The following is a 72089-nucleotide window of genomic DNA, read 5'->3' as shown; positions in this document are numbered from 1 at the left end:
CTCCTTTTATTCATGTATAAAAGAAAAATATACAAAATTTTTAGCGGTACAAAGGATAGCATCTCGATTCTTGTTTCATAAGGTTTTTATATTTGTTTATTTAAATTATATGTTATGAAGTCCTATAAAATAAAAATGAAAACTTTGTTATGAAAAATTTATCGGCAGACAAAAGAGAAAACAAATATTCTGAATAAGTTCGTTTTAAGTTGTTGAAAGAATAAACTGCTTTTCCTCGGTAAAGATGTCATGAAATCAGAGAAAAAGTAAGACCCTTCTACTATAAAGTTAATATAATAAATTACTTGCCAAGTGACTTGAATTTTTCATACATTGAAGCAATTACAATAAACTTTTGATTTAACTCGGTGTGTTATTCGACAAGAAAAACCTTAACATATTCATTATGTATAATAGAAACGTTAGGAGCTTTATAATCTATATTGTCTGACGAACCTTATTTAAAAAAAAATGATTAACAAATTTGTAAATTGAAATTTTGAATTAGCACTATTCATATCATTTCTTAGCGGAAATTATTACTGTCTAACAGTCTAGGAGGGGTTCTAACCTTGTGATGGTAGTAAGGATATTATTCATGCAATATTTACATCCTTTAATACATATATTCCCTTGGTTCAACAAATCAGAATCAACAATAGTTTACGGTTGTTAAAACCTCTTCGATCAATTTTGAATATACAAATCAAGGCAAAACAGAAGGAATCAAATTAACTCCAAGAAAAGCAAGACTGGGGGCACTGACAGAGTAAAGGTCTCCTGCTATACATGCAGTCCCCGTCATACAAATCTAGACTCAGTCAAATTGTCACATAAGTGAATAAGACAAATCAATTAATGTGCAGATCCGATTATATCTAAACATTGTATAGATCTAAAACCAAGATAACATGTCTTTCAAGAGTCAGGACAAAACCACATGGTATCGATCAACCAACCAATGATTGCGATAGTAAAACGTTTGGACTGTAAGTTCATTGAAGTAGTTCTTCGACAACATAATAGTCTACACGACATTCTTTTCTGTTTATATTTAAATGATGTGTACATATTTCTGTTCATATTCATTTATCAATTGCTTTGTTGGAAAATATCAATCCTTTTGTCAGTTATACTAAAAATATTCTTATCATGAAAAAAAATGTTTGTCTATCGAAACTATCAAATTCTAAGACCACCTCATTGTTTCAATGGTTAATATAATTATACATCAACGTTATATCTTTGTTTTTGGATAAGAACATTTGATAAATTATTCCCTTTGTTTTATTGAAAAAGATGTCTCTGGCTGTATTACTTGCATAAAAAATGTAAGCACAACATAGGTATAAAACTGAATGGAAATAAAATTAGAAAAAACAAGAATTTCGAATATTCTACCAAACAATGTTACAAATTGTTTGTATATTTTATATTTTTAGTTTAAGAGATATTGATATTTACGGTCATTATTGGACAAACATGGTGAATATATATTATGAAGCAGTTACAGAGGATACGAATGTACGATATAGTCAGGGAAGAGATGTATTCGATATAGACAAAATGGAGATTTAATGCAGTAAGAAATCCACAATATGAAAGTATTTTTATAACAATTTTCCATTTTTTAGTAAAATCAAATTGTTATCCAATGCACCACACTGCTGTTGATATTGTCATATGTTGACATGTTTAATAAAAATAAAGCGATGCGGTATTATTGTCAACTAGGGATTAAAGTACAAGGATATAAATATCACGGTTCGGCCTTCAACAGCAAACACATATCAAGCTTTAAAAGAAATGTATGAACATTTTGTTTTAGAATGTTGCTCTAGTAGATCCACAATTAACCCTTTTTCTCTAAAAAGTTCCATTCTGGTGAACAAAGAGTGGTTTAATTACAAATAAAATGAAATATTTAATGATACTGAACGGTATCAAGACATTTTAATGCTTTTTATCTACTGTTGCCAATATGATCGGGAATGATGTGATATATGAGCAATCTAATCACCATAGCATTGCGGAAATAAACAATCACAGTGGAAACATCCACTTAAGTTTCCAGAAAAAAACACCAGACAAAGTTGAGAAAATACATGCCAAAAATGCTACTGGTGTTGAAAGTGTACTTGCTAAAGTTCTCAAATGTAGTAAATCTGTTGTTTCATCTCATCTGACATCATTGATTAACATATCAATATATACAGGTGTTTTTCCTGAAAGATGGAAAGACGCTCAAGTTACACCGCTACACAAGAATATTAGCCAATTAGACAAATCAAGTTACAGGCCAGTCAGTATCCTGCCTATTTAAAAAAAAGAGTTGACAAATTGTCATTCAATTTCAATTTTTTTGAAATTATAAAGAAACTAAGGTTTCAACTCCCTCAGGCAAAGTTGACCTTAGATGGATTTGGCTATTTGTTTTAGGAATTTTTGTCATATAGCTCTTCAACTGTTTCGGTACTTATACATCCCTCGGATTTCAAATGTTTGGCTTTGAGCGTTCCTGATGAAGGTAAATCCAGAAAAGCGCTTCGGACGCATGAAATTATTAAACGTGTTGTTTTCAATTTTTTCTATTCTAAAAGCATACTTATCTGTTAGAAAGCAAAATATGAAATTGAACTATGTCTTATTGGCTGGGCTGACATCCAGAAAGGGGTACTCTCAGGATCTATCCTGGGCGCCTCCTTTTCAACATCTTTATAAATGATATATTTTTATTTATCAAAAAGGGATTACTGTACAAGTATGCATATGATTATACCCTTTCCTATTGAAACCCTGATTATAATAGTGTAATTTCATTAATAGAATCTGAGTCACTAATAAATTGGTTCAAGGTGAATAAGATGCAAGCAAACACTGATAAATTTAAAATTTTGGCGGTTGGTAAAAAATCCTATTCATCTTGAGTAATTTTAACATTTGCCCTTTGTTATGGCATTTATGCACAGAGAAAATTACAAAAAAAAAAGAAGGAAAACGTTTTGTATATGAGGACATTTCTATAATAATTTACCTGAAAAAAAAACGAAGATGTCTTCTCTGCAAGTCAAATGAATGAGAACAATGATAATTGAAACGTTTAAAAAATATTAATTACTTATCAGCTGTATGTTTACAAAACTTATTTAAAGTAAAACAATCGAAATATTCTTTCAGATATAACAATATATTTGATATACCATATATTAAAACTACTACTTACGGTGAGCTGCTACTACATTGTGAAACAGTTTTCCGGGACATTTTAGGACGAACAGTTTTTCTCAGTTCAAGAGGCTTATACAGTCCTGAAATGCAGGCGACAGATACCAACGCGCATCTGGTTTTCAAAACTTCCATCCTGGGATCTATGATGAGTTTATTTATTCAGCTTGACAGTTGAGGAATTTGTGATCAAAACCACTTTGAATTATTTGGTGAAATATACATAAAAAAGAGAGGCGAAAGATACGAAAGGGATACTCAAATTCATAAGTCGAAAACTGGCAATGCCTAGGTAAAAAACGACAAATGATGAAAAGACAAACACTAGTACACACAACACGATATAGAAAACTAAAGACTGAGCAACACGAATCTCGGAATGTCGCTGTTCTGCATTTAGATAAGCTTTTATTTTATATCAGTGGGCTTATTTTACATTTTTTTTGTCCTTTTATAGTTAGGCTAGCCTGTATAATTAGCTTTGTCATGTTTGTGCTGTGTTTACTTTTATGCGTGCTTCTTTGTTTAGTTTGATTGCATGGTTGTGTTTTAATGTTGTTGTTTATGTTTGTATGTATTTGGTAAAAATATCTATTGAACTTATGTTTTGTAGTTTGTAATCATACCGAATCTAAATAAAGTTTTCATATATTCTTATTCGTATTCGTTAACAGGAGTGTGCTCCTTTAAAAAATGCTCTAACAGAGTTGTGGGGAAGAAGTACTGAAATCGACACTTCATACGTTTTACAGTCGCTATAGCGAATTGGTTACATGATACGATATGTATGTGTCTCACTCGTGTCATGTTTTACCAGGGTTAGATCTTCAAATACCAAAGTATAAAGCAAAATAACAAAAACACCGAACTCCAAGGAAAATTCAAAACCGAAAGTCCTGTATGGTACGGGCATTATCTTATGTAAAAAATTGTTGATTAAACCCGGTTTTATATCTAGTTAAATCTCTCACTTGTATGACAATCGCTTAGAATTCCATTATATTGACAACAATGTGCGAGCAAAACAAAAGACATAATAGGTAAAAATTTCAAAAATTGGGGTACAGCAGTCAACATTGTGTTATAATCTTAATCACTATGAAAACAAATTCTGTTTTCAACAAAGAACAACAAAATGGCATATAGACACTCTGTAGACAAAGCACATAAGCAAAAAAATGAAAGACAAGAATACAAAAAGGCCATAGCACAATAACACAGGCGGGATGTATACATATTGAGCCACGCCAAAAGTATATTACCAATAATTGACTAAACAGATAAGTTTAAAACTATACAAAGACAAATAAATAGAACACTATGACACGTAGTAAAGATGATAAACAACGTCAGTACCAAGAATCTGTACTTTGAGGCTATCATGTATTATTTGTGAAGTTGACACGGAATATTTATTAACAAGATCTTGGTATCTTTCGCTGAACTTTTTAAAAAAATGGACGAGACGTTCTTTGACATAATCCTGGTATAAAGTATGAGTAGCAGCCGCAAGCTCTTGAATACTGAATCAGTTGGGAAATGTTATGTCCCATATGCAGGTGAAGTTGGTATATTGCTGCTAAGGTGGGGGGAATTTATAATTTCAAAATTAAAATCGTCTCGTTTGTCATTGATTCTGGTACTGAGATGACCGCTTATGTCAAGTTCGATGTATTGGTCTAAAAATAAGGCGGAGGAAGCCGTGTCTATTGTTTCTTTAATTTCTAGTTGTGGAGGATATATCAAAGGAACCCAATCAGAAAAGTTGGTATTGTTAATGGAAAGAACATAATCAATATATCTGAATGTGAAATTAAATGATCTGGCTTCTTTGATCTTCTTGTTTTTGACAAGTGTTTGAAGGAACTCCGATTCATATGAAAATTAGAAAAGGTCGGCAATGTTGGAGAGGCGCACAGTTCGTTCCAATAGGTATCCGATCTGTATCATACCGGTTGTGTCCAATTCCGATTGAGATATTTTGACTGACTGTAAATTTGAAAGTCTTTTGATGCGTGCATAGCAAGAGAAGCTTACCTTTCTTTTTGAAGTTCATTTAACTCATTCAGTCTGTGTTTGTAACCTGTGTTTGTCTTCATCAGTAAACTACTATTGCCTTAATTGTATCGGAACATTCTGAAAGAGAAGACACAACTTAACATCTTGTAGATCTTTTCTTTTGATATAGAACATCCATCTTGGTCATTGCTTTTATAGATACTCAACCCTTGGCATAATCTTTCAAAATTGTAGTTCATCTATTTTCACTTGTTCATTTATAAATGTTTAGTTATACTACTTGATATTGAAACAACCTCGAAAAATGCATATTAAGCCGTGCTTCTGTTGAAATCATAAACAGAGAGAACTCCTTTTCGAAAATGGACTTTGGATGAAACAAGGCCTTGACAAATTGGCCCTACCTCTCATTACCATACGAGATTTCACTAAATTTGTAAAAGGTATATGTAACATTATGGTTATCTGAAATATCTTCTAGTATCAAGCCATTGTATAAATTACAATCTTTTAAATAGGGAAGGTAGAAAAAGTATAAACAACTTTTGAATATACATGTCAAACCAAAATATTTTAATTGTCTAATCTAGACAGGTATGGTTTTTTTCGAGAATGAAGGTGAATTCATTTGAGAGTAGTTATCATATTGGCGTGAGATAACATACTAGTATATTATTAGCTTTTGTCTGATGTCATATTGGTAAAGATATTGATCCATAGAAATAGATGAAGAAGGTTCACGTGATTACATTTGCTCCAATCGTCTTTCGTTTAAAAATAAAAATCAACCCTTTATCAGAAGACGAACTTTTCAATAAGCACCAGTACATACGCCTGACCTGCTGCAATAAGTAAGTATCATAACTGTATAATATATTCCAAATAATTGACTATAAGTAATATATTTTTCAAATTGTATTTTTAATGTTAATAGGTGTAACGTTTCATAAGTGAGTTCATTTTCAATATTTTTTGGAACAAGATATACTGAACCATTTCAGAAAAGGACAGAAGGTATTGTGCCGAAACATTTTGTAAAATAATTTAATGATCAGGACAAAGAAACCTATTCCATATGAATAAAAAATATGACTTCTTACCTCCAGTGTTAAACAGATATTTGTTCGCAGTAATATTTTTTAAAACTAACACTCTATCTCCCCCCCCCCCAAAAAAAAATAAATAAAAAGAAACCTCAAAATCCTTATACACTGTTTCAATTAAAACAAATATCCTTATTTATGATAAATGTAGGTCCTTATGATTAATAAAAAACTAAAAACAAAACGATATTGCCCATATTTTCATCATGATGGTGGTTTTATTTCTATCCAGGGAGCATTTCTTGACCAGATCTTCAATACAGAAAATGACGGAGAGAAGCAGAAGACAAGGACATTGTGACAATCCTAATATGGTAACATATTCATAAAAGATATTTAATTTCAAAGTTAAAGAAGGTTATTGTGTATTGCACTAACGGTTGAAAAAAAAATGAAAACAATAAAACGCCATCTCTCCAAATATTTTCTTTTCTTTTTTTTCTTCACTTTGGTTTATTCTATATTCTATCAGTTAATTTATATATTTTCTTTTATATAAAATATTAACTTAGAAATTACATGACACATATTGAATGTTTGTTGTTTAAATTTCACTCAACAAAATAACCGTCAATATACGTCAATTTGCCATTTCAGATTCTAATGAATTATGTGTAATATTTTAAAATGTGTATATTGAAGCGTTGTGAATGAACAACAGTGTTTTAAACAATGGATATTAGCTATTACACTAACAGTTTTTCATTGAGGGTTTTCTGCACAAATATACTACACATCATACTTTAGATTCTAAAACGGCAAATTTTGAATCGTACATGGATCAGATTTTTTCATTTGATTCTATGTTTGTTTAATCAGGAGGATATAACAGATAGAATGTTGTTTTTCGGTATGAGAGATATCAGCAACGAGGAAAGTAAATCTGGAATAAAACAAAAAGGTGAGTTATACATTAAGTTGTCTAGTTCTCTATCTTGGCATCAAGGCAACTGTTCTACCAATCATGTCAAAGGTTGGTTTGAAGTTAGATTCAAATACAATGTTTTATATGTAACCATCAAAATATTCACAAATCCACTTTCTCAGTATGCGATCACATTTTACACATACTGGTTACATGTACATGTACGTGATTGCGTCAGGCAGTAAGGCATGGTTGGGATAAAAAAAAACGTCAGCAATATAATGAAATATCACCTTAAGGGGATGAAAATATCATCTAAAGGAATTATATCCCCTAATCATAAGGACAATTGACATCTTTTAAAATAATTCCACTTATTGGACTTACCTGTTCGAAACACTAGACAGATGTTTAACAAAATGTCACTTGATACGAATTCCTATGACATCGCAGTGCCGGTTGATTGTTGCCAAGGTACATAGTATGTTTATTAAATCCGATTAAGCTAGGTTTTCTGGACTGTTCCTAACCAGTTTTTGTTTTGGTGGTTGAAATATACACTCATATATTTGTTTTAATTTTCTCACTTCTACCCTTCAGTGACTACAAAGAAACAGAGGAAAACAAGAAAAACGAGCTGCACATTGTCAAAAATAAACACAGAGTTACAGAATGTCAAGCGGAAACGCAAAACATCCGCCCCAGATCAAATAAAAATGAGACCACTCATATACCCACGATTTCCGGAATGCATGGATGACCTATTGGTATCACGCAATACTTCGTCAGCTAATTCAAAATGGTCAGGAGGTGATGAAGTTCTGTCCGAGGAAGAATTTTCATCACCAGAACCGCCAGAGATGACTACTCATTCACCTGTACCTGAAGAGTCTAGTTTACCTTCTGGTCCTGCTGGACTTTCAGGCACGTGTACCCATCAACCCCGAACGTGTTTGTGTATGAGGTGTCAATTAATGTCAAGAATGTCAAAAGAATCCGAGAGGAATGTCCGGTTCTGGGGAAATTCTCAATGCTTTAGATTCTGATCTGCATAGATTGTTTAATGTATGTTGTCTAAAATTATATACAAAAAAATTAACAATAATTCAGAATTGTTTATTTGTAGTAGTTTGTAATTTTATACTATAGTACAATACTTTTAACTACCAAATGTTAGCAGACCTCGCAGGGTTTCTTCATTTCAGAACGTAAGAAAGTGGATTTTGATAGAAAAAGAAGGTAGTGCTGCAAACTTTAGTTTCTATTTTAATTGTCGCACAGAAGACTATGTATCTCTCTATTGTTTTGATATTGTGTTTGTTATTTTAATTTTAAATAAATTTGTTGACAATAAAATGCGATTATAATATATTTCATGGTTTTATTTAAAATCCTGCAATGGAGCTAGTTTAACAAATATGGAAACAAGAATACAATTTGTTAAGTGCCGTTCCTTCAAAGGGAAATAATCTAAATTGGAAGAACACATCCTAAATCGGTGACACTGACCTGTATTCCTGAACTGTTTCAAGAACTAAGATATAAGAGATATAACTGTAGCAAATCACTGGTATGTCAACAACGTTCATAATTTTTTTTTATGCTTCAAAGAAATGCTGACTACTAGTATTTTTACTCAAAGACAAAAAAAAAAAACTCATCTTGTAAAATGCTTTGGTTTCATTTTCTGATATATTGATGATGTCCTGTCACTTAAAAACTAGCATTTTAAAGGGTGCTTGCATCTCTTATACCCAGTTTACCTGAGTTTAAGGTACTACTGAAACTATAAAACCTACTTCATTGATCTTTGTCGCGATATTCACACAAAAGGAAACTAAAATCTATAATAAATGAGAGGACTTTGACTTTTCAATTGTCAACTCCCCATTTCTCAGCAGTAACATATCGTCTGCCCCATCGTGTGAAGTAAACATATCTCTATTAATACGTTATATGTTCGTACTATGAATTTAAACTTCGTTAACAGGGGTGTGTCCTTGACACAAAAACTACACCCGCCAACAGTTATGAGGGTTAACGAATGAAATCGACACTTCATGATTTTTACGGTCACAATCACTAATTACACCGTAGTTGATCGACACTGGAACAAATATTACCAAATGTGTTCCTTGCGGAATAAAGGGTATAGAATATGTATTCCAACAGGAACATGTATTATGGTATTGTTTACAAAAAAGTTCCAGTGGCACTTCTATTAGGCGGAACAAATATACATTGACATCTCAACTCACTAGCAGCATGTTTTCGCGGTCTGATGATTTAAGATACCTGAATAGTCGTCTAGTCTGTAAATTGACCGACTGTGTCCTATTCCTTATTTTGACATTATGAGTGTGAAAAAGTATAACAAGAATACCAAACTCTAAGGCAAATTCAAAAAGGGGAAATCCATAAAAACTGACAAACGCTGTTAATCAAAGAAACAAGTGAATACGCACATCTGGTGATGCATGCATAGTAGAGAACGCTCACCCTGTCGACGTACCCGCTCTTCCACCTTTTGGATGTCATGCGATTCTCTCATGTTTTCACCTTGATTTGAATCTTTTAAATGGATTTATGAGATTTGAACATCGGTAAACTACTGCTGCGTCTAATTTTATTTAATTTCACATGAATGCCTAAAAAACAATGATGAAAATGATCTTTACAAGTGTATTGCTGAATAAGAAGTTATCTCTCTGAACTCTTAAATCTGTTAGAAAGAAATCTTACTCTAGAATAGCCATGTGTATCTGAACATAATCTGGATTAAAAAAAACATTTCGTCTTGTTACGAGTTGAAATTAGTTTTAAAATACGTTTCCCCGACAGGTGATATCTGTTCGGAAAGACTGTTTGCAGTCAACCAGGTTTTTTTTATCTGTAAAATCCTCACCAGTTCTGTATTTCGTATTTTGCTTCGGTACATAGCATCCACTAAACATAAGTAAGGTGTCTGAACATAAATGAGTTGATCGCAGAGGATATTTCTTGGAAATCATTGAAATACTGATCAAGACTTGTTTACTGATTATTGCTCAGGGTTTTAAGTTTGGTTCAGATCATAATTGTTTTCAGTTTATCTCTTTACTAGTGAATTTTGTAACTAAAAAAAAATTGAATGTGTTTTAAAAGACACATTTTGATCAATATAAACTAGTATCAACACATTGGCACAATACAAAAGTTTGACATGTTGAGCAGAATTTGCTTACCTTTCTGAGCACCTGAAATCAACCCCGGTTTTTGGTGAGGTTGGTGTTGCTCAGTCTTTTGTTTTCAATATTGTGTTTTGTATACTGTTGTTTGTCATTTTGGTCCTTTTTATTTTTTGCCATGGAGTTGTTAGTTTGTTTTCGACTTATGAGTTTGGTGTCAATCTGGTATTTTCCGCCTCTTTTTGCAAATTCTAAAAAGTTATACGAATATATTAACGTACTATGCAAATGAATAGATGAAATAGATATATGGTTTAGGATATTCAATCTCCAAACATTCATTTTATTAAATTCAATATTGTAGAAGAAAGAATAGGACCCGGGCATTTATTGTTGAATCTCACGGGGAGGTGTCTGTAAAAAGGATTGGAATCATGATACAAAATCTTTTACGTTTTAAATTACCCTCGAAGTGTTAATGACGTAAATATTAACCTTTAATGGAATAAACAAAACTACAGCAGCTGCATCCAAAAACGTGTGATGGAATAAACAAAACAACGGCAGCTACACCTATAAACGTGATGAAATAACATTAGTTTGATTTGCACATATCATTTCAAAGTATAAGAAACAAGGTTATGACAGTGTAAACTACACAAATTCACGACATATTCTTGTACTTAGTATGTAATTTGTCAATAACCTATTGTAAACTTTATTAAAACAAACTTTATCTTTTAAAGTTTTCATAAACCTTCTCTCAAGCCCAGGAATAATTCGTGAAGGCAAATAGATTTGGATTCCGTTGAGTTTTTTGTTTTAAATCATATAATCATTTTAGCAAGTTTCGTCTACGCGTACATTTACCCGACAGTGTGTATATTTACGTAGCGCAAATCGAGCAAAGAGTTATTTGATCATTATAACATTGAGGTTAAAAAAAATCTAAAAGGTATCTCAAGACTATTCCATAATTACACCTTTGTATAACAGTCATACTTTGTTGCCGCTTTAAAGGTACACATATTTTAGATTTACTGGTTGCCCTTTTTGTATTTTCAAAGAGTTCTACAAAAACATGTATTTAGTTTTATCTTGCAATATCTACAGATTAAGATTTTCTCAAAGCGTGAAAGCAAACTTTATTTAAGGAATGACTGTAATATTTCTTCTATCTATGAAGAAACAAAATCAAAAATGTGGTGCACACTGAATAACCCATGTAGCGTGTTATTTAAAAGTGTGCATTTTGTAGGTTATTTCGAATAGACAGGAAAAATATTACAGTCATTCCTTACAATTTAATTATAAATTCCATGACGTCACGGTCACAATGACAAAATTATGTCTATGGGCTGATAGACAAAAAACTTTCAGTCAATCAGAAGACGTGTTACATCCATAATTGAATTATTTAAAGTTAACAAAAAGAGACGGAAGATACTAAAGGGAGATTCAAAATTCCTAAGTTGAAAAGTCAACCAACTCATGATGGCACCCGTAAAACGTCCGAAGGGATGACTTCAACTTTACCACTAGGAATCCTTGGATCAATATCTTTCTTGTTTTCACTATCTTCTATACAGGAAATATGATGTGAAACGCAAGCTATTGAATATTGTATCAATTGGGAGACATGTATTCAGGCGCTGCTTATATATTGCTACATAGAAATAGAAATTTCACGATTGGAAAGTTGAAATCATTTTTTTTAAAGCTTGCAAGATATTTTGGAAAATAGTTGACAAAAACGTAATCTATGGAATATCGTATCATATAGGAGATGTATATTCCATATTTAGGCGCTGCTGAGTGTTGCACTTTGTAAATACAGCTGCTGCACATGCCACGCTTCTTTTGGGGAGATATATAATATTCATAGATATTTAATTTTGTTTACGTACTGGTTCCCAGATATGATCTCTATCAGATGGTAGCGGCGATAATTGAATTCTGAGGGACACCCAGAGGGGAGGTAGGGATAGTACAGAATTTTAGTACAAGTTCAAACTCTTAGAAGTTCGGGGCATATAAATGTTGAAAATATGCCGACAGCCCTATGTTTTGACCTTTGAATTAAAAAGTAGTGCATATCAAATTTCCGTTCTAGGATATATTTTTTTACGAAACTTCATAGTAAAAGTGGCACAGCTTCAGCCGCAAAGGGAGTTCCTATTGGAAATTGCATTGTCTATATTTACAGAAGTGCAACCTGAAATATTGCTACATAGGAATTGGAAGTTTACGATTTAAAAGTTGAAATCATTTTTTATATAGCTCTTCAACTGTTAATGTTCTTGCACATCCTCGGCTTTCAAATATTCGGCTTTGCGCGTTCCTGCTGAAGGTAAATCCAGAAAAGCGCTTCGGACGCATGTAATTAATAAAGTGTTGTTTTCATTTTATTTTTATAATATATTATGGAAAATTGTTGGCTCACATATACGTACCAGTAAATAAACAATGTATTGTCCCTAAACCTAGGCCTACCTACATAGATAGTACTTTGAAAGTCAACCACAATTCGAAGAACATTTTTGTTTTCCAAAAGGGATACTGTTATTTCACACAATGTGTGCTTCAGCATAAGTTGTTTATACTAAATGTGTGAATGAATAAAGACTCAGCTATGGTATAATCGGTAATTTTGTTTTAAGTGTAAACTGTTTCTGTCGTTGGTATTGTTTTACGGATGTTATGTGTTCATGCTGTAATTAAGGATAGTCAAGGTGTGTAGACAATACGTAAAGCTCTTCACGTCCTCAAAAAAAAAGAGAAACTCTTTTGGTTGGAACGATGCACACTTTGACAATTATTATATCTTGGAAAAATAACACAAACACACGTATTTACTTAACATTTCGGTAGAAATAGATCAAGTCCGATGTCTTGACCTTACAAATCTTGTTGAAGACCTTGAAATCTCTTGTATATCTTTGAAAAAAGTACACATGAGTCTTACAATTTACATTCAGAAACACAAATATATTCTTTATTTCTTCACTTCCCCAAAAATGCGATAAATAGAAGAAACAAATAATACCATATGAATATTATAGAAAACTTAATTGCACTTTGCCGACGTTAAACTTAACATTTTTATATTACATACTTAACTTAACTTTGAGATGTCTGAAATTCGATTATGGAGTTCTTGGGTTTAGAAAAAAGCTTGCACTTAAAAACCTTAAACACAAGCTAATGAATCTAATCATTTATTTCCTTTGAAACTCTAAATTATGTTTCCTTTACTTATCCATATCTTTATTCTTTGTAGTCTACTATTTTTATGTCAGACTATTCTATTCTGATAAGCTTTGTGAACTAAATGGTATACAGGCTAAGAACTTTCATTTTTAATATAAAGAGGTATCAATTATTTTAGTTTAATATATGGGAGGAAACCCACTTTCATTTCGTTTGTTCGAAGCACTTTTCTAGATTCAACTTCATAAGGAGCACTCACATCCAAAAATTTGAAAGCCAATGATGTACAAGACCAGAACACATGAGGGGCTATAAAGCCAATGATGTACAAGACCAGAACACATGAGGGGCTATAATACCAATGATGTACAAGACCAGAACACATGAGGGGCTATAATACCAATGACGTACAAGACCAGAACACATGAGGGCCTATAATACCAATGATGTACAAGACCAGAACACATGAGGGGCTATAATACCAATGATGTACAAGACCAGAACACATGAGGGGCTATAATACCAATGATGTACAAGACCAGAACACATGAGGGGCTATAAAGCCAATGATGTACAAGACCAGAACACATGAGAGGCTATAAATCCAATGATGTACAAGACCAGAACACATGAGTGGCTATAATACCAATAGGAATCTAAAAATAGTCAAATTTATCTAAGGTCAAATTTGCCTGCGGGAATTGTAACCTTAGTTTCTGAATAATTGATTATGCGTTATGGGTCGGTCTTGTTCCTTAAGAATATCTTCTACAGTATAAATCGTTAAATCTTACACTTGTAGTTTCAATACAGTAGTTATAACGTGTGGTTGTTTCTTAACAGATTATTTCAAAGTTTGTGTCAGGCTTTAAGTCTGTTTCGTTCGATTGTTGAGAAAATAAATTATAGATCTATCCCCAAAGGTAATGAATTTTGTCTTCAGAATGTAATACATTTTTATTTCTAAAGTAAATTGGTCTCCATTATTATTGTAGTTATCTGAGGTTGATAGTTTCCCCGAGGAAATGATCTTTAGAAACATTATGCTTATTGTTCTGTTTGTGTTATTCCCTCAACAATTAATAATATATAAAATACATCATGCATGCTGTAGTTTTGCTGTTTTCTTAGTAAACGTTCCATATTGCTAGTATGCGTGTTTCCTTGTGGACAAAAGTCGTAGATACGTATACGTTGATGTTATAGTTCATTTCAATTCCCTTAGGAATAAATTCACCATAGATACCAGACTTAAAGTTGTGTACGCCACACGGGCGTTTCGTCTTTAAAAGACTCATCAGTGACGCTCAAATAAAAAAGGGCCAAATAAAGTACGAAGTTAAAGAGTATAGAGGACCTACAGTGATGAAATTTCGGTACTTCGCGCAAGAATGATTCGGTTTCTTACTTTTTGGACCCGTATTCACTGAGAAAATAGCTTAGCGACACCAACTGCCTCCTGTTATTGCAACGTGTTGAGAACTGTACCCAAAGCTCTATTGGGAACTCATTCCTATCTAGTACTTCACTCATTTAGATGCTTCATTAACTTCAGTCTATCAATTTAAATGAACAAACACTCTTTGTATTCCGTGCGTCCGAGGCGCTTTTCTTGATTTATCATCATCAGGGACGCTCAAACTTTAATATTAGAAGGCCAAGGATATAAAAATACGTAGAAACGTTAAGAACTATATCCCCAAAAGGGACCCAAAAGGAATAGTAAATTCATCTAAGGTCGACATTGCCTGAGGGAGTTCAAACCTCAGTTTCATTTTTTAGTTTTGGTTTATTAACTTACGGTGAATTTAAGACATTTCCTAGAACAATTTGTTTTCAGTCAACAGACTCGGTAGTCCCATTATTTGATATTTTGAAGAGTGAACGACACATTATACATGTATATCTAAAATTATTTCGAACACTAACATTTTGTTTTGACTGATAGAGTTTTATTTCATACATGAGATTCGCAGGAAGAAAGTAGAGAAGCTAACATGTTATTACTCTAAGTTCACGTTCTGCTACATAGATTATGTCCTCTCACTACATAGATTATGTCCTCTCACTACATAGATTATGTCCTCTCACTACATATTTCAAAGTTTAGTTACTACGTTGCACGAAACTATCCCATCCAACTTGAAATAAAGGATACCACATATCCAATTAAGTCTGTCTCATATCTTGACTAACATCTTAAAATAGACAATGTGGATCGGTTGAAAACAAAATTTTATGCCAAAAAGGAATGATTTCAGCTTCAAAATTGTGAATCTTTCATTTCTCTGTCACAACATTCAAGCAGCTCCTGCATATGGAGTTTTTATCTCTTAGTTGATGCAATATTCAAGAGCCTGCATTTTCTATTATGATTTCCTTGAACGTAGGATGCTGCTTACAAGGAAGCAAAGCATAACAAAAGGGTTCCAAGTGGTAAAGTTGGAGTTATCCATTCGAAAGTTGTATGGACGCCATCGCGAGTTGACCGTTAAAGAATATCTGTGTCACAGATGAAACATATATGTTCCAATTGTCGTAATCCCAATCCAGGCATATGTTTCTCGATTGTGACATCACTTTATTTTTGGTGGTGTTCGTGTTGCTCACTTTTTAGTTTTTCATGTCATGTTTTGGGGACGTGTTTATGTTTTCGTCGCCTTTCGTTTTTTGCCATGGCTTCGTCAGTTTCTCTTCGACTTGTGAGTTTTAAATGCTTCCTTTGAATTTGTATCATTGTATCCTTTTAGGACACAGCAAACTTAGATTATTTGCAGACGATAGTAATATACAGGCCGATCAGATCTTAAAGTAACTGCAACAAATTTCAGGATGATCCTGATGCAGTAGACAGCTTTAGAGAACAGCCCCATTCTGCTGTTCTCTATACTCTCATATAAATATCAAACCTTTTGTACATAATTTTATACACCCAATTTCGTTCATCTGCACTACCAAACAATTTGTACAATATAGCACCGAATTTCCTTATCTACTTTGTTGATTATTTTTTGTAAATAGGCCACGCATGCAATAGTAAATAATCATCAGCCTGCTTTATGGTTTATTGCATATTCAAAGAAGAAAAAGAAAAAGCCTGTTAAATGTAAACGCTTTCAAAATGTCATTTTTTTAAGTCAGAATTTCAATACAAACATGGTTACTGAAAACCGAATCTTGCTATGTGGGTAATCAAAAGGTATGGCCACTTTCCAATACATTTTTTTTCACACAAGTATTTGTTCCCCCCTAAAAGTCGTGTAGTCTTTTAAATAACCTGAATTGACAGTTACTTTAAGTATCTCTCCAAAATTTTTATTAGGACATTCAAAGTAAAAACCCAAACTTCTACTTCGTCTCTTTCGATGGAAAATTTAACAAAGCATGTTAAACTCAACACAGATTTTGTACGTCAGGCGCGCGTTTTGATTAATCAAAATTGTGTCAAAAGGTCACGTATAAATCTTTGTCTAACATTTTGATGTTATGAGTTATGGATATCATAGTTATACTTGTTTGTAAAATATTTTAATAATTTTAACTCTCAGTTATTGATTTTGCTCTTCTAGATTTTGTAAACTTTTAGACGTTGACTTTTTGTTTAAACAAATAAAAAGGAAGTTGGACGTGCCTCTATAGCCTTACTTAGGGTCTTCAACGGACTGTTAATTTACAGACAATTTAAAGGTCATATTTGTACATGATCAAAATGCCAATCACAACGGAATGACACTTAACCTGTATAACGAGTACTTTACGAAGTACGCCACCGGGTGCGGGACTTTCTTGCTGCGTTGAAGATCCACCGGTGGCATAAGGATGTTTTCTGCTCTTTTGTCTGGTTGTTGTCTCTTTGACACATTCCCCTTTTCCATTCTCTATTCTATCTTATATCTGTGCTTTGTGTCTATTGGTTTATATTAGTTGTTTTTGTGCCTCGCGCCGATTGTTTGAGTTCAGCCACTTTGCATTGCAAATGATTTTTACAATTTGTTCGTATGGTGTGCTGTTACACCACTGTTCAAGGTTAGGGGAGGGTTGAGCGCTCACAAGCATGTTTAATCCCGCCACATTCTATATATGCCTGTCCCAAGTCATGAGCCTGTAGTCCAGTGGTTGTCGTTGGTTCATATCTGTCATATTTACTTTTTGTAAATTGTTTTGTTATGAATTAGGCAGTTAGTTTTCTTAATTGAAATGTTTCACATTATTCATGTCAGGGCCTTTTATAGCAAACTATGCGATATGGCTGGTTATCATTGTTGAAGGCCGTACGATTGCCTATTATGCTTATATCATGACCACTTCATTTGAACTTTGGTGGATAGTTGATTCATTGTAGAAGGCCGTACGGTGGCAAATAATTGCTTCTATCCACTTCATTTGAACTCTGGTGGATATTTGTCTCCTTGTTGAAGGCAGTACGGTGGTCTATAATTGCTTATATCTACATCATTTGGTTTCTGGTGGATAGTTGACTCATAAGCAATCGTACCACATCAACTTTTTGTTATTCAAACATTCCCGTCTAAATTACAAAATTTATCAGTTTCTTTCATCACGTTGGTCCTATAAAGGTGTGAAAAGTTTGACCTTTGTTATTATATCACAGCTTCTCCTGTCATGTGAACTATTGACTTTATACCTGTAAGGTAAATTTATCACCTTGCAATTACCAAGCACTAAATGTTACGTCAGCTTTTAAAGTGACTTAAATAACTGCCAAAGGACAAACGCGTCATATCATATCCAGTGTAATTAGTTATTTATTTAAAAAAATGACATTTAGTTTTTGAACTTAGCAACAGTTCATTACATAAATGTTACTCGAGTATAATCAATTGACGTCAAGCAGCAATACTTATTTAAAAATAAACTTCAGAAAGACCAAATCAAGTATATCGCAACTTAATTGTGATTTTGAACAATCTATTACTAAATTGTGACTTTGAACAAATTACAATATGTAAAAAAATTGTACATTTACTTTATAGAAAGTTCAGAATTTTCTAAATATCAATTTTTTTTATCCATCTTAAATCACAACTACAAACTTAGTAAACGTTAACCATGGTTGTCTTTTTTACAGATCGGTTTCAAAATTGTTTTTCGTATAAAAAGGTGTCCGTCATGGGAAATATTGACTCATTCCATTTTTCTTTATGTCTTTTTTACCTCGACGATTTTTGTATGTGAAAATAATATAAAAGGTCTTGAAACTATTCCATCGTTTTGTCTAGAACATTTTTGAAGTTTATTTATATATAAGTATATGGTAAATGATACTATCTTATACAGGCTGGATCTGAAGAAGATGTACAAAATACTCTGGACGTTTTTCAACTAAACTGTTCCCAGTGGACATTATTCTTTTAAACTAAAATACACGTTTTTGTTTTCTCGAGTTTATAATTTTGAAATATATTGATCAAGTATTGAAATTCTCTATTCTGGTTCACATTTTGGCTTATTGTTGTTCAACTATAATGGAACGTTTTCTGTTGCAAATAAGAGGACATGATATGATTCCCAATGAGACGACTATCAATGCAGATGCAACAAAAATTTGAACAATTATAGGTCACCGTACGGCCTTAAAACTACGAGTAAAAACACATACCATATAGTTATCTATAAAATATCTCGGTATAACAACATTTAAAAAAAACAAACAAAAACAGCGACCAGATTTACTCTACAACAAAGAATAAAAAATATATAACAGATGGCAACCAACAACAACAACTGAATAACAGGTTTGCGATACCTATATGTTGTTATTGTACAAGTTCATGTTTTACTCTGACTGTTTATGATGTCTTTACTCTAAATCCATTAAATGTTGGATGTGTACTGATTGATACTTTAGTCTTATATATATGATTATTTTATTATTTGTTATTGGCTTTGAACTAGCTGTCAGTAACTGCGAATACTCTCAGATAAATTATGTACCTTGTGTCATTTTTGTTGTGATGGATGTATAAATACCCTGCCACGTCAAGTCTGTGTTTTTGTTAGATGTTTTTCTGCTTTGTATCGATCTGATGAGTTCAGCCCTTTTCGAATGATTTTTATATTTTGTTCTTATGTTGTACTGTTACACCACTGTACCAATAAGGGGTGGGTTGACGCCTTCAAATGTGTCCTAAGTCAGGAGCCTGTAATTCAGTGGTTGTCCTTGGTTCCTGTATGTCATATTTGTTTTTCGTAAAATGATTTGTTATAAATTAAGCAGTTAGTTTTCTTAATTGAATTGTTTCATATTTTTCATGTCGGTGCCTTTTATAGCCGACTATACGGTATGGCTTTTTTTCTCATTATTAAAGGGCATACGGTTTTCTATAGTTGCTTACATCCACTTCCTTTGAACTTTGGTAAATAGTTGTCTAATTGTCAATCATACCACATCTCCTTATTTTAGTATTAACACATGCTTTAATTTTATTCCACATATTGTAAATAACTTTAAAAGATTTTCCCAAAACATTATTTTCAGCAGTTTTTGCCACATGCCTAATCTTCATACAGTGTCAAATGCTTTTTTTTTAAATCCATACATGTGTAGAATATATTTCTCTTATGTAACAAATATAGTGCAATCAGTGCATGTCACTAGTAACAGAAAATATTGTCAATAGTGGAAGTTCCCTTTGTAAACCAGGCTTATGCAACTCGTATTATAAAAGATGTGGTATGATTGCCAATGAGACAACTCTCCACAAGAGACCAAATGACACAGAAATGAACAACTATAGGTCACCGTACGGCCTTAAACAATGAGTAAAACCCATACCGCATAGTCAGCTATAAAAGGCCCCGAAATGACAGAAGGTTGTTATGTCAACTAATTCATCACACATATTTTGTAAGTCTGCATTGCCCATAAATGATACTAGTGATATGTCCCTCTAAGAACTGGGATTCAAAGGGTCGTCTTTGGTTTATTTTTTTTTTTTAAATAGATCAAATTGTACCTAGTGTTCGTGTTTCAGATCTCCGTTTATATTGGTATCCAAATTTTTTTAACAATTTGATATAACGGCAAAAATAAACGAACGGTAGATTTGATGTATTCATTTAAAATGAAAATGTTCAATCACTCAGGACTGGTTTCTGATGGGTGAAACTCTTGAGGAATGGCAGTCCGCTCTGGAAACGGTATCAAACCGTCGTACAACTTAATTGACAATTCACTTGGAAACTCAACATATACCCTCACGACACTTACCAAAGAGGAAATCCTTGACAATCATAGGTCTGTTCTATGTTCCTCTGGAATTTCAACCAAAGATGAAGAACTGGATCTTCCATCACTGTATTGGATACCTAAACTACATAAATGTCCTTACAAACAACGGGATATTGCTGGGTCTTCTAAGTGCTCCACGAAACCTCTTTCTAAATTATTAACATCTATTTTATCAGCAGTCAAAGCCGGGCTCCAAATTTATTGCGAAACTGCCTATTCTAGAGGTGGCGTGAATCAGATGTGGATACTAAAAAATTCCAAAGATCTTTTAGAGTACATACAATCTATAAGACTCTCTCATCTTGCAATAGTATTAAAACATTTGACTTTTCTACACTTTACACAAGTATTCCCCATTCCAAACTAAAAGACAAATTGAAACAGTTGGTATTACTTTGTTTCATTAAAAAGAATGGCGAACGTAGATACAAGTATCTTGTCTTGGGGAGGGATAAATCCTACTTTGTAAAGAATCATTCTGAACAAAAAATTCTCTGAAACTGACATTATCAAGATGCTTGATTTCTTGATTGACAACATATTTGTAACGTTTGGAGGACGTGTTTTTCAACAGACTGTCGGAATTCCAAAGGGAACCAATTGTGCCCCTCTTCTTGCCGACTTTTTTCTTAATTATTATGAGGCTGACTTCATACAGGAACTTCTTAGGAAGAAAGATAAGAAGTTAGCAATATCCTTTAACTCTACGTTCCGCTATATAGATGATGTTCTCTCACTAAATAATACAAAATTTGGTGACTATGTTGAACGAATCTATCCCATCGAACTAGAGATAAAGGATACTACAGATACAGTTAAGTCTGCCTCATATCTTGACTAACATCTAGAAATTGACAATGAGGGTCGGTTGAAAACAAAACTTTACGACAAAAGAGATGATTTCAGCTTCCCAATTGTGAACTTTCCATTTCTATGTAGCAACATTCCAGCAGCGCCTGCATACGGAGTATATATCTCCCAATTGATACGATATTCCCGGGCTTGTGTTTCCTATCATGATTTCCTTGATAGAGGATTGCTGCTCACAAGGAAGCTATTAAGCCAAGAGTTCCAAATGGTGAAGTTGAAATCATCCCTTCGTAAATTTTACGGACGCCTTCACGAGTTGGTTGACCGTTATGGAAAACCGTTTCACAGATGATATCGGATATGTTCCTTATTTCGTAACTACAATACCCTTCCCTTTTCACGAATGTGACTTACCGAATTAGACTATTTACCGGATTTGTAATAACATAAGCAACACGACGGGTGCCACATGTGGAGCAGGATCTGCTTACCCTTCCGGAGCACCTGAGATCACCCCCAGTTTTTGGTGGGGTTCGTGTTGCTTAGTCTTTAGTTTTCTATGTTGTGTCATCTGTACTATTATTTGTCTGTTTGTCTTTTTATTTTTGGCCATGGCGTTGTCAGTTTGTTTTCGATCTATGTGTTTGACTGTCCCTCTGGTATCTTTCGTCCCTCTTTTAAATTAGCTATAACACACATGTACAGGGATTATGTGGCGATGGACATAGAATTTATAATATTCAATTAAGGACAAAAACGCACAGAACAAAAACATAAAAACAATTAGGAGTTCGTACAGTTTTATTGCTTTTATAGATTATACATTTATGAAAATAATTATGATAAAAACGATAAAACGATATGTATGTTTGAAAGTTAACAGCTGAAAATTTTGGAGAAAAGATTTTCCCTCTCCCCCATTCCAAAAAAGAAATCTAAAAATGTTCACTGCTTTAAATTGGAATGCATAAAAAGAAGACACCCTTAAACTGATGTCTTATTTAAAATTGTTTGAATTCATAACATGATGTTGCATTTAATCCTAGTCCTTTTAATTACTCGAATTAGAATTAACACACATGTATTCATGTATTTGTTTTTTTTTTGTAAAGCTGTGTTTATTAATCATGTGGACTAGAACTCGGGTAATGACGTATTCTATCTTATTTGATGAATTTTGGAATGAGACACCAGTTTTGAAATATCAAACATGTACTATTGCTTACAAGAAGGCAGTGTCGGAAATACTGTTGCAGTATAATATATATTATATACAAAATGAATGATCATGTAATGTCGATAAAAAGACAATTATATAATTTTCATAAAATAAACATATAACTTTGAAAAAAAACATTATATACTTTGTGAGTAAAATTTTTATTTAATGTAAAATACTTTTCACTGTCTTTATCAGAGACATATATATACTCGAATTTGGTAACTGCAAAATTGCGTCAAAATCTCGTTTTTGTTACCAAAAGTGTCAACTAGGTCGATTTTTAAACGATTTTAAAAAATCTAAAAATATTAATTTTTTATTTTAATATATAGACATTATTGAACGATGGAAATGGAAGTGTTTTGGTATCGTTTTCCCACTTTTAATATTAAAGAATTGATACAAACTGTTTTCTGATCTCGGGTTAAATATGTCTCTGATATTACAATGAATACATGCAGCAGTATGTGATTATTTACAGCAGTTGTCATATTTGTGTAATAAGTGTTTTTAAAACACATACAAGAGTATAAATGTATTGTTAAGATACACAAATTAAAATGCATAGACTAAAATCAATCATTATTTACGGATAATGGTAAATTTAAAAATATTTATTTAAATGAAGGGCCCAGGAGAAAGAAAAATCGTAATTAATCGAAAACCTATCAATTGGAAGAAAACAGGAAATAAATTCAAATGTATTGCTGGAATAACTGGAAACCAAAATTTTTTGACCAACGAATATACATATTTAAGTGCTTTGTTTCTTTTATATTTTTATCCATGTCAGATGACTTAGCTTAGTGTAAAATTTACTAATTTTTGTTGTCAATTCAGTATCCTTATTTACCTAGAGTTATACTATGTTTTCCAAACTCGCAAGTCCGTACTGAAATCGTGTTTTCTTACGATTGTTTAACTTTGGATTGAATGGTATAAAAAAGAAATATATGTACACAGCCATGTATATACATGTACTATAAAATCTTACAAAAATATAATTAAAATATGGCATTAACAAAGGTAAAAGAATATTATGCTGGTTTTCTTCACTGGCCCTAATCTCATTGTATATGAAAACAGTTCATCTAAAAAATATATTACACCATTGATTTGACCTGGCCGAGCAATTTGAGCTGATAGAGAATTACTAAAATGCCTAGTCATTAAGTTATGTCCAGCCAAGAGGAATGTATTAAGTAATATGTAAGATGTGCTCGTGATTACAACATGGTTTGCCGTAAGACAATCTGTCGACCAATATCCTTACATGTATGGTTTTCTCTGCATAGTTGAAGTGGTAAATACTAGCAAGGATGTTAGAACGCACTTTGTAGTTTATGAATAAAAGCTAGATTCCAGACAAATATCTACGGTATATATTGAAAAATCACGCATATAAATGCACCATAGCGGATGTCTCCCGCCAACGATAATTTAACTCCACGACCAGTATGGCATAGGTTGCAACTGTCGTCCATTTTCCAGGTCTTGTACATATGGACCGGGTGGATAAGCCATTGGTGGTGGGGGAACTGGATATCCTTGTCCTGGGTATGGGTATGCTCCTGGGTAGGGACGATCCATCTGAGGAGGGAAGGCTCTGTTGTCGTATCCATTGCCCATTGCGTAATCTTGTCCACGCCCACGTGATGATGACTTATCGAGGTATTCACGGTCTTCGTAGCGTTCATCGCCTACGTAAAATCCGGCAATGACGTAAAAGATAGCGGTGATAATGGCACATCCGACACCAACCCACCCCAAAGCATATGACCAATCGTAATCACTGTCGGTATTAATTTTTATGTCCTGAAATTAGAAAAAAATATATATCAAGAGGCATTTGTACTTGTCAAGTTCATCTTGAACATAGCAATAAGTCAGCAAACAATGCAGCAGCACGACTTTAAAGAGCTACTTCTTAACCATAAAATTGTCTATTTCATTCAAACGTTTATCATGTCATGATAACAAAAGGGGTATTTTGCCTACTAATGATACTACTGGGGGATTTTGAATCTTTTTTCTGGTCTTGGTTCGATTTGCATGGTAAATTCTTTTTAAGTATTTTATGAGTCTCTGCGAATTATCCGAAAATGTTTTCCCGCATTATGTGTTTAATTTAAAACTTATCTGTCGATACAAGGTGCTTAATTGTTACAACACCGCCTATATTCGTTATCCACAAATGAGAAACTAATCGACGACATAATTTAGAGATCAATATGTAGCCTTTAATAATTGATAAATATAAAAATACGGAGATGAGGTATGATTCCCAATGAGACAAACAACCACAAAAGTTCAAATAAAGTGGATGTAAGCAATTATAGGCAACCGTACGGCCTATAACAATGAGAAAACCCCATACCATATAGTCGGCTATAAAAAGGCCCAGACATGACAAATATGAAACAATTTAATTGAGAAAACTAAAGGCCTAATTTATAACAAAACAGTTAACGAAAAACAAATATGACAGACAGATGGTCTGCACAGTTTTTCAAGCTCTAAAATCGTCCGTTATCGCGAAAAGTATGGAATACGTTTATAACAGAGTATGACAGGCTATCACAGATCTGACATCTGAACCATATTCCCAAAATGACAAAAAAGACCAACAAGATATATAAAAGAAAACCTCTTAAAATTATGATCGATTGGCGTGTAACGTACAGTGGAAAATATTACATGCAAATCAGGACGAGAACATGGCAATGTGGTTTGATTAGAAACCCTGCTTTGTACTAAATTGTTATCCTGAGCCGGATTTTTTAGCATGCTAGTTAACAAGGTAGCTGTCAGCAGGAAGACATGTCACCCTTCCATGACACATAACTCTTACTTGGAGTCTATCAGTCTCCTAAATTATGCGTGCTCAGAGGAAAAGCAACAAATACCTATTTCAAATACTTCGTTTTGAACAGGCTGGGGACATGCGGCTAGGTTTATTTTGTATTTTGAGATTTTGACAGTTTTCTTCCTTTATAGCTCACTGTCTCTTTTACTTATTCTCTTCATCGATTGGACATAAGGCTACCCGTAAAGTTCTCTGTACTTTTTTTTTAAAATTTTGCCTCTGGACTATCCTGATGAGGTTAATCTAGGAGATCAGCAATTGCAGTATGTTTGACTTTCGTTTGAAACCATAAAAGTTTAGAAACCTAGACAGACATTCAGTACGAGCTGAACAAAAGGCGTAATCCCACACCTTTGGTAAAAGATAATACTAATAGAAATTCTAAATTTACGAAGAATAACTAAAAAATATTTTATGTCTGATCGGAACAACAACGGATAAGTAATATAGGTATGTTTGTTGATAAATTACTTGCGAAAAGTAATTTTTTTCATAACTCATTTTGCAACTCTCACCTCTCCAAATAAAGCCATGCACAAAAAATTAATACGACTGTTTCTTTAATTCTTTGAAGACTTGTATAGATATATTAACATTCGCAGTTAAAAGGAAACATTTTTTTCAAAAATAAACTTACGTCAGCCCACGATTGGTAGAATATCATTTTACCACCATCTAAAGTATCTGTTATTTTTCTTTTTTCAAGATATTCGGCTCCATGGAAAAATGCCATTCCTCCAGCTACGAAAAATGCTGTAAAATATAAAAAAAAATTATTGATTACGAAAATATACGATTATAACCACTACGGTTGAACATGGAAATAACATGGTACAAAGGAGAGAAAGACTATTGACTAAAAGGATATACAAAACCATGTTATTGGAAAAAACCATCTTGTTATAAATTTATACAATTATTGTCTGTTCATAACAATAAAAAGCTGAACAATCTAGGTAAATACCTTTATTTAGCTGATAAGATTCGTTATTCATAATATAATGCTCATATTTCATTATTTATATTATTTGTTGTCATTCTCCGTCGATGATTCAATATTTCAAAGTGTTTGTAATTGTAAAACAGATATGTAATTTAATCACTGATGCTATTATATTTGCACCTGTAAATTCTAGAAGCTGTATTGCTTTTGAATAAAAGACTATCATTATTGTTTAATCTTGTAATAGGTGCAGTATTTCAGTATCCTCGGCTTTCAAATTTTTACCAGTTTGGTAATGAACATGTCTTTCAGTTTGTTATCTAATATAAATGCCGGATGTCTATGTTATTAACATCTATCCCAAATCCTCTTTTATACATATGCGCTTAACTATCAAAAGCATTTATATAACAACTTATCAACTAAGAAAGCTAATAAGCTTGCTGTTTTTATAGTTTCATGACAATTTACCAACTAAGAAAGCTAAGAAGCTTGCTGTAAAAGTTTCATGACAACTTACCAACTAAGAAAGCTAAGAAGCCCGCTGTAAAAGTTTCATGAAAACTTACAAACTAAGAAAGCTATATTATAGTTTTTTATATAGATTAGACCGTTCGTTTTCCTGTTTGAATGGTTTTATACTAGTCATGTTTGGGGCCCTTTATAGCTTGCTGTTCGGTGTGGGCCAAGGCTCCGTGTTGAAAGCCGTACTTTGACCTATAATGGTTTACTTTTACAAGTTGTGACTTGGATGGAGAGTTGTCTCATTGGCACTCATATCACATCTTCTTATATCTACGAAGCCCGCTGTAGAACTTTTATGACGATTTACCAACTAAGAAAGCTAAGAAGCCCGCTGTAAAAGTTTCATGAAAACTTACAAACTAAGAAAGCCAAGAAGCCCGCTGTAAAAGTTTTATGACAACTTACCAACTGAGAAAGCTAAGAACCTGCTGTAAAAGTTTTATGACAAATTATCAACTAAGAAAGTTAAGAAGCCTGCTGTAAAAGTTTTATAACAACTTACCAACTAAGAAAGCTAGGAAGACTGTTGTATAATTTTTATACCGACTTACCAGCTAAGAAAGTTAAGAAGCCCATGACAACTTACCAACTAAGAAAGCTAAGAAGCCCGCTGTAAAAGCCCATTTCGATCGTCTGCTGCAACTTAATGGAATTAATCCAACAATAAATGTAACCAGGATTAAAAATAGTCCGACTGCGATGAAAGCTATGCAGGATCTAAGTAAATCTAAAAAATAGAAAATATCAATACTAATCGTAAACAGTCTAAATAAAAAAAAATGTAGTATTTCAAAACTAATGTGAATCAGTTTACTCGACCAATCAGAAAACTCTGAAATTTTACACGAGTTGTCTAACTTGTATTTCCACTGTATCGAACAATAACGATAACTTTGACTGTAATCCAAAATTAACGACCAATATTAGCTATATAAGACCAATCCCAATTTGATCTTTACCCGGACTGTTTTAGATTATTCTTATTTTGAATTTGTCGGCTATGGTACAAACTTGGTGCTGTATACTTCGCATGTTATGCTTAAGGATATTCGCTACTATGTTTCAAAATAACAAGCTTTTTAAAAGACTATTATAAATTGATAGTATATAAATAAAGGAACTGAAAAAGCAGAAAAGACTTAGGGTCCGTGCGCTTGGTTTAGAGATATAAGCCATTGAAAATTTGGCGGGAAATAATTCTTTCTAGACTTTTCTTACATTTAACATTGGCACCCTTTTTCTTCAAAAATTATGAAAAAATAACAAGGATTTTATAGAATTTTCAAATATGGCTTTTTAAACTATTAGTAATAAATTTATAAAAAGAAAAGTATGGGTTAGCGGGGAAATTTTTTTTATGACACTACATGGATAAAAACCAGAGGATTCTGAATATCTGGCAAAAATTCAAAAACAAGAGGAGCGAACATCCTTAAATTCATTTCAGTACTTCATGTGCCAAGTATAGTTCACATTGTGTCAAATACAGGTCAGACTATTTGTCAATATATATATATACAGTGCTTTAAGTATGGTTTAGCAGTCTTAAGTACAGTATATACCCGTTTAGACAAAAAAAAAAACAACATTTGATCAAATCTGGTATCCGTTGTTCAACCTCTAGCAGTGCGCATTGTTCAATTCAGCTCTAACGAGGTCATTTGGAGAAAATGTGCGAATGATAAAATATCAATATGTGTATGACGTCAATGCTTTTACACTTATTCTACACAGCTGTGAAATTTTTGAAAAAACATGAGAACGAGGAAACAACTGACATTGTTTTTTTTTAAAAGCAGTGAACAATTTGTAGAAAAGGGCACAGCGAGAAAAAGGTGCAAATAGATAAAAAGGTGCGAATGATGAACAAGCTATATTTGTTTGAGTGCAGAATTAACATATCAGTAAAAATATGTTTAATTTTTAAAACTTACGTATTCTAGATATATAATGATTCGTTAGACTATCTGCTGTAGCATCTGGGATATCTAAGTCTACTTTAAAACATTCCCCGTCGGACACATCAGCTGTCTGGGCTGACAAAAAGGCTGTAAAACAATAACAAACAATTAAAATATGTAAAACTATGCATAAAGCTATGTATTATCTATATTTGTTTGGTAGCAAGTCAAATGTTTAAAACTTCCTTCTAGCAAGCAAGCAAGAAATACACTCAAAAAGAAAAGCACACTCAAATACTAAACAAGCCTGCTTGGTGCCATTTTTAGCAGAAAAACATTTGAACATTGATTTTATATCTTGCCATTTTATTAACATATGCCCAGAATTTAAACGAATAGCAAAAACCACAACTCTTATTTACAATATAAACATAATAAGATGTGGTGTTCTTGCCTTAGAGACAACTATCCACCAGTGTAAATTACATGTAGCTGTTCAGTGTATAATGAATTCATGTGTATGAAACAAATTCAAATATATAGTTACTTTTTTTACATTCAGAAGCTTTGTAGCTCTAAGTTCTTACCAAGTAAACGACTAACAAAGTATGAATTGATTTATTATGAACTTCAAGCCCCAAATTGGGTTGTAATTTTTTTTTAAATCCCATTATTTCCTTCAAGATTTTTAACAGGCAAAATAGCACTTCACGAAAAAATTACCCTGATAATGTTATTCTATGGCAATTGCTAGGGAATATTTTTAGCGAGTTTGAGTAGTTTTTGTCTCTGTATTGAGTTGTTAGAAATATTAGATTATTTATATAAAGTTTTGATTGGACGATATAAAGAACAATTGTCCAAATTATCCATATAATATCACAACTGGACATTCAGCAATCAGCGTGCATTGTAAATATGAAGAAGGACAACCGATATAACATTAAACGGACGGAAAGTCAGCACTGAAATCAAAGGGATATTACTAGACAACTTATAGGCGAGATGGGCGACCAGATGATTAAAAGAGGTGAGCGCTGTCACGGAATAGAGGTTCCTTCATAATGTAAGTTCCAAATGGAAACAATATTCTGGAATATTATTTCCACTGGAATAAATATTACAGTAAATGTTCCCAACGGAATAAATGGTATAGAATATTTGTTCCAACGTTGACAGGCGCAAGGACTAACGACAAATCAGAGAAGATTGGAATACACAAACATGGTGATGTAACCATAACAATGCTCTATGTGAGACTATGTACACAATGATAAGGATAAAATTGAGAATGGAAGAGCCTAGGTCCGTGACTGGTGATAATAATATGAATCTTCATAGATAGGTCCGTAGCCCGAGGCAATTTACATTTCACATTTTGACATTTTGAAAAGTTACAATTTTAAGATATAATACACTATATTTGACACTTCTGTGATATAATAAACCAATACATGTAGCATCCAAGATGTCGTGCGAGGTTAATCTTTTTGTCAAATCATTACTAAAGAACCGGAAGATCAATGGAGATCACCGTAACATTGCATTTGCTTGTGTAGTATGTAAGTTCACTGTATTAATTTGACATAACCTCGTTTCATGTATATACAAGGTATTCAACTGAATAAACTGCGTATCGTGGTTTGATAATTCCGGTTACTAAAGTTTCGTTTCAGATGGGAAGAGCACTACTTTTTATTATGATAAAGTTCATTACATTCTAATAAAACGCGAGATCTTCCTCTTTTGAATGTAACACAATTCCTTAGCATTCTTCTTTTTAAAGATTTTGCATATCAGATTTCGGGAGAATAATGAAATCACTCAACAATATCTTGGCAAAGCTGAACATGAACTAGGAGATCTTATTACTCCGCTGATACATATTTATATTTATTAATGCATCCACGTTTTAAAAAAAATCATTTTGTACTACCTATATAATTTTTAAATATGCTTTTATTTTAAATCGAAGATTTTCAGTATGAGGGTCTGGATGGGGGAGGGGGCCTTCATTTCTCAATTATATAAACTTTATGTCATTTTTCATTATTCGATATAATTTAGAACCCCATAATTCTCTATTCTATTTGTTCCCTATATTCTCTTTTCTATTATTTGTTCCCCATGTTCTCATTTCTATTATTTGTTCCCCATGTTCTCTGTTCTTTATTTATTCCTCTATTCTGTAAACTCCATCTAGACCCTCATAACAATTCTTTAATGTACCAATTGTTCATTCAGTGATCGGGATAATGTGGTAAGGGTTGAGTACCTAAGTACCAGAAATGATTGATATAATGTATAGAAGTGGAACAGATAATCCTGCAACAATAGTCCATTTTCAATTTCTAATTTTATCTTGTCCATATTGTAAAACCATGCGTACGTGTAATTAAGCGATATGTGAATGTTTAGTTTGGTTTATTTGTGTTGTTGGAATTTATGTCCAATGATTGTAATAGAAAAACAAAGGATATGGGGTATCCTTCCATGACACAAAATCAGTACATGGACGGCAAAAAAACCAAAAAAAAAAACAACACCCACAAAAAGCAAAGGAACAGCGCTTTTAACCCATTTTAGTTATACATTCTACCATCAAGTCGTAATGTAGACTTACAATACTATAGGATGAACAACGGTATATATAGTATCCATTTTAACCTGTTAAGCAAACAACAATCAATTCATAAATTCATTTTAACTTGCTATACAGACATGAACAATAATTGTTTCTTATGTTATGCACTTATAGGTACATATGAACTATCCTTTTCAATGTTTCCTTGGAGATCACAAACACATTAACAGCTTAGCTATTGAAAAGACTAAATTTTACACATTTTTCTTTGATCGAAACTTTTACGTCATAACTTGAACTGTACTGTCAAATAATTAATTTTCTTTTGAAGAATTATGTAAAATAGGAGGTTACTTTTATAACTTTTTGCAAAGAATTTGTTTAAATAAAGGAGTTGGTCGTCTCAAATTTCTGTTAAGCCGGTTTCGATGCACAAACACCAAATAAAAAGTTCTCTTCGTCTTAAATAGGGTAACAGGTTACTTGTACGCCCACAACAGTCTATTAATGTACTTCTTCTCTATAATTTAAATTTATCTAATACATGTAATAAAATACATATCTACCAAACCGCGTAAGGCCATTAATTGAAATCTTGTCTTAAAATCTTTGTGTGTAAGTAAAAGCTAGTGTCATTCAATTTCGCTTTGTGAAATGAAAAAAAGTGTTGCCAATTAGGTTAAAACTTTGCTATTGCATTCTCTAAAGGTATAATACGCTTGAAAACTTTTTTCATTCTTTTAGGGGTTTTTTTTAATTAAAAAAGGGTAGAACATTGTCTGTTCTGTGGTCGGGTTGTTGTCTCTTTGACACATTCCCCATTTCCATTCTCAATTTTAGATTGTAAAACAAACAAACATGGTGGATAGTTGTCTCATTGGCAATCATACCACATCTTCTTTTTTTTTTTAATATCAGACTTGTTTATATGTGTTGCTGGATTGCTTCTCAGTTGACATTTAGCCACCATCTCCTTATATTCATAAAATTAATTTATGATTAATCCAACCTGCTTAACTGGTGTACGTGACACAATATCTAAAGATCCTCTGTGAAATCATAGAAAAGGGCACTTAATGATATTATTCATTTTCTTAGATGCTGCAAGTTCTTCAGCTATGGACTACAGAGAAAGATCTTAATATACAATGACTTCCCTACTAGCTGTAGTCGACTAAAGCAGATATCTTTGCTGACATAAACCAATATTTGACATTAGAAGATTAGAAGATACTGCATAAGCGGAAGTTATCTATGGATATCATAAATAAGTTGAGAGGCTTTAGTACAAATACTGCTTATCATTATTCGACTTAACAGAAGCTCTTTATAAGTAACTATCATGTTGCATTATTTAGACATTTTTAAGAAGGATTGTAGAGAAAATAGGGTTGAAATTGTTAACTGGAGTGGGTGGACTGATTAAATCTTAGAACACTCAAGCAGACGATACACCCAAATGAACGCGATTTGATTTTAATAGATTCCATAACTATCAAATGCATAAACATTATTGTACAGTACGCATACACCTTGAGTGTAGTTTTACGTTCAACTGCGTCCATACAGCTGACAAGACAATGGCGGGTGGGAGCAAGAAGGTGAACTGTGGTTTATTTTTATCAATAGTACCGCTTAAGTCGACGCTAGGGGCCGTCTTGACCTTGTTGTAGGGTATAAATGATTCGTTCATTGTTGAAGACCCTACATCAACTGTCAAGATGAAGAACAGGAATAAAAGCCCTGTTCATTGATAATTTTCTATGTTTTCAATGTATTGTGTGCGATTTTGTCCCATGTACATTTACTCCATATCCTTTCATTTTCTAATGGTGAAATCAAAAACTTGCATCTTTTTTCCAATTTTCTTGGATTGTGGATTAAACACATATTAATATTATTACGACATCACATTTTTATGAAAGGCAAAGACGTTAATTTCACATATATGTGTATCATATACATAGAAATTAGCCTGGTAGGTATTTGAAAATAGCGAAAATAATTTCACACGAAAATTTAATATCTGAAACCCGTTTTCTATTTACTTTAAATACAGATCGATCAACTTCTAAGTACATTAACCTTAAAATTAACATTTCCAATCGTTCTTTTAAATATGTACTTAGCATGGAAGTAAAATGAATATCTATCGTTAAATTCAAACTTCAAGAATTAATTGAAATTTACAAATTTTCCTTCATTGTAAATTCTAAAGACGTGTTATTATGACTGTATGTACCCGTATTGAACTATACGGTCGCCATTTTGGAAATCAACATATGGGTGGGGTTTATTAATATATATACTCACCATCAGAAGCATTTGGGTAACACTCCCTAAATAATCCACGGTTACGGGAAAACGTGTATCTACCATTAGTGGCTTCAGCATTTTTCACAACGTTTGATAAGTTTTCCCTTTTAACTGTATACGATATCCAATAGTCTGTTGCAAAGGAAATAGCAACAAAAATCAATGTGAGTATTGTAAAACAAGTCCCTGCAACAAGCATCACAGTACCACAAGTGCTCCTAGTAGCTGCCATTTTAAAGAAGCAGATGTCTAATTTCCAAATTCCACAAATTTCCACTCAACGGGTGGAGTCGAAAACCGAAACGCTCTGTTCAAGGTAGTAAAATATTGGATGAAGTCATGTGTCGCAAAGCCTTGTTCTACTTGGCTGAGTTCGTATAAAAGCTTTAAAAGTCTATTTTAAAATAAGTTGAAAGACATTTACACATTTATATATAGTAAATATCCATTGTACTAACATCGCGATTGTAATCTTGAAATTAGAAAGGGATTTCCTACCCATCGGCCATTGTTCAAAATGTCAGGTAACAATTGACTATAATTAAATCAATGACTTTTTTATCCGATTAACAATAAATAATTGATCAATTAAAGCCAATCCGAGATTTATGAATCAATAAGCCGATAGGTGTGGAAATCCTCTACAATTACTCAATATGTTGTCGAACAACTAATGATTTTATTGTTTACAAACAAACAAAATAGCGGAATGTAAACAAAAGTGTGGATTAAAAGTAATCTTCATTATACTATTTAGCAGCTTTAGCAATTCTTTGTATTCAAATTCTTACAAAAATGTATAAAGATCAAGCCGTGTAGCAATTTAAATATGCAAGTTAATTAAACATTCATTTAGTACCGTCTTAAAATTTGAATGTCAAAACAGCTTATTTCCATGGGAATTTTATTTTAATTTATGTTAGATGATAATTATACGTGTCACCGGAGAGTATGATTCCTTCTAGAAAATCACATCGTCTCCTCCAGTACTCGAAGCCGGGATCTATGTGTCTCAAGCTAGCGCTCTATTGACTGAGCTTAAAAAGTACTTCCCTAACTTGAATGATAAATTCTTCGTATCCTTTCTTTTCCAATCTTCAAAAAAGAGTTAAATACTACCTTCACTCTCTTTTAAAGAAACTTTATTGAAAACTGAATAGTCATTGTCCATGAACTTATGATAGTTAAACATGTAATAAAAGTGACGGAAAAGATATATCTTATTTCCAATATCTCTATTGGCAAAATACACGCATTTTTACGGAGCCTTGTTGGTCTCATACAGACAAAGAGTTGTGTTTGTTTTAAGTCAAGCGCTGGAAATGTAAAGTCTAGCGCTGTAGATTCAAATTCAATCTCTGGAGATGTAATTATAAAAGTACAGCACTCGAGATTTTAAGTCCAGCGCTAGAGATGTAAAGTCAAGCGTTGGACATGTAAAATACAGCGCTTTAGATATAAAGTCAAGCGCTAGAGATGTAATGTCCAGCGCTTTAAATGTCAAGTCTAGCCCTGTAGATATATAAAATGTCTAGCGCAGTAGATTTAAAGTCCAGTGCTATAAAGAAATAATTTAGAAACTGCCTGCTGTTTCATGGCGAAATCTTACCAAGATTTTATAGCGAAAGAGACAAAACCGTTGTTATCGAAGAGAAGAAAATGTTGTTCAACAATCACCTAATAAAAGATCATTATGAGGATCTTGATGTTACATAATTATCTGAAACGTAGTAATTTTCTTTCATCAGATTTTTATAGTACTACATGTGGATAGTTTGGGGGTGAAGTCCTAACAAGTAAGCTTGCTCATGGATAATAGTTATTTTCCCTCCAAATCGATAGGCAAGGATGCCGACAAACTGGACCTGTCAAAGTTTTATGGCATTATTTAAATAACAGCAGATGATACATCATTGATATTAGATAGCTCGCCAGAATCGCTCGATGCATCTCTTCGTGTTCGCCAATTGTATGCTGAAATCTCGGGACTTAAGATTAATATAGAAAAAACAAGTGTTATTTGGATAGGTAGCAAAAAACATAGCCAGGATCAAATTTGTGTAAAATGGGGATTGAAATGGGGCTTCAGTACATTTAAGCTCCTTGGAATTACTTTTTCAGTCGACCTAGATAGAATGATTAATTTAAATTATAGGCCAGTTTTAGATAATATAGATAATACTTTGAAAAAACGGTCAAAACAGTATCTCACCCCCTTTGGAAAGATTGCCATTTTAAAAACTTTGGTCATATCTAAATTAAATCATCTGTTTCTATCTATCCCTAGTCCAGATGAGAATATGTTACGTAATTTAACAAATAAAATGTATGCTTTTATCTGGGATATAATAAACCTGATAAGGTCAAGCGAGATCTTTTATGTCAAGATTATTATATGGGTGGTTTAAAAATGCTAAATTTAAAAGCATTTATACAGGGATTGAAACTTACATGGGTAAGACGGCTGTATAATTCGAATTCAAAGTGGGTGAGATTAGTCTCTATTGTGGAGCAAATAAATTTTAGTGAACTAAGTTATATTGGGCCTATTAAAAGGTCATCAAATAAATTTTGGCAAGAGGTTTTTGATGCTTGGAAAACCCTTAATCAAATTAGAAAACCAAGATGTATTGACGAAATTCTATCTTATTCTTTATGGGGGGTAGAAAACATTAAAATTGGTGGTTCAAGAGTCTACAATAAAAACTGGGCAAAGGCTGGAATTTGGACAGTGCATGACTTGTTAGATTATCAGGGCAAAGTTATGTCATTTCAAAATTTCCAACAATTATATCAATTTAGGCCAAATATTTTACATTATTATGGAATAGCACACTCGCTTAATGAGTGGTTAAACACGATCAATATTGAAATAAAAGAGTGAAAACATTCAAGCAATACTACCTTTTAACAAAAGCATCTTCTTTGAATCAAAAAAAGGTTCAAAGGACATGTACAAAGTATTGAATGAGAAATATATTACTTTTGCTGCAAAGGAAAAATGGGAGAACCATCTTAATATGACTGGTATTAACTGGAAAAAAATACACACTTCGTGTACAAAATATACTAGAAGCACTAAGCTTTGCTGGTTCCAATATAGAATTATACATAGAATTTTAGGAACTAATTCACTACTTTACAAGATGAAAATAAATAGTAGCAACATATGTTCATTTTGCAAAGAAGGACAAGAGACCATAGAACATTTATTTTGGAGCTGTCCGATGGTCGCCAGTCTCTGACATGCACTAAACATCAGGATTTTTGAAATGACAAATATTGAACTGCCTTTGAATATTATGATTATTCTATTTGGTATCTACGAAAATGTTAAATTGAATTTTGTTAAAAATGAGATTATTCTGCTTTCAAAATACTATATTTACCGAACAAAATTACAAGAAGTTTTGCCAAATTTAAATGCTTTAAAAAACTATTTAAAGGAACACTTGAACTTAGAAAAATACATTTCATTTAAAAACCTCTCTGTAGATAAATATAACAAATACTGGAGTCCCTGGGCCCCTATTATAGAATAAGTAATAAATGTCGAATTTTGATTGAAACACCACTAAAAGATATTGCAAGAACAAATAAGATTCCAATGTTATAAGAAAATTATTTATTTTCAACCTATTGTAGCACCATCATATATGCAATTGTTGTTTAATTTATTTAATACTTCCTTTGTGTGAATATGCCATTCTGTATGCCTTTGTTCATACATGTTGTGCTAGTCTATTTGTTACAATAAAGAAAATTCATTATAAAAAAAAAATATTTAAATAACTTTGCCTTAGGTAAAGTATATTGGTTTTTGTTTTGGCACTGAATGTTTTTCATTGATCACTCTGTCCAAATTTAATGTTTACACAATACAGGTATAGATAAAGTTATTCCATAGAGGGCAAAACTGACTAGCCAGCTAGATTCTTCACGGTCAAATATTCAGATATACTTTTTTCATGTAGGTAAGTTCTCCGACTTTAATCCAGGCTTTTGGATCACCAGTCTAGATGCAAAGGCAATCAAAACGAACAGTAAAATCATAAATTTATATATCATTACCAAACTCCATTTAAATATAAGACCTAAGAAGGTGAGTTTTGCTATCTAGTTTGACAGTGAATGCTATTTCTATCCTCTCGAATAAAAAGATACAAAATAAACTGTTAAATTAAATACAGAGATATTTCTCCTTTTTTGTTATTTTGATATTAAAATGCAAATGTTGAAATTAAATAAGAAATACTTTAACATGAAAGTTATGCAAAATATTCAAGGTCAATGAACCGTGACTGGAGGAGCAGGGCCAAATAGTCTCCATGGAAATGAGATGTGCCAATGCTAATACAATTGCATACCAAATACCATTGACCTACCATGAGTGGTTCCGAATAAACTGACCTAATCACAAACTAATACATTGTACATCATCACGGTAAAATACGCAAAACCTTCAAACTCAATAGACCTTGACTGAGGGGGCAACGCCAAATATTCTCCATGGACATGAGATGTGCCAATGCTAATACAACAGCATACCAAATATCATTGACCTACCACTATTCGTTCCCCATAAACTGACCTAATCACAAACAAATATATGTAAAATGAGCAAAAAGTTCAGTCAATAGACCATGACTGAGGGAGCAGGGCCAAATAATCTCCATGGACATGAGATGTACAAATGCTAATACAATAGCATACCAAATATCATTAACTTACCACTATTGGTTCCCTATAAACTGACCTAATCACAAATACTAATTTTGTGAGTACCCAATCCTCCAAAACTTTTAAGAGTGAAATAAAACTGGTTGTGTAAAATCACACAATAAATAAACTTTCAATTCGGATTATTATATAAAGAGGCGTGGCCAATTCACCATTATTTATATCACAGTCAATTAAGCTATCTTTATGCATTTGTAATTCAGTCGGATGTTCAGAAAAATAAGCCACACTTTTACTTCAATGAACCTCAAAGTCTGTTCTAAAAGCTGTGATACTTCGAAATTTAGTTAAGACTCGCATATCTTTCGAAAATGACCCTTTTGCGTTAAATAAATATTTGGGAAATAGGCCCTACTATTTTGTCATCATGCGCATGTGTGAACATCATGGACGTAATTTTTTTGGCTCGTTAAAAAATTAACGAAATTTACAAAAATGAACTTTAAAATTATATTGTGAGAATTAATTCTAGTGAATATACAAATGAACTGACTTTTTATACTGTATGAATTCAAAAAAGGATGGAAAAGGGACTCGAAAAAGGAAGAATTCGAAGGGTCAAAATATCAGCGGTGAGAAACCACAAAAACAAACACAAAAGAGTAGTACTCACAACGTTAAAAATGTAAATAAACAATCGGTAGCAGTACATAACAAAACCAATCCTATATTAACTTCTACTATGACCTCTTATGACTCTTGTCAAATGATACAGGGAAAACAAAATATGCAGCACTATATTCAGCCTCAACAAAATTTCTCATCTCCGGTTTTTCAACAGATGTCTCCTATGTCAGGATATTATCCCGTACCCTCTCAGAGCCCGAGTCACTCGATGCCCCCGCCAATTATGCAATCCACTTTAAATCAAGGCAGCGAATCTGGTGATAAAATAGACTTTTTGGTTCAGAAAGTTGACGAAATATTTAAAAAACTGTCATGTATTGATGAATTAACCAAAAAGATTGGAAATTTTGAAACCAGTGTAAATAATTTGACAAAAACTGTTGAGAAAGCTTCAAAACGAATTGATGAAGTTGAAAAAAGTATGGAGTTTATGAACCAAAATTTTGAAAGTAGTAAATCTGAGAGTGAATATCTTAAAACAACAATCACGGAAATTAAAAGTGAACACGGTGAAATGGTTAACGGTTTCAATTGTCTGAGGGCTGATATAGACGAATTACATGAGCGACATGTAGATCTACAAATAAGGTCTATGAGGGAAAACCTTGTGTTTTCGGGTATACCAGAACATTCTGAAAATGAACAATCAGAGCAAACTGAAGACATTATAAAAGACTTTATGAAAACAGAAATGAAAATGGATATGATAGTCGACTTTCAGCGCGCACATAGGTTTGGAAAAAAATCACAAATTAAAATCGACGACAGAGACACTTATACGACCAGGCCAATAGTGTGCAGATTTAAAAATTTCAAAGATCGCGAATTGGTCAGATCTTTTGCTCGCCAGCTCAAAGGTACCAAATTTGGGGTGAATGAACAGTTCGCAAAAGAGGTTAATGACCGCCGCAAACTTCTTTGGCCATATTACAAGGAGGCAAAAAAACAAGGACAGAAAACGCACTTTAAACGAGACAAATTGTTTATTGACGGCGAAGAAATTGGACCCCCTACTGATCGTCACATGGAAGCAGACAAACAGCGACATGAAACAGAAGGTGTACGACAGAAAGAACCATCCCGCCGAGGTCCTCAACAGAACAACGACCGTACCCGTGGAGCCCCTCACAGACGTGGAAGACGAAGATAGGTAAACCGTGGAGGTTTAACGGACAATTTAAATTATAGTTTAAATCACTCAGATAGAACTGGCTCTCACACTAACACTGGTATTAATTCTAATCATGTAAATAAAAATATCGTTCATTTATTGTCATTAAATGTTTGTGGATTAAAACGAAAACTACTGTATCAAGAATTTAGGGATTTATTAAACTGTAATGATTTATTATGTCTTACTGAAACAAAATTGGACGATTTAGACGAAATTAGTTTTGAAGATTTTACCTTTCATTATAAAAACAGGAAAAAATTTACTAGCTTTAGATCAGGTGGGATAGCTTTAGGCTATAGGTCAAAATATGCAAAATTTATTCATTGTATAGAAACAGATTGTCCATGTGTCGGTTAGTGTATGGAAAGGTATATACTATGAAATTTAGAGCAAGGGGCTTGCCCCGAGCTCTTAATTTCATAGTATATACCTTTCCATACACTATCCAATTTAGCACATATTTACAACTTGAGTAATCCTGTAATTAGTCTATTGATATGTTTTGGCTGACTAGGTGTAGCTCATGTACGTAGTTTTGTAAATCTACTCACTAGCATCATTGTAAAATATTGAATCCAGAATGAAAAGATGGTAGCTGCTGGTGTAAGTATGTTTTTTGACATAAAGCGGTGTTTTACTATTCATGTACTTCTTCACATGGTAAGATGACAAAATAAATTGACCAAAAGCAGGCAATAATTAAATTGCAGTTGAAGCTTTACATTCTTGAAAACATTTTTTCAATTTCACCTAAAAACTAAAACTATAATAAATTTTACACATATAGATAGTTTGCACTGGCGGATCCAAAAAGGGGGAGGGGGAGTTCAGGAGGGGGATGGAAAACGCCCTTTTTGTGATGATCAATGCTTTTGAATGAGGACATACAGTTGGACCCTCCTTTTATCTTAGGTTGGAACCCTTTTAAAAATGACTGGATCTGCCCTGGTATGTACTCATAGGTAGTCTAGTGGATAGTTTACATGCATGAAATATTTGTCACTGGACATTAAGCAACCAATAATCAATCAATTCATGACGAAATATATCAAATTGCTGTAATTTTCCTTCACAAGGTTTCATGGTTCACTCTTTTTTGTGTACAAAGTAATTGCATGGAAGATAAATGATTACAATTTTCAGATGGCGTTGTACTCTAATCAAGGTATAAAAAAAAACATATGTGTTACTCTTTATTTAAATGAAAGAAACTTTTAATCGTCAAAAACATTTTAAGATCCGAAGATTAAATAGTAGGATGTTTAAAAATCAATTTGAAAACTAATTACAAACTATTTAGTTTAATTTGGAACACAGCATTTATTTCAAAATAGCCAGTAGCAATTTTTGTTTTAATATCTTGATTACGATACAATGAAATCTTACCCTTGTGGTCATTCATGCGTAGTTACTTAGTACATGGAAAAAGTATGTACTATGAAAATTAGAAGGCAAATATAAGCAATTTGATTGGACGAGAAGTTGTAAGTATGTGCTAATTGTTTTATGGTTTAGAGTAGATCGTACATTATTAAGAACAGAAGATGATATAATAATGGGTATAGTGTATATCCCGCCTGAAAATACTCGTTATACGTCTGAAAATGCGATGTCAGAAATTGAAATAGAATTTCTTGAATTACAAAAGAATAGTAACTGTATTTTTCTTCTTGGTGATTTCAATAGTCGTACTGCAAATGAACAAGATTTTTTCGATATATCTGATTTCGAAGAACATTTAACTGATTTTATAGATGTAAATGAGTTTAATGACATTCATGTCTTAGACGATCTTAATTTACCAAGAATACGTAATAGTTCTGATACTGTTATTAATACATATGGAAGAAAATTAATTCAATTTTGTAAAAATAATCTCATGTATATTTTAAATGGAAGAGTCGGTAAAGACCGAGTACTTGGTAAACCTACAAGCCAAAGTATTAGTGTAGTAGATTATATATTATGTACTGCTAATATTTTATGCAAAATAGATAATTTTGAAGTTTCTGATTTTTGTAATTTATTCTCAGATATACACTCTCCTTTGTGTTTGTCTTTAACTGTAAATGGTTTTAATAATACACAAGGTGAAAGTAAAGTAATTAATGACAGTAATGTACACATTGGTAAATGGAAACATGAAAAGACAATTGAATACAAAAACAACATTGATGTTGATAAAATAAACGAATTATTGTTAAATGTAATGTCTAAATATGATGATATAAGTTCAGTTGATCAAGGTACTGTAGATGGTATTGTAAGTGATATTACGACTGTACTATTGAGTGCTGCAAAAGACACATTTGGGGTATTTACTAAAAATTTTAAAAACACTGGCGGGAAAGGGAACTTTTCAAACAAAGATTGGTTTAATAAAGACTGTAAAAAAGCTAGACAAGAATTTCGAAAAACCAGAAGACTTTATAAACACTATGGATCTAATTTATTTAAAGAAAGACTTCGACAATCAGAAAAACAGTACAAAAAAGTCATGGACGAGAATATCAAATTATATAACGAAAACTTGCGCACTAAGATGAGAAATATGCGATTCAAAAACCCAAGAGAATTTTGGAAAATTTGGAACAAAGTAAAGCATAAAAACAATTGTAATATCACCACTGAGTCATTGTTTAACTTTTTTAAAGATATAAACAAAAATAATTATAAAGGAGATACTTATGATATTAATAATGATGTTAGCCAAGAATCTTCAAATTCTATGTTAAATGAAAGTATAACAGCTGAAGAAATATTGAAAGCTATAAAACATATTAAAAATAACAAATCGTCGGGTGACGATATGATTGTAAATGAATACATTTCTTCGTCTATTGATTGTATGATTGATATTTATGTGTATATATTTAATATTATTTTTGATTCGGGTATTTTACCCGAGGCATGGATTATAGGTAACGTCATACCAATCTTTAAGAACAAAGGTAGTACTACCGAACCACAAAATTACCGTCCTATTACTCTTTTGTCATGTCTTGGTAAGATTTTTACTTCTATTTTGAACACTAGATTATGTGATTATCTTGATGAATATTCTATTTTACTAGAAAATCAAGCCGGTTTCAGACATGGATATTCAACTACTGATCATTTATTTTCATTATATGCACTATTTGAGTTACTTAGGTTAAGGAAGAAAAAACTTTACTGTGCCTTTGTCGACTTTGAAAAGGCCTTTGATTTTATACAAAGAAATTTTTTATTATTTAAACTTTTAGAGAATAATATAAATGGCAAATTTTTCCGTATTATACAAAATATGTACGAAAATGTAAAATCACGCATTATATTTAACGGTGAAAAATCAGAGTTATTTGCTTGTGAAATGGGTGTAAGACAGGGAAAAAATCTTTCTCCTGCTCTTTTTGCAATATTTTTAAATGATTTACAGCATTTTTTTGAAGGCAAAGATGTACTTGGTGTTAACTCTATTAGTAATGACCTTGAACACGAGTTGACAGTATTTTTAAAAATATTTATGTTATTATATGCGGATGACACTGTAATGTTTTCCGAGAGTAGTGAAGATCTACAAAACATGTTAAATGAATTCTGTGATTATTGTGAAAAATGGCAACTCAAAATAAATATTAATAAGACAAAAGTTCTTATATTCTCCAGAGGGAGACAACCCAAAAATATTAGTTTTTTATACAGAATAGAGAATTAGAAATTGTAACTGATTATAAATACCTTGGTATATTTTTTGCTAGAAGTGGTTCATTTTTAAAGACCCGAAAATATATTTGTGAACAAGCTACTAAAGCAATGTATGGTATATTAAAAAAATGTAGACAAAACAGTTTAACTATAGAATGTCAGTTAGACATGTTTGATAAGATAGTTTTACCTATCCTTCTTTATGGTTCGGAAATTTGGGGATTTGAAAATTTTGATTTGATAGAACGTGTACATTTAAAATTTTGTAAGCTTGTTCTACATTTAAAACAGAGTACACCTAGCTGTATTGTTTATGCAGAATTGGGTAGATATCCTGTTATTCTTAATGCCAAAGTGCGTATGGTTAGTTTCTTATGTAGATTACTGTGTGGTAAAGAAAGTAAAATTTCATGTCTTTTATATAAACTATTGTATATTAATTTTCACAACTATGGTCTTAATTGTAAATGGATATCATTTGTAAAAAATGTTTTTGATACCTGTGGAATGTCAAATATCTGGTTTAACCAACTGTTAGATAAATGGGTAATTAAAAGTATTGAGTTGAAACTTGAAGACCAGTTTTTACAGAATTGCCTAAGCGAAATTAACACTACTCCTAAATGCTTATGTTATAGAATTTTTAAAACTGATATTAAATTAGAAAGTTATTTTTCCAAATTGTCAATATATAATCAATTTTTATTGTGTAAATTTATATTTAGATGTGGAAGTCACCGATTACCTATCGAGACGGGAAGGTGGAATAACATATCAAGAAATGATAGGTTGTGTCATCTTTGCGAATCAAGAGACATAGGTGATGAATATCATTATGTTATGACATGTAATGCTCTAACTCAAGAAAGAAAGAGGTTGTTACCACACTATTGCACTTTTTGTCCAAATATATATAAATATCAACAATTAATGAGCTCTAGTAACTATATTGTTCTTGAAAAACTATGTAGATTTATAAAAATTATAAATGTGAGGGTCACTCCTCCTGGTTAGTTTGTAATTTAAAGTTTATGTCTGTATTGTTCACATGTGCTTTAATATTTAATGTAATTGTTTATACATATATATTCTCTGTAACTATGTAATTTGTAGTTAATGAGAAATAAAATTCAAAATTCATTCATTTTGAGCGATAAAACGGTTACAGATGTAATTGCAGACACTGTTTCATGATGATTAAAAAGTAAGTAGTTGCCATGTGGCCAGCCAAAAACCATAAGCCAAATTAAGACGTGACCAAAAGAAAAAAATGCGCGAGTCTTTCAAGGAAAACGTGTGTTGTCTGCCGTTTCCAAATATATATAAAACATATATGTATAAGCATGTTTTGGTATGGGAAACCCCATAACCACTAAGAGAAAAAATGAAAATAGCAAGCGCGCAACTTCATATCATGAAGAAGAATCTGTGCAGATATGGTGGAATTCTGTAAATCTATTTTCAAGGAATAGTTGTTGAGGATTATTAAATTAATATAACTAGAAATGGAGGTACGGAAAACTATGAAACCAATATAAAAAAAATTAAATAGCAGTGATCATTTTCACAAAAAGTCTTACGACTAAAGTTGATCGTAAATATACTGAATTGTTCATGACTTACGATCAACTTTCGTCGTAAGATCTTTTGTGAAACTGATCACAGATGCACAATGTTCATGTCCTGTAGTAGTATTTGTGAAGTTTGGAGGAATTCTGTCAAGCCATTTTCAAAATGTCGCTATTTAGCAAAGTATAAAACGTAAGGCACAAAAGATGACACAAGACAACAGAAAACTAAAGAGCTTGCAACACGAACCCAATCAAAACACTTGGGTGAACTCATGTGCTCCGGAAGGGTTAGTTGTTCCTGTTCCATTAGTGACCTCGCCATATTACTTTTGTTAAAAACCGCTGAAACGTAGCCGGAAATTCTAATTGATCAGGTGCCGATCCAGGATTTTGAAAAAAGGGGGCTGGCAAGCCAACGTTTGGAGTGTGATCATTGTAAAAAAATCTATGCATTTATCATATATAAAGGTCCATAAGCCCCTCCCCTTAAATCCGCCTCTGTTGTTGATGTCAAATAAACTCAGAATTGTTTTTCAGTTATTTATTACAATCTAACAAACTGATCATATTTTATTAGCTACATTTGTGTATATAACATCCTGCTCAGTTCTCTTCACAAAAAAAAACATGTTCAACCTTGAAAAAGTTTTTGTCATTATGGTATTTTAATATTATTGTGTAAAAAAACAAAATAACTGTGGAAAGGTCTAACATTTTTTTCGATTAACATTAGAATAAAAAGCTGTTACAAATTTCTTTTTCCAAATATGGAACTTCAATAATTTTGAAAACTTTGACATTCTGTCTATTTACGTCAACAGTAAATGGTCTTTTTGTATTTTGAATCTAGCTTTGTCAATGTAGTAAATATTTAGCTAATATAATTATGATTCTAATGTACGTACGTGAAAATAGATTTGTTAAAATAATGTATAATAATGTATTATAATGCTCTAAATCTTTAAATAATAATAAAAAACACGTCTGTTTATTTCAATGGTATAAATATATTATGCAATAGATACATACAAAGGATTAAAATATAAAGTAGGTTTTTTTTAAGTATATACTTTAACATGTAGAGCACACACTTAATGTACACATATGCACATGTGCACCAATAAGACAATCTTCACCAAAGGAAAAACAAAGAATAACTAAAAGCGGTATTCAACAATTTATTATAATTTTCTGGTTGATTTTTTTCTACTTTTTATTTAATTTAGGGGAAATTTTATTTCAACAGCGAATGTTCATGAAATCTATTAACTAAATTCAAAAGTGAAATGTAGCAGATATTATCCGTTTCAAATTTCATCATATTGATAAGATGCTTTAATTTCAACATCCTGTTAAAATATATCAGACTTGAGTGATATTCAATCCCCTTAACGGATACAGAAATGATCAATACAGAATTATGAGATAAAAAGCACAAGATTCATTTGAATATAGTTAAAATTTCGTTGAAGATTGACTAGAGTTATTTATGACTTATTATATAATTATGCAAATGTGTTTCCCATAAAATTATCATCCATGACTGTTTTACACGTATACTTAACTTTGTTTACCTTTCACTTTTTTAATTCAACTTCAAAAAAACATTCTTACAATGTAGATCTATCTTGTGAGAAAAAAACTTATTTCACAGACAAAACAAACAATCATTATTTGATGATGTCGCTATAATATAGTACGGAGTTCTGTCCTCGCATTATATTTTTCTAATTAGAGTTATCTCTCCTACATTTGTTATCGCATTTAATTAGCCACTCCACGTCCAATACGGCGCACCTGGTTCGCCGTAACCAACGGCTGGTAGAGGTCGACGGGTGTCCATGTCATATACATAAGGGCCGGGATAATAAGGAGGTCCGGGATATGGACCACCACGATGAGGTGGAGGATATGCATAGGGGTCCGGATATGCCAGTTCCATAGGAAAAGCCCTATTGTCATATGCTTGGTATCCGTATTCTCGACCACGTCTCTTTTCTAAATAGTCTTTGTCCTCATAACGCTCTGATCCTATGTAACATCCAGCTACTGCATAAAGCGTTGCTGTGAGTGCTGCGACTCCCATTCCAACCCAACCTAGTATGTAGGACCATCGGTAGTCACGAACCGTTGCTGTCTTTATCGACTAAAAGTAAACACATTATTAAATTAACATCTGAAAAGGAAAAGTATATAATTTTCTTTTCAATGCCATTAAAGTATAGCTTTTTGCTTTATATGCATGCACAATGAAATGTCATGTTATTGTTAGAATAATTGAAAAAATTAACAACGCATATATGTCAAGAGTGCTACTTGGTTACATACTTCGACCATGTGATCTAGATAGATAAAACACCTGCTTTGTTTCGGAGCACAACTACTAAGGGGTTTTAATTTAGTGTATCCTTCTAGTTTCTTGCTTCTCCGGCAATATCTTATTTTTTTTTACCCTATTAACCGATTTTAAATTACTTTATAAATAAGGAAATGTGGTATGATTGCCAATGAAACAACTATCCAACTAGGTTCAAATGAAGTGGATGTAAGCAATTATAGGTAACAGTACGGCCTTCAACAATGAGAAAACCCCATACAGTATAGTCGGCTATTAAAGGCCCCGACATAAAAAATATGTTACATTTGTGTTACATTTTGTCATAGAGATTATCATATGTCCATCCCTCATATAAGCAGGTTGGGTCAATCAGTTTTGGCTGCAAGTTTTGTGGTCAATGATACTGATCGTCCATCGGGGTCATTATAAATAGGATATTAATTTGCAAGCAAAAGAGCTTTTTATGAAGGAGTAGCTCATAGAAACATTATTTTGTAATTTATTAATGACTAACCAGAACATGTAACTTGCATTGCAAGGCTTTTTGCAGATGACCGCTTATTGTATATAAATGTAAATAATAATTCTGATGCAAAATTACTTCAGAAAGATTTAACTAGTTTAGTGCAATGGGAACAGGATTGGCAAATGAATTTTAATCCTGAAAAATGTTATATAATACATAGTTCTAAAAAAATTAACCCTTCTGCTTTTGATTATACATTGCATAATCATGTTTTACAATCAGTAAAAGACAGTCAATATTTAGGTGTAACAGTGAGCCATGATCTTGACAAGGGAACACATATAAATAATATTACCTGCAAGGCAAATAAAACCTTAGGTTTTTTTCATAGAAATTTAAAATAAACTTATCACAGAGATAAATCTCGCCTTATTGTAATTTTGATAATGCAAATGTTGAAATTAAAATAGCAATACTTTAACATGTAAGTTATGCAAATATTCAAAGTCGATGAACCATGACTGAAGGTACATGGCTAAACAATCTCCATGAAATGAGATGTGCCAGTGCTAGTACAACTGCATACCAAATACCATTGACTTATTATAAGTCGTTCCCTTTAAACAAACCTAAACACAAACATTAACTTGTAAACTATGTAAAAGTTTCAAAGTCAATGAACCATGATCAGGGGTGGGCTATATAATCTCCATGGAAACGATACTTGCAAATGCCAATAAATTTGCATACCAAATATCATTGACTTAACATTAGCAGTAATCTTTAACTGATCTAATCACAAACTAATACATCATCACGGTAAACTAAGCAAAATTTTCAAAGTAAATAGACCATGACTGAGGGGGCGGGGCCAAATGTTCTCAATGGAAATGAGATGTGCTAATGCTTATACAACTGAACACCAATTAACATTGGCCTACCACTAATGGTTCCCCTTGAACTGACCTAATCATAAACTAATACATGTTAACTTAGCAAAATTTTCAAAGTCTATAGACCATGACTAAGGGGGCGGAGCCAAATAATCTCCATGGAAATGAGATATGCCAATGCTTATACATCTGCATACCAAATATCATTGACCTACCACTAGTGGTTCCCCATAAATTGACCTAATTACAAACTAATACATGTAAACTATGAAAAGTTTCAAAGTCAATAGACCTTGATTGAAGGGGCGGGGCCAAATTATCTCCATGGTAATGAGATGTGCCAATGCTAATACAACTGCATACCAAATATCATTGACCTACCACTAGTGGTTCACCATGAACTAGACCTAATCACAAACTAATACATTGTCGACGCCGCCGTCGCCGCCGATGCCGGAAACAGCATACCTATGTCTCGCTTTTTGACTCCGTCAAGGCGAGACAAAAACTGCACACGTAAGGTTATAAACCTTACGTACACATCACTTGTCCGTCCAGTCGTCGAATACTCTTCCCCTGTCTGGGATCCGTATAAAAAGCACCACATCACTCAGGTTGAGCAGATTCAGCGTAAAGCAGCCAGATTTGTCTATAACGATTATAAAGACAGAAGACCTGGAGCAGTTTCCAACATGATGAATTCTTTGCAATGGGAAAGTTTACGGAACAGTCGGGAAAAGCTAGATTAACAATGCTATATATAATTAACTGGGGGTTAGTAGAAGTTCCAAAGGACAATTTAACAAAATCTGATAGACGTACTAGGGGCAACATAAATTTCGGCAAATAGCAACTAATAAAGACTTGTATGTTTTTTTAATTTTAGTTCATTTATATGTTTTGGAGTTTAGTATGACGTCGATTTTCACTGAACTAGTACACATTTTTATTTAGGGGCCAGCTGAGGACCACCTCCGGGTGCGGGATTTTCTCGCTGCGTTGGAGACCCATTGGTGGCCTTCGGCTGTTATCTGCTAGTTTGCTCGGGTTGTTGTCTCTTTGACATATTCCCCATTTCCATTCTCAATTTTATTCTATAAATATTCTTTTTATCCGAAAACCATCTCTGACTGGAATTCACTACCTGAAGCTATAGGTATGTCTGACACCCTGGAATCCTTCAATAGTAGCATATCCACTCTAACATTTGAAGGACCCACACCAACTTATTAAATCACCAAAGCCACTATACATAATGTATATATGTTATTATATAGACTATAATTTTACTTTATTGTTTATAGTAATTTAAATAAAGTCCATATGTACATAGCACATAAGTTCCGGGAAGTTTTACACTCCTACCTAGGAGTCTACTCCCGTATTCGGAAGAAGAAGTAACATCCGGGAGTTGAGACACCAAATTTAAATTTTCAGAACAGATTAATCAATCTTTTATTTTAATGCTAAAAAGGATGATTGCATGTTTATTTAAATATAATTCTATATACTTAAATAAGGAGATGTTGAATGAATGTTAATGAGACAACTATCCACCACAGTTCAAATGACGTGGTTCATGGTAAGCAAATATAGGTCACCCTACAAACTTCAACAATGAGGAAAACCCATACCGTATAGCCAGCTATAAAAGTCGCCGTCATGACAAAATGTGACACAATTCAAACGAGATAATCGAAAGACCGATTTATGACAAAACATCAAGTGAAAAACAAGTATGCCAGACAGCGACCAATGATGACCACTGAATTACATGCTCCTAACTTGGTACAAGCATTAACTTCATATAAATTTTACATATTCGACTCAGTCCATGAGGGAATATAAAACAAATTATACATACTGGGTCCCAGGCCTGATAAAACTGAGGTTCATCTCTTATTTTATTTCTTTCTAGATATTCAGCACCATGGAAAAAGGCTATAGCTGCTGCAGTACAAAATGCTGAAAATAAATGATTGTTCGTGAAGCATCTGTTTTTCATTATTTACGTTTACCATCTATATAATTTTCATTTTTTTTTGTACAACTTCTATGTTTTTATACTTTTATTCAGCTTTTGCATTTCATTCAATTTGCCATGCTTTGTTACGGTGTTATTAGAATACATGCACAGTACCACCATCTTCAAAGGAGGAGGTATTTTGCTATACCTCAGTTTTTTTATGCATGTACAATCATTAATTTCGAGATGGAGCTATAGGGCTGACAAACATGGAACATGCAATCGATTTTTCATTTTCATGATTTCTTAAATGTCTGTCAGGAATAGAGTAGTTAAATCCGATGCCCAACGTAGAGTGAGTGCTAACTTCTCTGCACGTTAAGATAGCATTGAAAACAACTCTCTGAGGGGTCCTTAGATTGCCAGTTGCAGACAAAATTTCAAGCCCTATCAAATAAGTATTGCTCGTTGGTGTAATCATGTTTGTATGTATGTTGCTTGTAGTGTTCTGGTGTTTCTGTTGATGTGGTCTAATGTACTGTCCAGTATTTTCGGTGAATCCTTTTATCCTTTTTATGTATTATTTTATTTTACGTTATTGATCGATCGAAGTATAATTTTATAACAATTGGCTAATAATACATATCATTTATTAGATAGAAATTATCAACAATATCTTTAAACGAAGAGTATGCGGTGTGTAGTCACTCATTTTCTCAGGTATCCCCTGGTTATTATAATTATGCTATACAAGTGCTTGATTCTCGGATCAAATCCCAAATATAGTTTTTTTTTGCTGATGTTAAATTCTCTATGTTTTGCACATTATTCTCTAAACACCACCAAGTCCCTCTTCTCTGGGTCAATTGGAAGTAGCAATACATGTATGTTCATTCGCATTACAGGATCGCTGTTGCATATTATACATTAGACCATCGTCAAATGTATGCGCACTCATATGTATGTGTGGTTTATATCATCATGGAAGAAATTTACCTTTTTTTACAAATAATACATAATGTATGTATATTACAATGTGAAAGACCAAAACAATACCTGAAAAATATGCACAGAAACCCGCACAGTACGCCCATTTTGACCTTCGCCAACAGCAAACAACAGCACCAAACACGTATGAGATTAAAAAGAACACTAAGGCCATAATAAAGAAGGCCATATGACATCTCATTAAATCTGAAAAGACAAAACAATAGCATTAAATCAAATATGTTTAGTGCTATGGATGTTTTAATTGGTGCATCAACATTAAATTCATGGGTACTAGGAATAAAATTCGACTCAGCGTGTCGTTCTAGTACAATCAATGTGGATTCGTCTACTCGTTTATATGTTCTCACCTTGAATATACCTGCATTATTTGCCCCTGGATGTTTAATAGCAATCAATCAAGCAATTAACATATGCATATGCAATAGAAATTGATATTAAGTACAATCCGCTTGGCTGATACATGTATGTTGGCTTGTAATCTTTTAAATTATTCACTGCGCTAGCGAACTGAAGTTATCATCCAGAAACCGTTTTACAGCTTTAAGATACTAGTAGTTCATAAAATAAAATTACCACATCAAATCATAAAAATATGTTTATTCGCATACATTGTATAATGTTCGGACAATGCACGTGTGTGCGTTAGCTTAATTGTGATACTACAAAGCAGAACATTTGTTTATATCTCTTAAAACTTCATAAACTTACCCATTCCATCAATAGAAATACAATCAGTATACGTTTTTATCAAAGTTTTGAGGTTTTGTCCTAGACGTAACCTACAGAGACGGGCTTGCAAACGAACTGTTTCTTAAAAAAACATTCAAGCTTAAGTTGTCATCTTGAACCGATTACTTGTGCCAGTTATTGTTTTTATGAGATTTATAAATGGTGTGATTATAACAGGTAAGACTGAATCTCCTCAGCACTGTCCTGAAATTAGATATTAAACGTATTAAACTTACGTATACGTGTGGAAAAATCCGCTGAATAATCAACATTTGTGGTTTCTGGGAATTTGTATGAAATATGGAAGCAATTGCTATCAACAATACCGTCTGCATTTCTGAAAACCACTGAAAAGAAAGTCATATATGGAGTAAATTTTGAACTAATGCTTTATAAAAAGTTGTAAAACACAAAAAGCAGTGGCTCCAACTATAAAAGCTCAACAAAAAAGGGCCGTTTTTTAGAACAAAAGCATATATATTTGTTTGTTTCATGAGCGGTGGTGGGTGGAGGCAAAAGAAATACTATCCTGAATTAAACTTCTTAAAGTTGTCCAAAAAGTTTACTCTAGTACATGTAACTACGGGTGTGTTTCACGACCTTGACTACCCATGAGGGTCTCGCACGGCCTATTTTTTTCCCACCTGTACATTATACTACTAGCATGTAGAATTCACGTATGATAAACGTATCATTGGTTGTTAGTTTGCAGTTTCCTGACTGCATACCAGAGGCGGATGTAAGGAACAAGGTACCCGGGTCCCCCTTATGAAGCTACTTATATGGTTAATGCATAGACTTTTTACATGTCCTACTACAAACGTTGCCTTGTTTTGGGGCACCGCTCCTTTCCCTTTTCAAAATCCTGGATCCGCATCTGCATACATTTTATTTTAACACCGATTTGTACCGTCTTTGATTTATTTACCGTTTGATGCACATATATAAATAAAAAAGATATGTTTCTTATTTCTCTGCCATTATAAAAAGAGCGAGATGAGGTATGATTGCCAATGAGACAACTATCCACCAAAGTTCAAATAAAGTGGATGTAAGCAATTATAGGCAACCGTACGGTCTTCAACAATGAGAAAAACCCATACCGTATAGTCGGCTATAAAAGGCCACGACATGAAAAATATGAAACAATTCAATTGAGAAAACTAACGGCCTAATTTATAACAAAACAAATTAACGAAAAAAAACAACATAACAGACATGAACCAACGACAACCACTGAACTACAGGCTCCTGACTTGGGACAGGCACATAAAGAATGTGGCGGTCTCAACATGTTTGTGAGCGCTCAACCCCCCTCCCCTAACCTGGGACAGTGGTGTAATAGCACAATATAAGAACAAACTATTGTACATATAATTTTATCATTTTTATAAGAGCAGGTCATTAAAACTTATGTTTCAAAAAAGTCCTTGTCTTTATAATTAAAATGTAATTATAATTAACATATTTAATTTATCCTGCCCGATATGCAAATATTTTGCAATAAAAAAAAACACAAATGTGACAGTTAATGATAAGGATTGTCATATTATGACGCCTTTATGTTGTTGTTTGTTAAGTGTATAATCGTTTTACTTTCTCGGATTATAACATACATATATTTTTGCTTGAGGTTAGCAACTAGTTTGTAAAAAATGCACTTGTTAGACTTTTTATGATAGTAAATTACATACAATTGTGCTGTAGGGTGATGTATCAGTGCAAATTTTAGATTTATTTCACTTAAAAATGACGAATAAGTCGACACACTTGATTAAGACCTATGAGTATTTTCAGTACACAACAAACATATTACGATACAATTAAATTGATTGATAAAGTGTTTATTGCTTCACAACTAATGGCATTTATTTATGCCGGAGAGAACAAATTTGACAAATTAAACACAGATAAGTTGGGTCTGCTAAGTGGATCGACCGAAATAGCGTAAGGAAAAATGGACCTGGCACTGAATATGAGAGTATATGTTAGATATGCACAAACATTGCCTTGCAACAAGTCAATTATGCAACTAGGAACCCCGTAAAAAATGTGCAAGTTTTTTTTTGATATGAAGAAAGGGTGGCGTTGTCTCGACCCGGGATACCAGATACCAGAGTTGATGTCCGTATTCCGACCGCCCGTGGGTGTAGCTGCGAACTCATACATCCTGTATGACCAAACCGACCGTGGCCCCTCAGCACGGATGGGACAAGTCTACACCACAGCCCCACTGTATAATTAGGTTCCATGTTTATTGGAAAAGAGGTGTTATACATATAGTTCTTATAAAGTAAGATTTCATTGGTAAGATTGAGAACACGTTACAAGAAGAAAGATAAGATGAAATAGTTAAGATCTGAAGATTTATGAAAAACAACATATCTCTAAACTATAAAATAACAGAAAATAACAGAAAAAAAACTGGGTCTAAATGATCTAAGAGCCTGAGGATGTATTTACACGAGTTTGAATCATTTACTCTTTGGAGTCTGAGGTCAATCGTTGAGTTTTTAATGCATTACTTTATCATTACTAGTATTAATTTCATGTTTGAAGTTATTTTGTTGTTGTTTATATTTCCAGTTGGTAAAGTTTTAAATGTTTTATCAGAATAATTATAATAATCGGGTCATCAAAATTCACAAACACGATATTGCAACGTTTAATGCAAAACAGAACCATTAAAATCGAATAAAATATTGAAATTTCTTATCAATATGTAATCTTCAAAGTGAAAAAGTGTGTTACAAATGAAATTGGATGTTCAAATGGTAGGTACATTCGTTTAAATGGGTTTAAAATATTCAAACCATCCTATCGATAACATCTTTTAATACCCGAATGTCCTGACCTATTGTCCTATTGTCAGTTTCCTTTGACATGAATTTTGAAATATAAATCCTGTGAAATTGACAATATCCCATTGTATTTGCTTGATCCGGTATTCAGTGATTTTATGGTGGTCTTTATATTGGTTGTGCTTCGATGGATTTAAAAATGATGCGATTGTTTGCATGGTTCGGTGAATATAAAAGATATGCTTAATCGTAGTATCTGAAATATTTCATTGCCACTCTGTGGAAGTCGCGAATCGAAAACACGACCTTGACGGAGATAATCTAACGTCAATATTAACCCGGTGATGCAGTCAGGAAAGTTACGTAACCATCATTGCTCACTATAATAAAACAAGAAAAAGGGCAGAATTGAAACATAAAATTTTACAACTGACTCAGATTGGTAGTATAAATCAAAGTACTGAAGTACTGAACATCGGATGACCGCAAGTTCTGGTGGATGGTCACAAGCACTTGTCTCAGAAAAAAAAATCACATCTCTATACCTGAAAGTTAGGTTAAGGTACATAGATATGTTTTTTTTCAGACAAGTTCCTGTGTGTATGATGAATAAATGACAGGGAATTCAACCTCACCGTAATAACTATTATATTGCAGTGATAAAATCATTTGTTATCGGTATACTCTGGTTTGTTGTTATATATTATATTAATATTTGTATAACAGTTAAATATAATATGCATTCATTTGTATATCATTCTATTCTACTATTCTAATGATAGCGCAGTGCATGGTAGATACTCTTCTGTAATTATAATTCGTTTTTCTAACAGATTGTATTTGAGTAGGCATTCATATTTTCCCGCGTTTGTTGCAAAACGTTCTTGAGAAATTCTTCCGCGTGCGTTAACACAATTTTTCGGTATTTTCGTATCATTCATCTATGTTCTTAAAATTATTTTCATGAATATTTATTGATAAAACTACAAGCGATAAGGAATGTTATTTTGCACTCGATAATGTCCGCGTATTTATACGATCGGTTACCAGTCAAAAACGAAAGTCACGTGAGTAGAAATCTCTGTAGCAACAATACACCGGAATGCCCTCACGGTCATCCGATGTAAAAATGACATAAGGATTTTTTATTCAGAATTGCAACTCTTGGTTTAACAGCTTCCTTGTAAAAAGCAACCCTCTATCAAGGAAATCATGATAGAAACTGCAAACTCTTGACTATCGTATCAGCGGGCAGATGATATTTACTTCATATGCAGGTGCTGGTGGAATGTTGCTTAATATAGAAATAGAAAGTTCACAATTGGGAAGCTGAAACATGCTCACAGTGTGTTTGTAGAGATATCCGTCTACCTGTTCACAATATATCAACATCAACAGCTACGTTCCACTGTTCATGACATTGTTCACAATGTGTATATACAATTATCCGTCTTTCTGTTCTCAATATAGCTACAATTCACAATGTATGCATAACCAGCTTATTCCACATACGAACACTAAATCATTCATAGTTATTTGCACACAATCTACTCACAGCTACATTTTAACGTTTTTTTCTAAAACAACTATTATAATATATATAGATATAAGAAGATGTGGTATGAGTGCCAACGAGACAACTCTCCATCCAAGTCAAAATTTATAAAAGTAAACCAGTATAGGTCACAGTACGGAGCCTTGGCTCACACCGAACAGTAAGCTATAAAGGGCCCCAAAAATTACTAGTGTAAAACCATTCAAACGGGAAAACCAACGGTCTAATCTATATAAAAAACGAGAAACGAGAAACACTTATGAACCACATCAACAAACGACATCTACTGAACATCAGATATATATATATAGCTGAAATACGTTAAGATAAATTGACAGTCTATTCTCAGCTTTATAACATTACAAGTAAGTTTTTTTAAAGCTACATATAGTCTTTAATAATAAACTTGGGATTTATACGCCACAATTGATCCATACGTACATGTGAACAATGTTTTAACACTCTATGGCTTGTTATGAGGCAAAAGTAACGCCCCATCAATATCATTCTCTTGTTTGCCCAGTGGAAATCCAAATTTTCCGCTTTTCGTCCCGGTCGACCCACCTTATAAGACCCTTCTGTTCTGATTTAATGTTCAATTTGTCATCGTCTTGAATATGCACGAAATATTTGCCACTGGCCGTTCAGCATGGAACAAATACTCAATCAACTCACAAAGCTAAACAAGCACAATATATCAACACGTGTATTTTAAAATATGTGACCAATTCAATTACTTCAGTTTTGCAATGTTTATATATGCTAAAACGCATTAGCATTGTCTTAAACTACCTATAAAAAGGGGTTTGCAGTTTCATTAGAAGTGCAATATGTATTTAAAGCTTAACAAATTGTCCAGAACACGCCCGGAGATGAATTTAAAAAAATCGTGTCTATAAAATGGAATGGCTGATGAAATTTACCATGTCAGTATGAAGTGGAAAAAAGTAATCGGTCACAAAGTGAGAGAGAGAGAGAGAGAGAAGCCGAATCTGATGTGTTTATGCAAGTACGATTTTAATATTTAGAATTTTCCATCAGGTCCAGTTTTTTTGGAAGTTAAAATGATTGATGTTGACAAATTAAAACTGATTAATAGTTTCATGTTTATAATTGTCACCAATTCATTACATTGTAGATTGTGTAGTTCTTTGAGAAGTTATGATATAAATAGACATATGTTAAATTTTCAAATGCATTTATTGTACATGTTGTACATATGTACATAAACATAATTATGACCATACAAACTTGAAAAGAAAAGTGTTACATACAATGATACTTGATATAAATAACAAAACAGATAAAGTACAAAAAGTGAACACATAAAATCATCATGTTCAAATATCTCCACAGGAGACCAAATTATGTAGAAGTAAGCAACAACAGGTCACCGTACCACCTTCAACAATAAGCAAACATAACAAGCTATAAAAGGCCCCGAAATGATAAATGTCAAACAATTCAAACGAGAAAACTAACGGCCTGATTTATATACAAAACAATAAATGAAAAAAACATTATGAATCGATATACAGCAACAAATCAGCAGTGTTTCAGGAACGCCAGTATACGTTACATGTACCTACATGTACAATCAGTAGTGTTTCAGGAATGCCAGTATACGTTACACGTACCTACATGTACACTCAGTAGTGTTTCAGGAATGCCAGTATACGTTACACGTACCTACATGTACAATCAGTAGTGTTTCAGGAACGCCAGTATACGTTACACGTACCTACATGTACAATCAGTAGTGTTTCAGGAATGCCAGTATACGTTACACGTACCTACATGTACAATCAGTAGTGTTTCAGGAACGCCAGTATACGTTACACGTACCTACATGTACAATCAGTAGTGTTTCAGGAATGCCAGTATACGTTACACGTACCTACATGTACAATCAGTAGTGTTTCAGGAACGCCAGTATACGTTACACGTACCTACATGTACAATCAGTAGTGTTTCAGAAACGATGTCAGTAGGCGGATTACATGAACAATCATCAGTGTTTTCAGGAACGTCAGTATGAGGGATTACATGTACAATCAGCAGTGTTTGGGGAACGTCAGTATTTAGAATTACATGTACACGTACCTGAATGTACAAACAGCAGTGTTTCAGGAACGTCTGTATTGGATATTACATGTACTTAAATGTACAAACAGATGAGGGATAGCATGCACCTAAATGTACAAACAGCAGTATATAAGGAACGTCAGTATTTAGGATTACATGTACCTACAAGTACAATCAGCAGTGTTTCAGGAACTTTGTCAGTAGGGGGATTACATGAACCTAAATGTACAATCAGCAGTGTTTCAACGCCAGTAACGGGGTATAAATGTACCTAAATGTACAGACAGCAGTGTTTCAGGAACACCAGTATGAGGGATGAAATGTACCTACATGTACAAGCAGCAGTGTTTTAGTCGTTTTAGTAACGTTGTCAGTAAGGGGATTACTTGAACCTAAATGAACAACCAGCAGTGTGTCAGGAACGCCAATACTGGATATTACATTTACCTTAATGTACAAACGTGAGTGTTCCAGGAACACCATTATGTGGGATTACATGTACCTAAATGTACAAACGTCAGTGTTCCAAGAATGCCAGTATGAGGGAAAGCACGTACCTAAATGTACAAACAGCAGTGTCTCAGGAACGTCAATATTTAGGATTACATGTACCTAAATAAACAATCAGCAGTGTTTCAGGAACGCCAGTATAAGTGATTACATGTACCTTTCTGTTCTGGAAAGGGATGGTCGAGCGTTTTCCATTGTTCGGTCAAATTCGACACAAAATGATTTTCAATTCTTCAAGCAAAACTTTCTCTCATTACAAAATGTAACTCAGATCGTGTTCTCATCTAGATAGAAAATATCGCACGTGAAACCTAATCGTTTGACAAATTCGATCCCTGGGAAGGTTCAAGAAAATATCATAGCCATCCCGAGTAGATAGTAAATTCCAAGCTCTTTGTTATAGTTATACTCTACTTATTATAGAACTGTCCAGGTCAATTTGTGGTAGATTTTTATTTGAAAGATATTTCAACCCGTTTCATGTCAATGCACAATTTTACGGCAATTGGCATATAATAAAAAACACAATTTATATAACCGAAAAAATCTCACTAATCTTAAAGATTTTGTATTTTTTAAAAGGCAAATGGTTCAGTGTACAAACTTCTTTGAAAATGCATATAGTTGCATTTGTTGATATTAAAATGAATTTTAGAACCAGATGGTCTTTCATATTAGTTTACTATTTAAGTTTTTTTATTTACACCCACCCGGGAAATTATAACTATCTAGCAAGTGACAACATTTTAATTACTAGTATTATCTTTTTATTAATGTAGTAAAAAGATTTCAAGATGTATTCATAACATCTGACGCATACAGGTATACAAGAGGACATTACTATAACAAAGTTAACATAGTTAATATCATGCAGATGATTAATGCAGAAAGATCAGTTGGTCATAGCATTACATACAAATAAAATACAAACAGTTTTAATTATTATCGTACACAAGAGAAATCACACGTGTTACAACAGGATATCAAGACTAGAATCTTTCCTCGGTTTTAGTATGTTTAGTAGTTGTCGTTTGTTAATGTGGTTCATAAGTGTTTCTCGTTTCTCGTTTTTTATATAGATTAGACCGTTGGTTTTCCCGTTTGAATGGTTTTACTCTAGTAATTTTTGGGTCCCTTTATAGCTTGCTGTTCGGTGTGAGCCAAAGCTCCGTGTTGAAGACCGTTTTTTGACCTATAATGGTTTACTTTTATAAATATTGACTTGGATGGAGAGTTGTCTCATTGGCACTCATACCACATCTTCTTCTATCTAATTATTCAAATGTAGGTTAAAACTTAAGTTGTAGATTTAACGTAGTTTCTTATCCACATTTTAAAAGTTGTTCTTCGCGGGATAAATTTCAAATTTAAACTTCTTAACAATTTATAAAGATGCAGGTTTAATTTTAATATCATATTGTCCCCTCCACTTGAAAATAGTCCTAGGGATAGAAAGTGTGAAAATCTACATTAATGATATATCGCGAGATGTGGTATTGTTGCCAATGAGACACATATCCTACAAAGATCAATCTTTGCGAACAAGTGTTAAAATCTAATTGACGTTATATAGATGTACATTTAAACAAGACGTAGGAGTAAAACTTCTAAAAAGACTATGAATTAACCATTTAACCATACATGTATCTCCATAAAGGGGGACAGGGCTCTCCTTAATCCGCCACTGACACCCCCCCCCTTTTCCATTTCGAAATGTGGAACAATATGTATTATATAGAATGTAAGTTTTACATATATAGGTTCGTATTCCCCCATCGTTTTTGAAAATAATTCTTAAGGGAGCAAGTGTACAAAATCATATATATATTTTCAGGGGGCATGGCTTATATTCTGTGCGCTATAAACTCCTTATTCATTTTTTTTCCAAACCTGATCAAATTATTGTAACAAGATCAGACTAACTCGATCGTATACTAAGATGTATTAAGTTTTACAGTATTAAAAAAAAAATACATCCAAAATTTCGCGTAAAGGCCTTCACTATAAACAACCATCACCTGGCATGCCATATGTGACACTTGGTTTTTTTTCCCTTATGTTAGTTGTATGGAGCTGAAAATTACAACATAGTTCTTGTAAGGGGATGGCCATTTGATTTTCTGGGAGGTAGCCAGCAGGATTTCGGTAACATTGCTGATATTATTACTCTTGTTGCACCTAGGGTGCCTGAGTTAGTAAATAAAGTTATCGGTAATGAATATCCTCACCTAGTAAGAACTGAACAAAAAATAAGCTTGCCCGAGACATGATGAATATTCTCTCAAACAAAATAAACGAAATACATCGCAGCTCCAATGAATATAGTGCTACATGCAAAAAAAAACCAGCAGTAGTGTAATAATCATAGTTATGGGAGAGTAGAGGTGGGGATAAAATCAGACATTATACACCAGAAAAAAAGGTTTACGCATTTCAAACTGAACGTTATGCTGCGAGGAATCGAGTGCACCATTCATCGATATAGCATGCAGTTGATATATGGTTAATCTATAATATTTTAGGCAGAGTTTACAATATAGATAAAAGCATAAATAAATAAATCATAAGTAAATAATCAAAACAAAACATGTAGATATATCATTTAAATGTAAACAAAATACTCACAATCTGTATCGTTCCCATAATAACATTCACGAAATATTCCCCTGTTTCTTGTGAAGGTGTATCTAGCTTTAGTAGCATCTGTTTTTAAAGAAGCCCCTAGTCTGTTTCTGTCTACTGTGAATTCTATCCAATAATCCGTGGCAAAAGAAACTGCTAAAAGAGCAATAGCCACTGGTCCCAGACACGTAGCCAGGACCAGGCTAAATGTCCCACACGAACTCCGTCGCATATTTCACTTAAAATCCAAATTTAGTTAAAATATCACTGAAATTCCTTGTAGCCAACGGAAGGCTAAGACGAAAGCGAAAGAATGTTCACTTCAATGTGTCATAAGTAATGATGTTAATAACCCGCGAGAGTGAGATATGCACCGGTGAACAATAATAAAAGAAAGATGTCCTCGCGGAATCCCAAAGCCGTTGATGATCTACTTTTGTTATTTTATCCTGAGGTCTCAAATGGTCAATCCTATGTCTGCTCCCTCGGACAGGTATAATTACAAGTTATATGTACATTCAATTTTTAAAGAAATCGCCCACAGGTACAATTTATAATATCAGGTAAATAACATACATGTATTTTTCTGATGACTGCACGAGACACGACTCGGTGATACAATGATGATTGATGAACAAAATATGAGGAAACAAACCTTGTATATAAAACGCACATATAACATATGAATGATTTTAAGAACCACAAAGAAAATATACTCTAGATCAAGTTTCGAAGTCAGTGCTCGAACAATCAACATATTAAATTGATTTGTTGGTCCAGTTTTTATTATTTTCACCACAACAACTACCCTCTAAGGGAGCTACCATTTGATTTTTATGGTGGGGGCTAAGATGAAAAATTTTGTCCTGCTTTTTTTTTAGTTGTAATCTCTGTCCTGCCTTTTTATTTTTTACTCTATTCGGTCCTGCCTTTTTTTTTACTAGTTTATCCTGAATTTTTTTACACAAATTGTCAACCTGTCTATTTTTTTTACTCAAAACTCCTACTGCCTATTTTTTTCAAATTTCATCCTAGCCCCCCCCCCCCCCCCCCCCATAAACTGTATATGTTTTATTTCGCCAAAGGAGGATGGAACTCCTACCCAACTCTAGTACATGTTGTATTTCGCCAAAGGAGGATGGAACTCCTACCCAACTCTAGTACATGTTGTATTTCGCCAAAGGAGGATGGAACTCCTACCCAACTCTAGTACATGTTGTATTTCGCCAAAGGAGGATGGAACTCCTACCCAACTCTAGTACATATTGTATTTCGCCAAAGGAGGATGGAACTCCTACCCAACTCTAGTACATGTTGTATTTCGCCAAAGGAGGATGGAACTCTTACCCAACTCTAGTACATGTTGTATTTCGCCAAAGGAGGATGGAACGCCTACCCAACTCTAGTACATGTTGATAACCAAATGACAAATAAAATTCATAACGACTTTTTTGTTCAGCGCATACAGTACAATAATAATTCGAACACTTCCGAGGTAATCCGAGAATAAATCGTACATCAAACTTTCAGTCGATCGAGTAAAATTTCGAGTTTCGGGTATCACAATTATTTTTTTCATATTTGAAAGCCAATTGTATATCCAATAAAAAAAAAATGTCAAACATGTGACATCTTTGAACTTGTTAACTTTGAAATCAGCGTATCAAAAGGGGGGGGGGACTATTATTTGTCATATGTTTATTTCATATTTTATAAGATTAAGATAAGATAAGATAAGATAAATAATAGTTTATTTAAGTGTCACATATTTATCTACAATAAAATTACAAAACAACATCATAAAAAAAGGATGAATACCCAGCCTATAAAGACTTATGAGACACTGTATATACAAATAAAAGGATCAATACCCAGCCTATAAAGACTTACGAGACACTGTATATACAAATAAAAGCTATAACAGTTATACTAAAGGAAAATGTTTCTACAAAAAGACATAGTCATGTTTTACATGGTTTAAAACTCATTAAATATGTACATAAAATTATAAAATATCTATTCATGAACGCTTCAAAATAATAATGTAGAACTTACTAATATAAATCAACAATGAAAACAAAAGATTACAATTACAGTTTAGTTCGCTTAAAAACGCCACTAGGGTAAATGTTACTTAAAAATTCAATAAAAATACAGCAACAAATAATTTCAGTAAAAATTCAGTTAAAGTTCAGTAAAAATTCAGTTAGAGTTCAGTAAAAATTTCAGTAAATTTAACGTTTAATTCAAAAGAGATTCGTTGACTAAAGATTTACATAGTAAAAAAACAAAAGGAAATCTAAATCAATATAATAAGTTTAAACAATATTATATAAATTTTTTACGTATCATAAAACATTTATGGAGTGTATTAGCCAAAAGTGGTTGGATTTCATCACATTTCATTAAAGATGTAAAATATAAGTTATATTGATTAGTTATCTTAATTACCTGCTAAACATTATAAAAACAAATTAATCATTATCAAAGCAATTCCCGATTGTCCCACATTTAAACTTCCCAATTGTCCCACAAACCTATTCCCGATTATCCCGCCTACTTTTTTACCTGTAATTTCAAAAAGTGGGACAATCGGGAAGACACCATCCTTCTGTACACAAATCTGTAAATGCTTAAAATATTGACATAGAAGAAACACATTTGTAGATTTAGTGAGACTATAACGAAAGGAACAATTTAAAAAAAATAAGTCATTGCATATGTTTGTTTTAAATGTGCATTTTGTATTTTATTTCAAATCCCTAATCGTCTTTTTTTTATAAAAATAAATCTACTACCTATATCAAGGAATATTTGTGATTTTGCAGTTGATTACAATTGAATTCTTTATTTCTGTAAATTGAATGGAAGTTATTTTTTTTTGGAAACGTCCACTGTCTAAAGTAAAAACTTTTATATCCATATATATGAACGTTTCAGGAAATTTTATATTTTGAGACGCTTGATATCAAAGTGTCATGTTTTATGAAAACATACCGTGTGATTTAAAACTATATGAGCCAAGGATTTCTAATGATAAAGTTTACACCATCCCTTCGAAAGATTTACGAACGCCATCATGATTAATTTTGGTTGACCGTTATGGACAGATGACCAAGGGCATTACCACGTGCCGTAGCTAGAACCCGTCCTCTTATTCTTCGATCGTGAAATCACCGTGTGACTTATATCCGATTTTATTAAGACAAGTTCCGTTAGTTAACGAGAACTGTTTACCCTTCCAGAGCATCTCAATTCATCCCCGGTTCTTGGTTGGGTCCATTTTGCGTATTCTTTAGTTTTCTTTGCTGTGTTTTGTTTTCATTTCCAAATTTACTATCTACTACACCTTTTTTGTTGGCGTCTTAATAAGATTTATTTGTATGTTTGTTTGAATTTTTTAGTCAGTTGTGTTGTATGTCTGTGATGTATGTTTACACAGTTTTTGCTGCTTGATCCCAATTATTGTCACATTAACCTATAATGTTTGTTTGGCTTGCTCACCCAATTTTATCGATATAACGGAACTATAAACAACTGTCATACAAGATAAGATAAGATATTTTATTTTCCAAATAAGGTCCCCAGGGGGGCAAATACACATAACATATATAATTGTTACAACATACAGTATTTTACATGACATTCATATTAATATTTTTAACTTTTACTGTTTAGTCCATTTTTGGTAATATCCTTTTGGCGTGGCTCGGTTTTTTTAACATCCCGCCATTGTGTTATTGTGCTATGGTCAATTTTTTGTATTCTTGTCTTTCATTTTTGCTTATATGCTTTGTCTATAGAGCGTCTATATAGCATTTTGTTTTTCTTTGTTGATATAGTTGTTTGTATTTATAGTGATCAAGATTATAACACAATGGTGACTGCTGTACCCCTATTTTTGACAATTTTACCTATTATGTCTGTTTGTTTTGCTCACACATTGTTGTCAAGATAATGGAATTCTATGCGACTGTCATACAAGTGAGAGGTTTAGCTAGCTATAAACCTGGTTTAATCCACCATTTCCTACATAGGGAAATGTTTGTACCAAGTCAGGACTATGACAGTTATTTTCCATTCGTATGATGTGATTTTGCCATTTCATAAGGGACTTTCCGTTTTGAATTTTCCTTGGAGTTCGGTATTTTTTGTTATTTTACTTTATTTTTTGTTGATACACTTATAATATGCTAGGAGTACACTAAGATGGTCTTAATACTAAATCCATAAGATGTTGGATGTGTACTGATTGATATTTTAGTGCTAGATGCATGATTTTTTTATTAGTTGTTATTGGCTTTGAACTAGCTGTCAGTAACTGCGAGTACTCTCAGATCTGTACTTAGTGTCTTGTTTGTTGTGGGGATGTATAAGTACCCTGCCACGTCCACTCTGTGTTTTTGTTAGATGTATTTCTGCTTTGTATCGATCTGGTTTTTTCAACTCAATTTTATAGTTTGTTCTTATATTGTACTGTTACATGTACACCACTGTCCCAGGTTAGGGGAGGGTTGGTCCGCCTTCAAACTAGTTTAACCCCGCCACATTCTGTATGTGCCTGTCCGAAGTCAGGAGCCTGTAATTCAATGGTTGTCATTTGTTGCTGTGTATCATATTTGTTTTTCGTTCATTATTTTGTCTATAAATCAGGCTGTTAGTTTTCTTGTTTGAATTGTTTTACATTTGTCATTTCGGGGCCTGTTATAGCCGACTATGCGGTATGGGTTTTACTCGTTGTTGAAGGCCGTACGGTGACCTATAGTTGTTAATTTCTGTGTCATTTGGTCTCTTGTTGAGAGTTGTCTCATTGGCAATCATACCACATCTTCTTATTTTTATATTAAATTAGGTATTGTTGTCGTTTGAGACAAGCAGTCGCGATAAAGTGCCATTGAAATCTGTGCGTGTAATTGGAATTTAAGGACTGCCAAACGTCCAAAGATCGCTTCTTGATACGCTCAAAGATGACTAAGATAAATTCATGATTCTATCAAAACAACTTTACACGAAAAATTCAATTTTACTCATATCAAATGTTCTTTCTTAACATTTCTGTTATTCAGAACTGTAAATTCGTTTCAAATTGCGTTTAACAATCCTTCAGGTAATTATAAAAATAAGAAGATGTAGTATGATTGCCAACGAGACAACTCTCCACAACAGACCAAATGACACAGAAATTAACATCTATAGGTCACTGTACGGCGTTCAACAATGAGCAAAGCCCATACCGCATAGTCAGCTATAAAATTCGTTCCAAAGAGAAAAGCAATACGTGAACCCAAGACCAATGACAGGCCAGAAAAATGTTGCTTATTTTTGTTGTTGCATTTGATATGAAATAAATGACTGTGAATAAGGTACTAATGATGTTATAACATTTTACTGAACATGTTTTATTGGATACGCTGTTGGTTTAAAGTCAGCAAACTGTTTATATCCTTGCACAAGTCAATAAAAAGCACTGTTGGATTTCAGTTGTAAATGAAATAAAGGTATGGATTTTAGCCTATAAGGGTTGACTTTTATTTTCTTTATTACAGGGAGTTTTCATCGTTTTCCTTCGCCTAGAATACAAAGTCGTAATCCTATCGCAATTTCCAGTTTCTGCAGAGATACATACATGCAAATTGCAGAGACCAATCGCAATGAGCACTCTATTTGCTTGATAATCAGGATTCATTTATTTATCGTTCATTCCCCCATATTTTGTTTCCTGGAGGCCTTCAATATATTGCCCTTTTAGTGTTGGTCTTTTATCCATGATTAAAGCTGTCTGTGACAACTATGCAGAATTTATTTGCAAGTGCAAGTCCTGGGAGAATATGGGATATCAGGACAGTGTTAGTGTTAAAACCTTAAATTCTGCACAAGTCACATTGTGAAATTAATTAAATTAATTATGGGACACTTAAAAGCTTGACATGTGACCTTGAAGCATGATCTTCATTCAGGTATATTGACCTCTTGTTGTTTTCTTTTTCCTTTTTTATGTGTTACTGTCTTATTGAATTTTACCAACCGTATTATATATAATATATTTATTTAAGGAATCATGATTGTAATATGTTTTCTGCCTATGAAGAAATAACATCAAAAATGTGGTGAACACTGAATAAACCGCGTAGCGGGTTATTTAAAAGTGTGCACCACATTTTTAGGTTATTTGGAATAGACAGAAAAAATATTACGGTCGTTCCTTATAATTTAATTCTAAGTTCCATTTTTAAGGAGTAAATCATGAAAAAAACGTTGATGACGTCACGGTCACATGACAAAATTATGTCTATGAGCTGATAGACAAAAAACTTTCAGCCAATCGGAAGACGTGTTACATCCAAAATTAAATTATTATGATATATATATATCCTGTTATATGAATTGGTTCTCTTGATAGCATGTTCAGGTATTCATAGAACTTCTGAAAAGATATAGAGCGGGATCTTTAATAACTTTTGTTTTTGCATTCTTTTTTGTAAAAAAAGTTTCTGTGAATAGAAATATTTATTTTTTGAGTTTTGTTTCCATAGTTACTAATATTAAAATCTTGATATGACATATGAAGCATCTAGCTGAAATCAATATTACTTATTAATAAAGAGCTAAACAAAATGGTGCCAACAACATCAAATTAAATTAGTATCCTTGCTTCAGGAAAACTCTTTTATTTTATTGTCAGTCTCAAAGTCTAAAGGAAAAGCTAGATTTATTGTACATTGTGCATGACAAGGTGTCAAGGCTTTTTAGAACATTGTAAAGCCATGCATTTGTCGCATGCAAATCATATCTACATAAAAAGGTATTTCTCTAAAGGAAGACTCACGACAACAGTATTAATTCATACATTATATACATGTAATTGAATACATATTAGATTCGATGTATTTTTTTCTAAAACAATAATGTAATTTTTACAAAAATCTATATATTATATTTATATTGAAAACAAATAAATGAGACTGACACTGCCGAAATCAATAGCATATAAGCTTGCATAAAACAGTATGTTAGTCATAAACATTAAAATCATATCAAAAGAACCCACTTTCAAAATGTCTAGATCGGCGCCTGCGCTGACCTTCTTCTCTTATTTTCAACTTACATTAACGAAAAGCAACAACAATAAATACACCTAAAATAAAAAAAAGATCATAAGCGCCTGTAATTAAAATTAATATTATTATTCAATATTGATATTTAAGGTCACATACAAATGACTCGATGTTGAAGTACCAAACTTAAGAAATTAAAAATGAAAAAAGTAAAAAAATGACCAATTTGTGTCAAATCTTTTAATCGGAAAAAAATGTGATTGTCATAGAAGAGTATGTCCCAAATACAATAAACAAAAAGAAAAACTTTAAATTGCATAGTTTCTATTAACAGAGAAGTAAACGACATGAAATTGAATACGCAACAGTCATTCTAGATCTAAGGTTTTTTTTTCTCACTTTTATTTGCATCTTATTATCCTTGGCATATATCTGATTCACTGATTAGGAATGTTCCATTAACACTTGTGCAATCTGTTTAAGGGAATGCAAAGGGTTCCTTTTTTTAAAGTAATGAGTAGAAGGAACTCCATGATTAGGTAACAAAGTAACGGTACACAAGTTTTAACTCGAAATGATGGACATATAATACTGCTAAATTGTCCAATAAAAAATATTTTGAAGAGTCGAAATAGGATGAACGGATTATATAAACCCGAAGGCAAATACAATACAAGCCCAAACGAAAAAATATAAACAAGTCTAAATTGAAAACAAGTTCAAACATAGGTTTGAACGTTGTTTTCAATTTAGACTTGTTTATACATATATATACATATATATAGACCACGTTATCCTTATCGGTACTAAATTTTATATCTTGACCGCAGCGCAAAAAGTAGATTACTTCGGTTTTCGGTTAAAAATGGGTACAGAAGTGCGGTTCGAATGTGACCCGACCCCCCCCCCCCCCCCAATTCAATGTTTTCCCTATGTGTTCAGTACACAACATTTATTTCAAAAATTTTTTGGGGGATTGGCAAAACTGCTAGAAGTGCTAGAGAGATTATTTTTACAAAATCAGGGTCATGATATTTTTTGTAAAAAATCCCAGTCAGGTTTCACTCTATATGTCACCAATTAAAGGTATTTATAAACAAATATTATTTTGATCAGTGCAATGCATCCAGGGTATAACAATGACATATCATATGATTAGATCACAAACGCCAATAGTTTCTGTCGGGAAGACTATTCTTTTGGGTGTCATATTGAGTGGTGGTATTTCGTCTGTGACACGCTTCAAAAAGATTTAAGATCTTACTATCGCCTTACACCAAAACTATATATCTTCAAATTATGAACCAAAGTATATTTCGCGGGTATTTTCTAGTAAAAGTATAATTTCATAGACAATGAAAATCTCATTTGTCTGTTGTCTTCCAAACACTGCTCATTCACGAGTTGGTTGACCGTTATGGAATATCCGTTTCACCTATGATGTCGGATATGTTCCTTATGTCGTAACTACAATCCCGTTCCCTTTTCACGAATGTGACCTACCGAATTAGACTATTAACCGGCTTTGTAATAACATGAGCAACACGACGGGTGCTACATGTGGAGCAGGATCTGCTTACCCTTCCGGAGCACCTGAGATCACCCCCAGTTTTTGGTGGGGTTCGTGTTGCTGTTGTACCCCTATGTGACATTTTTACCTATTGTGTCTGTTTGTTATGTTCACACATCGTTGTCAATATAATGGAATTTGATGCGACTGTCATACAAGTGAGAGGTTTAGCTAGCTTTAAAACCAGGTTTAATCCACCATTTTCTACATAAGAAAATGCCTGTACCAAGTCAGGAATATGACAGTTGTTATCTATTCGTTTGATGTGTTTTAACTTTTGATTTTGTCATTTGATTGAGGACTTTCCTTTTTGAATTTTCCTCAGAGTTCAGTGTTTTTGTGATTTTTCTTTTGACAAGCATCCAGGGAGTTATTCATGAAGGGTTTGTACAGTTACTTAACATATGTGTGAAGAAGATTTCTTTGCTTAGTTCTTGAGCTAAAAGGTTGAATTCTCATTAAAGAATATTAGCAAACCAGAAAAAATTGTATACGCATGTTTTGACATCCCAAACTTGAGAATCTAATGGGTTGTAACAAATATTATTTGTATAAGTAAAGTTTTGGAGAAGATTAAGGGGAGATGATTAAAATCTATTTTATAATGAAAATTAAAATCATACTAATTTACTTCTACAAGTAAATATTACTTACATCTTCAATTAAATAAACATAAATTGT

General features: G+C 32.9%; 3 protein-coding genes across 3 annotated transcripts; 1 reads left to right on the top strand and 2 right to left on the bottom strand.

Moving 5' to 3' along the window:
* Window positions 1-6585: 6585 nt before the first annotated feature.
* Window positions 6586-8583, top strand: LOC127709307 (uncharacterized). Its single transcript, XM_052214775.1, has 3 exons — window positions 6586-6661; window positions 7167-7248; window positions 7813-8583. The coding sequence occupies exons 1-3, from the start codon at window positions 6614-6616 to the stop codon at window positions 8256-8258; spliced, it is 576 nt and encodes a 191-aa protein (XP_052070735.1). The 5' UTR covers window positions 6586-6613; the 3' UTR covers window positions 8259-8583.
* A 13851-nt stretch (window positions 8584-22434) lies between these two features.
* On the bottom strand, window positions 22435-34502 carry LOC127709301 (uncharacterized). Its single transcript, XM_052214768.1, has 5 exons — window positions 34006-34502; window positions 29142-29255; window positions 27794-27934; window positions 26377-26492; window positions 22435-24688 (listed from the first exon to the last, which is right to left on the bottom strand). The coding sequence occupies exons 1-5, from the start codon at window positions 34238-34240 to the stop codon at window positions 24314-24316; spliced, it is 981 nt and encodes a 326-aa protein (XP_052070728.1). The 5' UTR covers window positions 34241-34502; the 3' UTR covers window positions 22435-24313.
* An 11831-nt stretch (window positions 34503-46333) lies between these two features.
* LOC127709302 (uncharacterized) lies at window positions 46334-63389 on the bottom strand. The gene is made up of 5 exons (XM_052214769.1): window positions 62787-63389; window positions 53447-53557; window positions 52527-52664; window positions 51369-51469; window positions 46334-47953 (listed from the first exon to the last, which is right to left on the bottom strand). The coding sequence occupies exons 1-5, from the start codon at window positions 63013-63015 to the stop codon at window positions 47576-47578; spliced, it is 957 nt and encodes a 318-aa protein (XP_052070729.1). The 5' UTR covers window positions 63016-63389; the 3' UTR covers window positions 46334-47575.
* Window positions 63390-72089: the final 8700 nt, after the last annotated feature.

The sequence above is a fragment of the Mytilus californianus genome, unplaced genomic scaffold (assembly GCF_021869535.1).
Source record: "Mytilus californianus isolate M0D057914Y unplaced genomic scaffold, xbMytCali1.0.p SCAF_7, whole genome shotgun sequence".
Taxonomy (NCBI): Eukaryota; Metazoa; Mollusca; class Bivalvia; order Mytilida; family Mytilidae; genus Mytilus; species Mytilus californianus.
Note: the sequence above shows the minus strand (reverse complement) of the source record. Positions and strands in the feature narration are given on the sequence as shown.

What these genes read in the sequence shown, in the direction of transcription:
- LOC127709307 (XM_052214775.1), top strand. Translation starts at nt 6,614, where the DNA reads ATGACGGAGAGAAGCAGAAGACAAGGACATTGTGACAATCCTAATATG. An exon ending in ATTGTGACAATCCTAATATG is followed by an intron (nt 6,662 to 7,166) that starts GTAACATATTCA and finishes TTGTTTAATCAG; the next exon opens with GAGGATATAACAGATAGAAT. An exon ending in ATCTGGAATAAAACAAAAAG is followed by an intron (nt 7,249 to 7,812) that starts GTGAGTTATACA and finishes TCTACCCTTCAG; the next exon opens with TGACTACAAAGAAACAGAGG.
- LOC127709301 (XM_052214768.1), bottom strand. Translation starts at nt 34,240, where the DNA reads ATGGCAGCTACTAGGAGCACTTGTGGTACTGTGATGCTTGTTGCAGGG. An exon ending in CTTCTTAGCTTTCTTAGTTG is followed by an intron (nt 26,493 to 27,793) that starts GTAAGTTGTCAT and finishes TATATTTTACAG; the next exon opens with CATTTTTCGTAGCTGGAGGA. An exon ending in TCTACCAATCGTGGGCTGAC is followed by an intron (nt 24,689 to 26,376) that starts GTAAGTTTATTT and finishes TTCTAATTTCAG; the next exon opens with GACATAAAAATTAATACCGA.
- LOC127709302 (XM_052214769.1), bottom strand. Translation starts at nt 63,015, where the DNA reads ATGCGACGGAGTTCGTGTGGGACATTTAGCCTGGTCCTGGCTACGTGT. An exon ending in TTATGGGAACGATACAGATT is followed by an intron (nt 53,558 to 62,786) that starts GTGAGTATTTTG and finishes CTTTCTTTTCAG; the next exon opens with TGGTTTTCAGAAATGCAGAC. An exon ending in TTTATCAGGCCTGGGACCCA is followed by an intron (nt 47,954 to 51,368) that starts GTATGTATAATT and finishes GTTTACTTTTAG; the next exon opens with TCGATAAAGACAGCAACGGT.